A 72,089-nucleotide genomic window follows, 5' to 3' on the forward strand; every position below is an offset into this window, starting at 1 on the left:
TTGTTTGATTCCCAATGGTCAAAATTAGTTAGGGTCTTTAGTTATTCCATTTTGATTTTGAGTTTTTTCATTTTTGTAATTCTTTTTAAATTGTAACAAAAAAATTGCATCTCCAATGAAGATATTGAAAATTTGATGCAAGAGATGAGAGATCAAACACCGATGTTATATTAAAATCTGAGATACACCAATGAATCAAATGATTTTAGGATTTGAGAGAGATTTAGAGAGATGTAAGAAGAGGGCAAGCGATGTTATAGCGACGATTGAACTACTGACTCGAAAACTAGAAGCTAAAGCGGTTTCGTTTTTGGGTCGGCTTTTAAAACATTGGTTTTAGTCAAAATAAAGTTACACAATCTTATTTATATTTTTAATAGTAGTGTAAGTATATAATTATAGATGTGTTCAATTTTTTCTACAACTTTTTTGTATTTTTGTGTATAAAAATAATTCTAATATGTCATACTTACTTTTTGGTTTAATATGATAAATATATGATATTATACATGTACCTAAATGTTTTTTGAAAAATCTATCTATTTTTTTCATTTATGTATTTTTATATTTTATTAACTTTTATTATTTATTTATGACATTAAAGGTTAATATGTTTGACCAAAACTTGAATTATTGATCATTGCTAAACATAAAATAATTTCATTTTTGGTTAGTTCTAAATTATGGATTTCATTTTCATTACTGATGAAGGATGATTTGACCCGATCTAGGAAATGGCGACACGTGGACACTGACCCGACGTAAGCGACAACTCAGCATTGTGGCCTAATACAGCTAAGTAACGGGCCCATAAAGCAGCTCACCACATCATATCATGCAAAAGGAGGAGCTCGTCACGATGCATGCTCCGGGTTCCCCGAGCTACCCTCAAAGGGATATTCCGAGGCAACTTCAGCTCGCAAGCTAAGAAAATTAGCTCGCCCGAGCTCCCGAGCAGACAAGTCATCCCGAGGACTAATTCTACTAAGGGTACTCCTAAAGTATCCTGAGTTTGCTGCAAAGTAGCTCGCGAGTGAGCCACACGAGCACTCTGCAGGAAGCTTCTATATGACAGGCCGTACTAATCTGGCTGTGCCATATCCCTTATTGACGGTGCAGTCCCTGTCCTTTCATCAGTCTGTGCCCACGTCTCTCAGTAGGCGGAGGCGTGCCTGTCACTTTGGGAATGTGTCACTCGCTCGGGTAAGGAGTACGTCACAACGGCCACCTGCGCAGCCCTGGCAGGTAACGGCTGTGGCAGGGGACACAGTGGCGGTTATGGACGATATCACAAAGAGCGCCCCTATAAAATCCCTCAGGGCAGAGGAGAAACTTCTTCTGGAAACCTTCAATCTCTCGAGTACAGGAAAAAAGCGCAACCTCCACTCTTAACCTTCATTTTTCCCTTTACTTCCCATATACAGTACTAACTTAAGCATAAGAGTATTCCCATCGAGTAAATCCCTGGGAATCTTTCCTTTCATCTTCTCAGGTGTCGTTCATTGCCAACAAGGAGCCAGTCAGCAGTCAGCTAGGAGTGCTCGGATCGCACTACATAATTTGGCGTCGTCTGTGGGAAATGCTTCAAAAAGCCTTTCTCTCTAAACTCTTTCAGTTCCTTTTTCTTCCTTGAAACAATCCAACATTCATGGCTTCTTCAAGCAAACGGTCAGACAGAATTCACGAACAGAGCCATCCTCCGCAGACTAAAGGCATGGCTGAACCGAGCTAAAGGATTGTGGGCAGATGAACTACCCAGTGTCCTATGGGCCTACCGAACCACGGAGAAGACCGCCACGGGAGAAACACCCTTCAATCTCACCTATGGCACCGAAGCAGTGATTCCTGCAGATATCGAAGTACCTACGTTGCGCCTAAAAGCATATAGCGATCAAACAAACGAAGATGAGCTATGTACCAACCTTGACCTACTCGACGAAGTAAGGGACCTCGCGTACATTAGGACTGCAGCCTACCAGTAGAGAGTAGCTCGGTACTATAACGCCAGGGCCAAGAGGTGAAACCTCCATGTTGGCGACTTGGCCCTTCGTAAAGTTATGGTGCCTGAGCCCAGTGCTGGCAAGCTCAGGTCCAACTGGGAAGGTCCTTACCGAGTAAAGCGAGTGCTCAGGGAAGGAACATATGAGCTCGAGACCCTCGAAGGGAAACAAGTACCCCGAGCATGGAATATTGTCAACCTGAGGTAATATTATTTGTAAAAATCAAGCGGACTACAGGACCCTCCCAAAGCCTAAGGGCTAGAATACCGAGCTAACATGACCTCGGCACAAGAAGACCCTAGCTGCCACTTCGGCCTAGGAGAAATCTAGGAGCGGACTATGGGTCCCTCCCTAAGCCTAAGGGCCAGAACACCGGGCTAATATGACCTCGACACAACAGGACCCAGCCACCTCTATGGCATTGGCAAACTCCGCGAGTGGGCCATGAGCCACTCCCTCAGCCCAAGGGCCAAAACACCAAGCTAACAAAGACCTTGATGTGAAAGACACTTCAATGGCAAAGGCAAGGTATGAAATATCAAAAGCGTAAGCAGCTCGGGTTTAAATCCTACGAAACATAGCTCGTCCCAATACGTTGGTAGAGCTGAATAGCCAACCAGTGCTTAGCTCAGACATATGTTGCAATCACTCCACCGTATACCACAGGGGCCTTAAGCATGACAAATCGGGATAACGCCTACCGAAGAGCCCTACTGCAAGTATGTAACTTTAACAGCTCAAATGATGAAATTGCTTTAGTAAAAACAAAGGGAGTTCATCATACTCAGAAGAAGGAAGAAACTTTCATTAAAAAAAACAAAGAAAATAACAAGTGCAGTAACCGAGCTAAACAGCTCGGGGAAAGGTTTAATCATCATAGGGCACAACCGCCCAACCAAAAACTTGTGAAAGACCGGGTTTATGGCACCCGGAAGCCACAGAAGCCCAGAGAAACGCCGCCTCAAGAATCCGCCTCCTCATCCTCCGGAGAATCAAGCTCCTCTTCATTCGCTTGGTATGCTGTCTTAGGAGACAGACCCTTCATAGTAATGCCATCGAGGTTGAGCCCAGAGAACTTCTTCCGAACCAACCACCGACAGAGCTTAAACCCTGAGTGGTACGAACCCGAACCATACTCCGCCTGGAGGTCATGAAATTCCTGGGAGTCCTTAAAATCCAGATCGCTTTCTCTCGCTCAGCCTCCACCATCTGAACAAAATTTCGGGTCCGATTTAGAAGAGTGGACTCCAAGTCCCGCATCTGCTGCCTAAGAAGCTCCCTCTCCCCCGCCATCCTCGACGATTCCTCCATATAGCGTACGCTCTCTTCAGTAAGTCAAGCGATTTGAACCTCCTGGTCATGGACAAGCAGCTTCTGAGACTCGATCCCCTTGCGGGTGCGATGGAGCTCGCCCCGGATCCAATCGAGCTCGACCTGGAGCTTCTGGTTGGCGGCACGCTGGTCGAGGGTGTCGACGCAATGAATGTGCGTTTGGAGAGCCATGGCATGGATGGCAGAATTTACCTATCGGCGAAAAAGAAAGATCAAAAGACAACGGAAAAGGAAGAAACAAGAGAGGAAGAGGGAAAAGGGTTACTTACCACCATGCAATGAGCAAAGGCGAACGCGGAGAGATCCCCGGGCTCCATGTTTCCCCACTGAGCGATTTCATCATTGGTGATTGCCTTCCAACTCCTTCGGCGAGCTACCAGATAATCATTCACCCCTTACCAGTTTCCCCCTGAGAATCGGGGGTAAGGACGGGGCTGAAGGGGGTTACAGGGTACCTCCCCCGGCTAAGGGAGCTCGCTTCCCCCAGGGTTAGTCCCACTAGTCCCCTCAGGAGGGGGCATCGGAACCTCGAGCGAAGGAGAGGGTAGGACCGACTCAGCAGACCTGAACTCAGTGCTTCCCGAAGGTGGGGTTCGTTTGAGGCGCGTCCTCTTCACCTGGCGTCTCTGGCTGCCCGAGAGAAGGCAGCGTGAATTTGAACTAGACATGATGGTTGCCACAAGACCACAAGGCATTAGTCCAACAATAAACAAAATGCATGTGTACACAAGTCACAAGGCACTACACGACCTAAAAGACCAACCTACCCGGTCTCAAGCCTGCTTGCACGAGCTTCTCCTCGACTAAGCAGTCCAAGCAATGGAAGCCTACTGACGCCCAGGACAACATCATTTTCTGAGTTTCAGGGTCCAGCTTGGCCCCGGGGTCTTGGATAGAACCCCTCCGAGCAATGGGAAAGGTTCACCCCTCGGGGTTATGGACCACAAAGTAATCCCGCTTCCAGGCGAGAATCTTATTTGGCAGCTCGTATAAGAGCTTATAGCCGCGATAGGGGGAGAGGTAGTAAAAGCGCCTCTCCGGAGGAGCCCTAGGAGCAGCATTCTTTATGCAAAGGATAGAGGCAAAAATATCAAGGTCCAAAGGAAGGTAGTACTCATGACACTGGGATATAGTCCCAACCATGTTCCGAGCAGCATTGGGATGAAGCTGGTCAATAGTGACATTGAAATGATTCAGCACCTCCACTATCAAGGGGTGTAGGAGGAGACGCAAGCCAGCATCGAGCTGTTCTTTAAAGATCACTATATCGTTAGAACCATGCTCCTAGGGGAATTTGCCAGTAGGGAGGCTGTAAACCAAGTCCCCAGGGAGGTGAAAGTAGCGGATCAGATACCTGAGCCTCTCCGCTGTCATTAACGAAGGGCCAAAGGTATCAGACTCCCTCCCCCTAGAAGTAGACGCAGTGTCGCCAGAGGCTTCCCAAGCCTCCGGAATATGCTCCCAGGCTCATCCTAAGCTCAAGGGAGCATCATTATCCTGGCTATCGCCCCTGTGATAAGTATGACATGGGTATTCGGACATGGCTGACAGTGATTGGGACTCACCAGAGTAAGACAGAACGAAGCAGACTAAGGAACTCGAGTAGGCTAGGTGAAGAATGCGACCTTAGAATCCAAAACATGGCATGGAAGAAGATAGGGCCCGAGGGCGACCCCCTATTTATAGCCCCCGTCCTTTCAAACTGACGGCCCGGATCAAAGCAGATCCAACAGTCCGTAAATATCCTGATCGCATGCCTTCTGAAAACCGAAGGCAATTGGTGGCTCATCTTCCACGATTAAGGTAGTCGTAGTAGCACGACGTTCGGAATTGAAGGCCACCTCAGCACGTTTTCGGAATCCGAAAAGTCAGGGAAGTCAGAAGATCTCTTGATTCCCGCAAATGCATTTAAGGGGGGTAGTAAATCGAGTTTGAATTTCGGTAAATCGAGTGGGGGGCAATTGATGAAGGATGATTTGACCCGATCTATGAAACGGCGACACGTGGACAGAGACCCGACATAAGCGACATCTCAGCATTGTGGCCCAGTACAGCTAAGTAACGGGCCCATAAAGTAGCTCACCACATCATATCGCGTAAAAGGAGGAGCTCGTCACAACGCATGCTTCGGGTTCCCCGAGCTACCCCCAAAGGGATATTCCAAGGCAACTTCCGCTCTCAAGCTGAGAAAACCAGCTTGCCCGAGCTCCCGAGCAAACAAGTCATCCCAATGACTAATTTTACTAAGAGTATTCCTGAAGTATCCCGAGTTCGCTGCAAAGTAGCTCGCGAGTGAGCCACACGAGCATTCCACAGGAAGCTTCTATCTAACAGGCCATACCAATCAGGCTGCGCCATATCCCTTATTGACGGCACAGTCCCTGTCCTTTCATCAGTCTGTGCCCACGTCTCTCAGTAGGCAGAGGCGTGCCTGTCACTTTGGGGACATGTCACTCGCCCGGGTAAGGAGTAGGTCGCAATGTCCACCTGCGCAGCCCTGGCAGGTAACAGCTGTGGCAGGGGGCCCAGTGGCGGTTATGCCCGATCTCACAAAGAGCGCCCCTATAAAAGCCCTCAGGGCAGAGGAGAAACTTCTTATGGAAACCTTCAATCTCTCGAGTACAGGAAAAAAGCGCGACCTCCACTCTTAGCCTTCGTTTTTTCCTTACTTCCCATACACAGTACTAACTTAAGCATCAGAGTATTCCCATCGGGTAAATCCCCGGGAATCTTTCCTTTCATCTTCTCAGGTGCCGTTTGTTGCTAGCAAGGAGCCAGTCAACAGTCAGCTAGGAGTGCCCGGATTGCGCTACATCAATTACCAATAAAAATAATTTTTATTTATAATAATTATTTTTTCATTTTAATTACTAAAAATCATAAGTTTCTCTAATTTTTTCTACATTTTTTGTTCGGTCCCTTCACCCCACCTCTTGGTATCCTTCCTCTTAGACCCCATATACTCATAAATATAACCAGATCAACTCGAGACTTCCCAAAATCCCAAATACCCTTCTCTGACACAATCCACAGGACAAATAAGAACCTTGAGATCAATATCAACATCCGATCAAACATCATCCCTAGACTTTGAAAAGTACATCCTAGTTACACATCAATTTTCATGACTAAACTCTAAAGATCCACCGTTCATTACACCAACTTCCTTTCTAACGGCCCCGATCTATGCGATATACAAATTCCAACTACTTTAAAATCAAATCCAACATATCCATCGCCCTAAGATCACTAGGAAATAATCAACAAGCAATCTACAGTGATGAACCACAAACACATTAAGATTCAATTCCGATGGCCCTAAATGATTTCCAAGATCAACCATATTTTCTCAGATCAGAACCATCCACTTGACTTCTCTCTTTAATCCATGCCTACCCACCAAATTGTAGCTCAAAATTCCCCCGTTTGATCCTTCATCAAACTAAGATTTTGTTTTAACAAATCTCGTTGATCCGAATATGTCAGCCATGGATCTCAATCTTCCTGACCCTTTTTGCCCGATCAGACCACATCATTGTGTTTAGAGACTCAAAAAACCCTAGGACACCAAATTTCATGACTATATTCACCCATTTAACCATTAAACTAGAAAGATACCATTTTAATCCAGATTAAATCGCCACATCATCTGGCCCAACCTGAAGCCTTATATGGGTGATGGCTGATGTTAGACCCATTCTTAACCAATTAGAACACATGAACCAATGAAACATGGACTAATAGTCTTAAAAAACCCAAAATACCAACCAAACCCCTACTTAAAACCAAGAAAAGACAAAACTACTTTAAAAAGTTCATCAAATTTACATTTTCTGCCATTGACAGCCCCAAATACGAGACTGTAGTGTCTAGCACGCCATTAGCTCCCATTGGCCGCACAAAACCCATGAAAACCACCCCTAAATCGAAGAAATAATTTCACCAAACAAGAAAGCTTGACTGAGCATCCATTTCTTTGAAAGAATCTTGCCTATTTCAGTGAAATAACCCTGCTCAATCACTAGCACTGTAGCTAAGACCCCCCCTCTCCATTTTCTCTATAAATAGAGGTCTAGCTCGATCTTGAGAATGACTTGAGGAGAGACCTAAGGGGGACCGGATGAAGAAGAAGGACCTAAAAGAGAGAAAACCTGAGAGAGGTTCCTAAAAAAAAAAAAAGAAACCAGGGAGGAGGAGAGATTTGCCAACTTCTGCGATACATCTATTCTGCTCGTAATCCCAAAGTCCTTGAAGCTTATCCTCCAAGCTCAACTCAGTCTAGCTCCTGCCTCACTCAAGTTCCATTTGAAGATCTCTTAGCTGTTGGAAAACTCCCATCAAGGCACATGCCAAAAGGTAAGTTTTTTAGTTTTATGGGTTGCTTGAAGTTCTAAAATGTCGAAGAACCATCAATTTCAATTTCTTCGTGACTGAGAATATAGGCAGAGAGGCGAGGGCCTTTGGGAAATCAGTACTTAAGACCCGATAACATCACCTCAAAATCGGTCTTAGGAGAAATTGAAAGCATGTTTCTTCGGATTTGATAAATTCTTATAGTCGTCTTTGTTTTTCCCGAAAGAAAACTAAGCCTGAACAACTCCCGTATTAGGCTACTACAACAGCTTGGAGAGAGGGGTGCTAATGCCTTCTCTCTCCCAATTCTTGGAACCCGAAATCTCCCGGTTGTGTGCCTTTCCTATGGAAGATGGAGTCAATATCGATGACTTAAATCGAGCTTTTCAAACCTAAAATAAGGGCCCATTTCCTCTAAAAAATGGGTGCCGACTCCAAATATTTTGAGACGGCCATGAGCTTCCCAGAGCTCACAGATGGTTAAATTGCTTAGCCACCATTTGAATTAAAATTAGTTTTGTTTATGAGTCAATTTTAAAATATATGGGTTTGTATTGTTAAAAATATTGACACAGATCTAATTTAATAAGAGAAAATAGAATTTAATAATTTAAATATAAGACTTAATAAGAGGGGATTAAATGAGGTGGAAAGTAATAATTGATGTTATATTTTGAACCCTTACCATTAAAGATGGACTAAATACACAATTATGAGCATTTTATTTTCCATTAAAGTTAACATTAAAGTTATAATAAAATGGCTTTTATATGCTTGTTTTAGAATAAGCATAGAAAAAGCACCTCCCCAAACACTAATAAGTGATTATTAGACAACTACTTATTCAAATAAGCGCTTACCTCCCAATACGCTATGATTGGAAATGTATCATGCCCGTTGTTCGTATTGGGTCGATACGGGCATGTATTGGTATGGACCGATACATGCTACGCATGACACGAAACGCGCATATGCGTGCTCTTCTATTGAAAAAACAAAAAACAGTTGCAAGAATTCGAACCCAAGAAGCAAAAAAGAACCTAATGTCCGCGCCTGTAAGCCACTACGCCATTCCATTTTTTGTGGTCATAAATAAAAGAATAAAAGTTTTATTTCTTTATTACTTAAATGCAATTCAAATAAATAATACATATTACGGTTATCTTTAACTAAAAATTAAAACAGTAATATTTAAAATCATTATTTTATAAAATAATAGAAATAAATAATATATCAAATCCACATTTATATCAAATATTATTTGAATCTCAAAAAAATTATAAAAATATAATATTAATAAGGGAATAATTATTTTAGTACTTAAAATTTATAAATTTGCACATGATATTTACATTACATAAAATCATATTTATTATTTAGAAAATAAAACCATTGTTTACAAACTATTCAAGAATATAAACTTAAATTGAATCTATCAAATCTACTAATCTACATTTATACTAGAAAAAGATTTTTAATTAGAAAATTATAGGAATAAAAATATAATTAATAATGGAATAATCATTTTAAAAGTTAAAAATTATGAATTTGCATATGATATGTATCTTAGAAAATTTAATAGATTTGATATATTTTAAGTTGAGATTATACATTTTATAAATTATTAATGGATATTTTAATTTACATAGAGAATTTAATATTTAGTTGGCCTCATTGTTAATGTAAAGAAGTAAAAATAGTAAAACCAAAAATAATTGATATAATAATTAAAATATAATAGAAAAATATGTTTTACATTTTAGACTCTTGATTGATACATTATCAATAAAATTGCATGATATATATGCATCATATATTATATTAGTTGTAATGTATTTTTTTCATATACATTTTCTATGTATTTATACACTATTTATGGTTATTTGACCTTAAATTTAATATTATTAATGTATTATGAAATTTGTATGTGTTTTCCTAGCGTATTCATATTTTTCGTTTGTATCCATGCATTTCTAAAGTGTATCCGTATCCGTATCTATATCCAAATTACACGATACTCGATACCGATACTTTAATCATTGAATTCAGATACTTCAAATGTTATCAAATGGTCCCTTAGTATTGAAACAGACTTCAGACTTTAGACCATTGATCTTAATAAAATAAGAAGGAAGAATACCAAGGGGAGGTGGGGGGGTGGGAGGGGGAGAGAGAGATTCAATAGGATGGGGATTTCAACCAGAGGCGGAGGTATTCTTGGACGAGGTAGAGTTAATAGCAAGGCTTTTAAAACCAAATCGGTCAGGGGTCCAATTATTGGTTTGAACGGTTCGATCGTTCGAATCGAACGTTGGCCCTTTCTCACAAAAAAAATAAAAAAATAAAATTTAAAAACAATCAAAATTGTTCGAACGGTTAACTGGCCGGTTCAATGGTTTGCTGGCCAAAATCAACGGTTTTGAGGGAAATGGGAAAATGGAACCGGTCAGTTGAGGTGACCGGTCCCAGTTTTTCCCGGTCCGGTTTTGAAAAGTTAATAGTATTTGTATGATCTATGATGATGGTTCAAATTTTGGGCCTGACCCACACTTTAGGCTGGAGGGCTCATACGGCCCAAGATGGCCCGTCTTTTTTCTTAGCGTCTTCTGGCCTCATGCACTCCTGGCCCTGGGTAGTGAACGTTGTTCATCTGGTACTTATCTACTGGACTGTTGGATAGCGCCGTTGCCCGTTGGTGTCTTCGAGGTCGAAAATGGCGGGAACTCTTCAAACCCTAGCCTTCAGACCTCCGGTGGTGGGTATTAGAGTTCCCCGGCTTCGTAATCCATTTCTTTCAGTAAATCACATCCATATGCACGGTTACTCTGTTACTTCTAGCCCCAATTTGTTACTTCGTCGGAATTTCCCCTCGACTTCACGGACTATCAGAGCCAGTGAAAGATCTGATCAGGTATATAGAATTGATCTCTATGTCTTTCTGAGATGTGGGTTTAACTATCTTCTAATTGTACTTTTCTCTAATTCGCTATTTTTATGCGTTTTCTTCTTCAGTGCTGTTTTCAAGATCCCGTCGTAGAATTGCATCTATGACAGTAGATTTTTCACTTTTCTTTTCCAAAATCTAAATGGTTAAGTTTTCCGTGTCTCAGTATCATGTAAACGCTTGAAAAGGGTGTATTGTTGAATGGAGTACTGGTTGTATCTCAGGTAAATGGAAATGGAAATCTACATGCTAGGATTCCGGATTCAGTACTTCTGCTAACTTGGGTGAAACCAATACTGAGTTTTGTTGGATCAAACTTCCTTCCATTAGGTAATCATTTTCCTTGAATTGGGTAATTGATAATTTTTTTCTTATTATAACTATTTCTCTTTTTATTTGCCTTATTATTCACAAATATTCCTTGGGAGTAACATGCCAGTATTTGTAACATCTCACCATCAAATTCATTTTGTAGTTGTGGTTTCACCGTGTTTCCATTTAGTTTGTTCTTTATTTATTTCATATTATTATAGAGTGTGAGGTCTGTATCTGGCACACCCTCCGAAAACCTTGGACAGCCTGGACCAGCACTGGATAATGACCCATTTCATAGTATGAGATGGTTTTCCTTGGCCTTTGTACACTGTATTAAGTAGGACAGCTAGTTGGGTTGCCCGACTTGAAGAATTTCAACTAGATCAGGCTTAGGTTAGGATTTGGAATCAAATTCCCAACACAACCCAACCTCACCCAAGGTGCACCTCTAGTATTAAGTATAAGCAACATGAGATAGGCAGATTTAATTTTAACTGTTGTAGTTATGTAACGATGGCACCTCAAGGTTGAAAATTGATGCTAATTTATCCAACTTGTTCAAAATGTCTTACTCGTGATTTCAGCCAAGAATATTTGATTAAAACTAAAAATAAGTTAAGAAAAGTAGCAGGACCAGAAGTAGAAGACATAGAGGAAGAAAGAAGAAGAAGAAGAAGAGAAGAGAGAACTGGGAGAAACTGCCAAATTGTAGAAGACTGGAATGACCTATTTCTTTTGAAGTTGCTCAACTATTGAGGATCACAATTACAAATCTGCCCCCTTCAAGTGGCAGTAAAATAGAAGGAAAAATAAGGTCCAGATCAGACCCATAACCCACTATCATAACAATAGAACCAAAGCCTAACATGAACAGCTCAACAAGAAAAGAAAAAGGCCCAATAAAGGGCTGACGGATCTTTCAGCACTCCTCCTCAATCTGAGCATATATATTAAGCATGCCCAGCTTGCTTAAACAATGATCCAGCTTCACTTGGTTAACTCCTTTGGTGAAGATATTTGCTATTTGTCCATCTGTACTCGCAATGGGAAGGTATACTTATTCTAAAGTGACCTTCTCTCTATTTTATTTTATTTATTTATTTGATGAATGAGCGACCTTCTCTCTAATAAAGTGTTTGCCCACCTCAATATGCTTGATTCTATCATGTTGAACCGGATTATGAGCAACACTAGTTGCAGATTGGTTATCACAGTATAGACAAATAGGTCCATCATAAGAAATCCCAATTTCGTTAAGCATGTGTCTCACCCATAACATTTTTTTTGAATGGTAAAAATAAATTTTATTAAATAAAAACAGATACAGACAATAGGTGACAAGATGGTACCTAGCTTACAAAACAAAACAAACTGTACTAAGGCACAACCCAGAATAAAACTGAAACAAGTTACAGCTATTGAATTTCAAACTCCATACTATCCTTGCTTTCCTACTTCCCCCTATTCTGGCCAGGCAGAGAAAGTTTCTGCTTCTGAGCTTGGCTGAATAACTCTTTGCCTGAATAATGAGGATTGAGGAGTAGTAATTCCACATAACTTTTGCAGTCTTACAAGTAGAGAATAAATGTAAGGTAGTTTCTTCTTCCGAACAGCACATGGCACAGATTTTTGCTAAATAAAAACCTCTGCTTTTCAAATGATCAACTGTTAGGATGCTATCCATGGCAACCAACCAAGCAAAAGCTTCCACTCTAGGTGGAATGGGATTCCCCAAGATCCCTCCCTTAAAATCTGAAACCTGCTGATCCTTTAACAGAGAGCTAAGTAGAAAGATTTCACAGAGAAAACCCCATTCTTACACTCTTTCCACCACAATTCATCCCTTGAAGAAGATACCTCAACTTTCTGTAATAATTGCAGCAGCTGAATACATTCTTCTGTTTCCTGCTCCTGCAGGGGTCTTCTGAATTTGTTACACCATACAATCTTTTCTCCACTCACTTCAAAACAACCTTAATCTGGTGCTCAGACAACCTGTAAAGTTTCGGGCACACTTCACAAAGCTTCCCTACTTCACACCACTCACCTTCCCAGAATCTAATCCTTGACCCATCACCCACCTTAAATCTTACTAGATCTTTGAACTCTTGATTGAACAGCATTATCTCCTTCCAGACACTCACTCCGTAAGAGTAGGAAACCTCCCTTGGCTCCCACCCAAACCTCACCGGCCCATACTTTTTAGCTACAATCCTACTCCAAAGATCCTCCCTCTCCCCTTCCAGCCCAAATCTCCATGACAATTTATCCAACAAGGCCTTATTAGAAGTTTTGACCCTTCTAATACCCAACCCACCATAATTTTTTGGCCTACAAATCTTGTCCCATTTCACCAAATGAAACTTCCTAGCACCACCCACTCCTTCCCACAAAAAGTCCCTTTGAATGTTCTCAAATTTTCTGTTACCTTTGCTGGAATCTTCAAAAGACATAAATAGTAAATCGGCAGGGTTGAAATAACACTTCTAACCAATGTGATTCTTCCCCCCAATGATAGATATTTGGCTTTCCACCTCTCTAGCAGTCTAGTCTCTGCTCCACTCGTTCTATCATTGGCCTCCAAAGTCCAAACCCCTGCTGCAGTATCTTTAGACCAATAGACCCTACCGGAATCCCCAAGTAAAGAAAAGGTAGTTCCCCGTTTTGGCATTCAAACACCGCAGAAAAATGGTCCAACTCCTCCTTCCTTACTTCCCCCATAACATATTTGAAACACCATGCGTCATGACTTTGTATTCAGCTTCTACACTAGACTAAACAACCATAGACTGCTTCTTGCTCCTCTAAGAGGTGAGATTACCGGCTACAAGAGTACAATAACCAGGTGTTGATCATTGTCCGTCAATGGATTCTGCCCAATCTGCATCAATAAACCCTTAAATCTTCATGTGCTCATGACTAGAGAAAAGAATGCCTTTGCCTGGTTGACTTAAAAATATGTGTAATTACTCATATATTAATATTTGGTAACTTAAAAAATGAAAAACATACAACATGCATGTAAACACATATGACAACCTCTATCCTTGTTAAGCATGACATCCATGTCAGTGTTTCAATATTTTAGTTTTTCTTTCAATTTTATCTATTTCCTCACAAAATATTTTGCACAGCTCTTGTTAGTGCAGTATCTGTAGGGCTTGCAAATCCTAGACTTGGTTGCCTTGCTCACAAATATTCTCTGTCAAAATTCAGCACCTTTGGTATATTCTTCATCTCAGGTAACTTTTTCAAATTATTACTTATTGTATCTGTTGTATTCTTTATACTTGTGTTATTCTTGTACAACATTTTTTTAAAACCTTCCTTATTCTTGTTATAGGGTTGATGTTGCGAAGTGGGGATGTTGGTGCAGCAGTTCAAGCATGGCCTGCAGGGATATTTGGGCTAGTATGACTTCGAATTACTTGTGTGCCTTATGTATGTCATGGGTTCTTCTTCATCTGTTTTCTTTCTTTTCCTTTTAATTGTTTCACACACACACACACACCCACACACTCACACACACACCGACACATGTGTATGAATATATGTATTCCTTCTCATAGTAAGTCTTTCATCTCTCTGATACTTCTGTAACTAGATGGGAATGGTGTTTCCAATAATTATTTGGCAGTTTTATGTATGATTGTGAATTTCTTAATGCCAATGGTTGTATTTGTTGTTTCAAGGTGATGAGATGAAAGCATAATCTATGAAGGTGTTTTTACTTGTGCTAATATCATCTATCCCTGTGTAGCTAAGGGGTTTGTTTGTTGATGACAAAAAGCTTTTCTTGTTTAGGGTCAATGTTTTTGTTCTAGTGGTAAGGTTGGTTTTCATTTGGTGTGGTGTCTTTGTCCAGTTGTTTGGTCTTGGTGCAGCTGTGCCAAAAAAAGTTGAGGTCAAATGCAATTTTTCGTCCGTGTTCCACACTAAGGATGACAAGAGGTGTCTTCCGCAAGCAATCCATTGCAGATATTCTTTGGTTTTGGGGCTAGGTTTTTGTACTGTTTGATGGCGTATATAATATTCTGGTGGAATACGATGCACAACAACAGTTCTAAGCTCTACTGTGTAGGATGCAAAGTAGGGTGTAAGCCTATTCCCCCAACCCCCTTAGTTGGGGATTTCCCTGTGAGAGAAATCTGGTGTAAGCCTATTCCCCCGAAAGTTCAAGCTCTTTGTTGGGAAATATTCCTTGGCAAGGTAAATACTTGTGATATGTTGCAGAGAAGAAGGCCTTATGCTTGCCTTTCTCCTCATTTGTGCTCTCTATGTAAGGAAAGTGGTGAGGCCCTATCTCATTTTTTAATATCCTGTTCTTTTGTGCATCGAATTTGGGAATTCTTTTATATTCTCTTTGGCTGCAGGTGGGTTCCCCCTTAAGATGTGGTAGGACTTTTTTACCGTGAATTCTTAAGACAAGCTAAGAAAAGAGGGATGGTAATGTGGAAAGCTATGAAGGCAGCAATATGCTGGGTGGTGTGGGAAGAAAGGAATAACATGATCTTCTTAGAGAAGAGTAGAACATTAGGGGAAGTGATAGGCAATATCAAGGTGAAAGTAGCTCATTGGGTAAAATCCTTGGACAACTTTCAAGTCTTCTCAATCATGGACATTCTAAAACTTGGACTGAAGTAGCACAGTGAGAGACAAAGTAAGGATGGAGTGGAAACCACCAGAAGGTAATAAAATCAAACTGAATTTTGATAGGAGCTCCCTTGGAAGTCGGAGACTCTCAGGTATAGGAGGAGAGTAATCAGAAATTCTGAAAGGAGGATATTGGCTTTATTCTTAGGACCGATTGGCATGGGGAATTCACTAAAGGCTAAACTATTGGCATTACTACAAGGTTTGAAGCTAGCTAAACAGCAGGTATTCAGGCATATTGAGGTGGAAGGGGACTCAAAAGTGGTCATTTCTTGGGCTGCAAACAACAGCCTTACCCCTTGGACTTTCAAACATGTGATTAGGGAAGTGGAAAAGATTGCAAAGGAGGTTGAGGCTGAATTCAAATGGGTCAGAAGGAGTACAAATGGGCTAGCTGACTCTCTAGCCAAACAAGGGGCAATGAGACAGCAATTATTTTGGGCTGCACTATAATGAGGGACAGAAAAGTGTGCTTAAATGGGATCAACATTCCCACCACCAAGCCGTATAAACTGTTCCAATCTGAACTTTAAATAAAATACATGTTTACTAATCAAAAAGAAAAGAAAGGCGGAGGTGTGGTGCGAGGTGTTCCACTATCTAGAAGTGTGAGGTATAGTTCAGAACATAAGAGGTGTAAGCCTCCTGAACACAACGTCTCCTTAAGAGGGGGGCGGGTGAGGAGGAAGGGGAGGAAGAAGAATAGGAAGGGGGATTTCATTTTTCTTTATTTTTAATAAAAATCTTTTATATTAAGAAGAATGAAGATGCATAATACTAATTGAAAGGGGGGGTCTTGTTGGGAGTGACTTTCAGTTGGATAAGTACGACAGCTAACAGCATTGCAGAAACATTAGAAAGACAAAGGGCTAACATGACTTCTATATTTTGGGGATCCACAGTTGGGGAGCATTGGAACGTTGTATCCTGACAAAAGGAGAAAATTGGATGGAGCTGTGAGTTTCAGTGCCCTTGTAATTGTAACCATGGGGTGCTTTTGGCACTAAGATTACTGCATATAATCACTATTCTTTATCCATATATCAATACAAATTTCAAGTTATCCATCAAGAAAAAGGATCTATTGTTATCTGATTTCTCTTAACTCACTGTTATCACGTCCTTGTGTTGTATGCTGTTTATGATTATCATGTCCTCTCTGTTTCTTAGTACTTTGTTGTAGCTGGTATAAGTTTTCTTAAACATTTTGCTTACTTATATGTGCAGGGTTTGATTCTGTTATTTACTCCCTTCTTCTCAAGGCTTGTTTTGCAACTTAAGCTGGTTCCTCAAGAATTTGTCACAGGTATGATGGCTGGGTTTAAATTCTATAGTTTTTTTCCCTATCTTAATTAGAGTGAATAGTAGTCTCTTAGAGTTTACTGGTAGATTATGTGAATTATTTACTATGTTCTTAGCTTCCTACAGGATTAGCTATTTTTAGCTGCATGCCAACGACATTGTCAAGTGGTGTTGCATTGACACAGGTATGCTAGTTGCAAATTTCTCTCTGTCAATGTATTCCTCTACATATTTAGCTTTGTGTTTAACAAAGACTGCATTTTGCTTCAATCCAGCTTGTTGGGGGGAACTCTCCTCTTGCTCTTGCAATGACAGTGGTTTCTAATCTGTTGGGCATTTTAATTGTAAGCTATTTGAACTAAAGTTACATTACTTGCAATCCTGAAGCAAATGTGGTATTTTACAGAATATGCAGGTACACTAGATCTTAGGGTTTTTTTTTTTTTTTGTATTATGTACTACAAATTACAGGGGAGTCAGGGGTGGGGACATAGCATGATGCAAGTGAGGTCTACTGGTTATACCACAGAGAGCCTGCAGTTCTGCGGGTTTGGTCCTCTGCCTCTTATTTTGGAGAGACACCACGTGACCATCTAAACTACTTGGTCACTGGCCACTAGATCATAGATTATCTGTGTAATTCTTCTTTTTTCAAAAAGCAAATGTATATTTTTACTTAATTGGTAATACATTAGCTGTCTAAAATTATGTATAAGTAAATTTGTATCAATATTGCATGTTGAAAGGTTTAGAAGAGCTAGAGCCAAAAAGGACATAGATTGCAGTTGATAGTATTGTTTCAAGAGTCCATAGTGTAACAATGGATATGGCACTGGACAGAGTGGGATGGTGGTGAACTGGGATTCATGTAGCTTACCAATCTTAGTTGGGACAAGGCTTAGTTGAGTTGAAGTAAATTTGTATTCAGTAAAAATAAGGAAGAATTCTACTTTACCTTGAGATGTTATGAGCATTAAATCTAAGGAAACTTAATAAAATTTATGCCAATTTTTGTAGGTTTATAATATTCAATCTAATTGTAGATTTCTGCATGAAAAATTTACATGTGAAAAAAAGAAGCTTAAGTAATATTCAGCTCATCAGTGAAATTGATTCCATTTATACTATTTTAACATAATGGTCTATGACCCACAGATGACTTAATTTTGAATTGCTTCAACAAATTGCATAAATTTGGGTGCCTCAATGTACAGATTTTAATTACAGGGTTGGCCATTGCTCATTCGCATGCTAAAACTCAAAAATATTCTAATATAATATGAGAATGGGGTTAGGGGAATGATGCTAACTCTTTAGAAAATGAAGAGTGGGACGACAGGTGTTTAGTTGGCAATTTGGCATTTGGCAAGTCTGAGGAAGAGATTACTTTTCTGATGCTGGTCAGGTGTTTAGTGCCTCTGGTTCAATGAAGTAGTTTGATTCACTTCACTGGGTCAACTAATGGCAGTAGTAGTGGTCGGTTTGCAGGTAGAGTAGTTGGGAGGGAGAAGAAGATGGAGGAAGTAGTGGCAATGAGGAGTTGGTGGAAAATTTGAGGGTGCTGCTGAATAATTTTGTGGGGGTGATAGGGCTGAGGATAAATTGGACCAGAAGTGGAATTGTAGGGGTCAATTTGGACGAAGGAGAACTAATAAGATTTGAAGAAATCTTGGGGTGTGAGATTAGAAGCTGGCCTATTAGTTACCTAGGTTTACCCTTGGGAGGAAACCCCAAGTCAGTTGGTTTCTAGAAACCAGTGTTAGAAAGGTTTGATAGGAAGTTAGCCCTTTGGAAAAGGAATTACATTTTGTTGGGTGGAAGAATAACCTTGATTAGAGCCACTATGGCAAACCTCCCCACCTATTTCCTTTCAACTTTTAGAATCCCTTCTAAGGTAGCAAGATGCCTAGAGAAGTATATGAGAGATTTCCTATGGGACCCAGGAGAGGAAGGGAAGGATCACTTGATCAAGTGGAAGCAGGTTAGTAAACCCAAGGAACAAGGGGGTTTGGGAATTGGGAACATCCTTTTAAGGAACACAACTCTACCAGGTAAGTGGCTTTGGAGGTTGAGGGTGATAGATTGTGGCACAAAGTGATCAAAAGCATTCATGGGGTGGCTGGAAATGGCTGGGATGCAAAAGTTTCCCCTCACAGGTCTTCGGCTTCTCCTTGGAAAGCAATTCATGAAATCTACCCTACTTTCCTCAATTCCATCCGGTTTGATGTGGGACAAGGTAATAGAATTCTGTTTTGGGAAGATCTATGGGTAGGGGAAATCCCACTAAAAGACAAATTCCCTGATCTCTTTGCACTATCTAACCTTAAGGGGAAAGCTATATCCATGTTGGGATCACCGTGTCCAACCGGTGTGAACTGGAATTTAGGCTTTAGAAGGGGACTAAGGGAGAATGAGTGTGAATCCTTAACCCGCTTGCTGAACCTCTTAGGGCAGATCCACCTGGACCCTTCGTTGGAAGACTCAAGAATCTGGGTAGGATCTCCAAACAGCTTCTTTTCTTGCTCCTCTTTCTTCAAAGTACTTGCTTCCCCCAACCCTCTAGGTGGGATTTTCTGTGTGAAAGAAATCTGGTGCAAGCCAATTCCCCCGAAGATCTAAGCTTTATGTTGGGAAGTATTCCTTGGTAAAGGTAAACACTTGTGATATGCTGCAGAAAAGAAGGCCATATATGTGCCTTTCTCCTCATGTGTGTTCACTGTGTAAGGAAAGTGGTGAGACCCTTTCTCATCTAATGATATCTTGTTCTTTTGTGCATTAAATTTGGGATTTCTTTGTATTCTCTTTGGCTGCAGGTGGGCTCCCCCTCAAGATGTGGCAGGACTCTTCAACCATGATTTCTTGAGATAGAGAAAGAAAAGAGGGATGGTAATGTGGAAAGCAACAAAGGCAGCAATTTGTTGGGTAATATGGGAAGAGAGAAACAACAGAATTTTCTTGGAAAAAAGTAGAATAGTAGAGGAAGTGATGGATAGTATCAAGGTGAAAGTAGTCCATTGGGTAAAACTCTTGGACTGCTTTCAAGTCTTCTCAGTCGTAGATATTCTAAGAACATGGTCCGAAGTAGCACAATCTTCGAGAGTAAGAGATAAAGTAAGGCTGGAGTGGAAACCACCAAAAGGCAATAAAGTAAAGCTGAATTTTGATGGGTGCTCATATGGAAATCCAGGCATCTTAGGAATAGGAGTATTAAGAAACTCCGACAGGAGGATATTGTGTATGTTCTCAGGGCCGATTGGCAACGGAAACTCGCTGAAGGCTGAACTATTGGCATTACTACAAGGGTTAAAGCTAGCCAAACAACTAGGATTCCGACATGTTGAAGTGGAAGGGGATTCAAAAGTAGTAATTTCATGGGAAACAAATAGCAGCCACACCCCATGGATGTTTAAACATGTGATTAGGGAAGTGGAGAAGATTGCAAAGGAGGTTGAGACTGAATTTAAATGGGTTCGAAGAAGTGCAAATGGACTAGCTGATGGGTTAGCAAAACAAGGCGCATTGAGACAACAATTATTTTGGGCTACACTGTAATGAGGGGTGAATAGAGTAAGGAAAAGGGATCAACAATTCCATCATCAAGTTGTATAAAATGCTTACAATTTGAATTTTAGTAAAATACATATTTACTGATAAAAAAAAAGATGGAGGAAGTAGTGGACATAAGAAAATCAGGGAAGTTGGAGGAGAGATTGAATGTCCTTCGAGCAAATTTGGTGGGTATAGTCGTCAGAGAGAAGTCGAAATAAAGGAGTTTGAGAGTTGGTCAAAATTAGAATGGGGAAGAGAAAAGATTTTGGGAGTGAGGAAACTGCACACAAAGCTACTACTGGTAATGTTTCACACCAGAAAATTTGCTAAACAGGTTGTAGAGGAGGAAAAACTAAAGGAAAGAGACTTCAATCTAAGGCTGTATTGGTGGTCACCGGTGACTGAAGAGCTAGTAGAAGGCAGACGGAAGTGTGTGAAGTGGATAGGTATAGTGGGGATTCCGCTACATGCACGGTGCATCAACACATTCGAGGAAACCATTGCTTCATGCGTAAGGCTTATTTGATTGGAAGATAGAAATAGGACATGGGAGAAAATGCACATGGCAAGGATATTAGTTGAAGTAGAAAATATGACTGATGTTCCAAAGAGGATGTGCATGGTTTTTGCAATGAATGGTATGACCTAAGGCTGTTTGTTAAAGGAGTAGATGGCACATATCTTAAAACAGAGAGCAATCAAAGGGTGGAGGCGACATCGGGTGAGAGGAGACGAGAGGAAGAAGACCGAGGGAAGGAGGAAGGAGTGGGAGAAGTCAAAGAAGTTGAAGAGATGAAGGGAGGAGGAAGAAGACGATGAGCTGGCAGAAATATTAAGAAAGAAGTTATAAGTGGAAGACAAGGATGAGTTAGCAGAATAGGAAAGGGGACACATGGAGGTTGATGGGCTTGGATTAGTAGGAGGAAATAGATTTAAAGGGGGGGGGGATAGAAGGGGAAAGGAAAAGTCACTAGTTGGTAACAGGGAGTTAGGCTCAAAAAGAGATTACCGCTTCAATAGGTTAACGGTAAATTTTAAAATAGGGGCGAGAGTCAAAAGAACAACGAAGGGGTAAACTTGAAAAAACTACCTCATATTCAAAGAAGACCAGTTTCGGCCGCTTGAGTTCCAAGAAACAAGTTTGCAGAGGTCACAAGAAAGAAGAAAAAGGAAACTGGGTTTGGGTGGTGACCAAATATGGAAATGGATATAAGATTAAGATCTAAGATCCTAGGAGGCAAGGTAGACAAGAGGATAGTGACAAGCTCAGCGGTGGAAGGAAATTTGTAGAGAATTGCCACAGAAGGGAAGATTGTGGATTCAGAGAGAAGTTAAGGAACAACAACCCAGAAAACTAAAGAAGAAAGATCCAACAGGCTGAAAGAAGGGGATTCCAACTCTCACTTGGAGATAGAAAGTGTTACGAGATTATAAGTTATGAAATTATTGGCTATAATTATGGAGTATTAGCCCAATTAGGAATAGCTTGATTATAGGAATTAGATTTTCTTCCTATTTTAGTATCTACAAGGCTGTATATATATGTACTATTTTCTCAGTAGGAAAGACATCAATTTCTTCCAATTCTTGTTCTATCACATGGTATCAGAGCTGGAGACACCAATTCCAGTCTGAAATTAATTTTTGGTTTTCTTCCCGTTGCTGCCCAAGTGAGCAGCTTTGAATTCTTTACGTTGCCCAAGTGAGCAGCTGCTGCGATCTCTAGGTCGCCCATTCCGAGTGACATCTGCATTTCACCGCCCCTACCAATGGAAGCAAAATCCCTAGATCGGCCTACCCACCAAGTCGCATCGCCGAAAACCCAGCGAGTGAGCCACATGCGTCGCCACCAGTTTCTGCCCCTCCGTCACGTGCCGGAGCGTGAAGGCGCATGTGACGGACCCACCTTCACCGGTCTCTTTTCCGACGATCGCCTCAGCCTCGGTGTTACTCCTGTGGTGTTTGTTTGCCCATCAGGAAAGTCTTTCCTCTCTGTTCTTTTTTTACAGTTGATATTTCAGTGCTGCCAGTCGTAATTTCTTGCTGTTTGGGTGTTGCGTCTGCTGCCAATTCTGTTTAAGTGTGTTTTATTGGCTTTGGTGGTTGTCAAAAGTCTATTTTCTTGTGTTTATGATGGCGGTTGAACAAAAGAACTTGGCTATGCCTAGTGTTATCCCCATTCTGTCTAAAATCATTGAACAAAAACTAAACGAAACTAATTATTTAGACTAGAGTAAGACTGTTTGTTTGTATTTACGGAGTATCTCTAAGGACAACCATCTAACTAAGGACCCTCCTACTGATGAGACTCATACTGAATGGCTAAGAGTTGATGCTCAATTGTTTTTGCAAATCCGTAATTCTATTGAGAATGAGTACGTCGGTCATGTCTCTCACTGTGAGTTTGTAAAAGAACTAATGGAATATTTGGCTTTTCTGTTCTCTGGTAAAGAAAATATTTCCCGTATTTTTTATGTTTGCAAGCCATTCTATCAGGCTGAACAACAGGATCAGTCTCTTCAGACCTATTTCATGAATTTCAAACGCACTTATGAGGAATTGAACGCTTTGTTACCTTTCAGTACTGATATCAAAGTTCAGCAGAATCAACGTGAACAGATGGCTATTATGAGTTTTCTAGCTGGCCTTAATCCTCATTTTGATAGTGCTAAGTCATAGATTCTGTCTAATCCTGAGATTACCTCTTTAAAGGAGGTCTTTACTAGGGTCCTTCGTACAGATACTAGTTCCCATACCTCACCTGTACAACAACCTAATGCACTTGTCAGTCAGAATAGTGGATCAACTGGCCGGTCTCGTTCTCAGAATAGGGTCTCAGTCAGCTCATGTTGTAACTACGAGTTATGCTCCTCATCCATCATCAGATCAGACCATTACAATTTCTGCAGATGAGTATGCGAAATTTACCCAATATCAAGAGGCATTAAAGAACTCCTCTCAGTCCATCACTGCCCTTGCTGAGTCAGGTAAAACCAATACATGTCTTCTTTCTTTTTCCTCTCAGTGGGTCATTGATTCTAGTGCAACAGATCATATGGCAGGTAATCCTAGTCTCTTTTCCACTTTCCAATCACACTTTTCCTTCTTCAGTCACCTTAGCAGATGGTTCTATTTCTTCTGTCCTTGGTTCTAGCACTATCAATCACACACCAACACTTTCTTTGTCGTTCGTATTGAGTTTACCAAAATTTTCTTTTAATTTGGTATCTGTTAGCAAACTCCCTCATACTCTTAACTGTTGTATCTCATTCTTTCCTGATCATTGTCTGTTTCAGGATCTTATGACAAAGAGGATTATTGGTAAAGGACGAGAATCAAGAGGTCTGTACATTTTGGATACCTAGGAACCCCGGACCATTGCCTGTTCCAGTACTTTATCTCCTTTTGAAGCTCATTGTCGGTTGGGGCATCCATCTCTACCTTTGTTAAAGAAGTTATGTCCTCAGTTTCATGATGCATCTTCTGTAGATTGTGAGTCTTGTTAGTTTGCAAAACATCATCGTCTATCGCCTGATTCTCGAGTTAATAAAAGGGTTAGTCATGCTTTTGAGTTAGTACATTCAGATGTTTGGGGACCTTGTCCCATTATGTCTAAGACTGGATTTCGATATTTTGTTACCTTTGTGGATGATTTTTCCCGTATGACTTGGCTTTATTTAATGAAATCTTGTTTTGAGTTGCTTTTACATTTTAAAACTTTTTTGTGCTGAAATAAAAGCCCAGTTTGATATGTCTGTACAAACATTGCGAAGTGATAATGCCAAAGAATATTTCTCTGATTCCTTTCAGACCTACATGGCTCAGAATGGAATACTCCATCAAACATCTTGTGTTGATACTCCATCTCAAAATGGAGTGGCTGAGAGAAAAATAGACATATTCTTGAAACTGCCATGGCTCTTTTATCTCAAACACATGTTCCTAAACAGTTTTGGGCTGATGTTGTTTCTACAATGTGTTTTTTGATTAATCGCATGCCCTTCACTGTTCTAAATGATCAGATTCCTTATAAGATTTTGTTTCCTAATAATGTTGTGTTTCCTGTTGAACCTCGTATCTTTGGATGTTCTTGTTTTGTTCGTGATGTTCGTCCGCGGGTTTCCAAATTGGAAACCAAGTCATTAAAATGTGTCTTCCTGGGATACTCTCGTCTCCAAAAAGGGTATAGGTGTTTTTTTCCTCTCTTGAATAGGTATCTTGTGTCAACTGATGTTACATTCCATGATCTTCCTTTCTTTACTGCTCCATCTACACCTGTGTGTCCACAAGAGGATGATGATCTACTAGTGTATCATGTCACCAGTCCGGACTCTAGTGTTGTTCCACTACCACCACCACCACCTTCTCAACCAAAACCACCTATTACTCAAGTCTATTCTCAACGACCTAATCCTCCTGTGACAAGTCCGGCACCGATCTCTTCTTCGTCATCGGATCCAATGCCCAGTGACATTGATCTACCTATTGCTCTACGAAAAGGTAAACGTCAGTGTACTTATCCAATTTCCACTTATGTTACCTATGATCGTTTGTCCTCTACTTCTTGTTCGTTTGTTGCCTCTCTTGATTCTGTAGGGATTCCCAAATCTGTTCATCAAGCCTTATCCCATCCTGAGTGGCGTGATGCCATGCTTGAGGAAATGAATGCCTTGACTGAGAATGGTACTTGGGATCTAGTCGATTTACCTACTGATAAGAAAGCGGTTGGATGCAAGTGGGTCTTTACGGTCAAATTTAATTCTGATAGATCAGTGGCTCACCTGGGGCTAAAGGCCATGCACAGACATATGGAGTGGACTATTTTGATACTTTCTCCCCTGTGGCAAAATTGACTTTAGTTTGATTATTTATTTCTCTAGCAGCTACATATGATTGGCCACTTTACCAGCTTGATATTAAAAATGCTTTCCTGCATGGAGATCTTCAGGAGGAGGTTTATATGGAGCAACCACCTGGGTTTGTTACTCAGGGGGAGTCTGGGAAAGTTTTGTCATCTTCGAAAATCGTTGTATGGACTAAAATAGAGTCCTCAAGCTTGGTTTGGAAAATTCAGTCAGGCAATAGAGAGGTTTGGGATGAGGAAGAGCAAATCTGACCGTACTGTTTTCTATAAGTAGTCCACATTTGGCATCATTCTACTTGTTGTATATGTAGATGATATTGTTATCACTGGGAGTGACACGCAAGGAATCTCATCCTTGAAATCATTCTTGCAGAGCCAATTCAATACTAATGATTTGGGGCACCTAAAGTACTTCTTAGGGATTGAGGTGGCAAGGAGTAAAAGAAGCATTTTCCTGTCTCAGAGGAAGTATGTTTTGGACTATTAACAGAAACTGGGAGTCAAACCATGCAGTACTCCAATGCTTCCTAACCAGCAATTCACAAAGGATGGAGATGCTTTTGATGATCCTGAACGATAGTTGGAAAGTTGAACTATCTCACAGTGACTCGTCCTGACATTGTTTACTCAGTTAGTATTGTAAGTCAATTTATGTCCTCTCCTACAGTGCATCATTGGGCAGCCTTAGAACAAACCTTGTGTTACTTGAAAGGAGCTCCTGGACGGGGGATACTGTATCGGAATCATGGTCACAGTAATATTGAGTGTTTTTCTAATGCGGACTGGACGAGTTCCAAAATTGATCAAGGGTCCACTACTGGCTATTGTGTTTTTGTTGGTGGTAATCTAGTTTCGTGGATGAGTAAGAAGCAAAATGTGGTGTCGCGATCTAGTGCAGAATCTGAGTATAGAGCAATGGCACAAGCTTCGTGTGAGGTTATGTGGGTTTCTCAACTCTTAACTGAGGTCAGTCTTAAAGTCTCAATTCCAACGAAGCTATGGTGCGATAATCAAGCTGCAATTCATATTGCTTCGAATCCAGTTTTTCATGAATGAACTAAACATATTGAGATAGATTGTCATTTCGTTCGTGAGAAAATTCAACAAAACTTGATCTCTACAGCATATGTGAAGACTGGAGAACAGTTAGGAGATATCTTTACAAAAGTTCTTAATGTACAGACCTCTTGATTCTCGTCCTTTACCAATAATCCTCTTTGTCATAAGATCCTGAAACAGACAATGATCAGGAAAGAATGAGATACAACAGTTAAGAGTATGAGGGAGTTTGCTAACAGATACCAAATTAAAAGAAAATTTTGGTAAACTCAATACGAACGACAAAGAAAGTGTTGGTGTGTGATTGATAGTGCTAGAACCAAGGACAGAAGAAATAGAACCATCTGCTAAGGTGACTGAAGAAGGAAAAGTGTGATTGGAAAGTGGAAAAGAGACTAGGATTACCTGCCATATGATCTGTTGCACTAGAATCAATGACCCACTGAGAGGAAAAAGAAAGAAGACATGTATTGGTTTTACCTGACTCAGCAAGGGCAGTGATGGACTGAGAGGAGTTCTTTAATGCCTCTTGATATTGGGTAAATTTCGCATACTCATCTGCAGAAATTGTAATGGTCTGATCTGATGATGGATGAGGAGCATAACTCGTAGTTACAACATGAGCTGACTGAGACCCTATTCTGAGAACGAGACCGGCCAGTTGATCCACTATTCTGACTGACAAGTGCATTAGGTTGTTGTACAGGTGAGGTATGGGAACTAGTATCTGTACGAAGGACCCTAGTAAAGACCTCCTTTAAAGAGGTAATCTCAGGATTAGACAGAATCTATGACTTAGCACTATCAAAATGAGGATTAAGGCCAGCTAGAAAACTCATAATAGCCATCTGTTCACGTTGATTCTGCTGAACTTTGATATCAGTACTGAAAGGTAACAAAGCGTTCAATTCCTCATAAGTGCGTTTGAAATTCATGAAATAGGTCTGAAGAGACTGATCCTGTTGTTCAGCCTGATAGAATGGCTTGCAAACATAAAAAATACGGGAAATATTTTCTTTACCAGAGAACAGAAAAGCCAAATATTCCATTAGTTCTTTTACAAACTCACAGTGAGAGACATGACCGACGTACTCATTCTCAATAGAATTACGGATTTGCAAAAACAATTGAGCATCAACTCTTAGCCATTCAGTATGAGTCTCATCAGTAGGAGGGTCCTTAGTTAGATGGTTGTCCTTAGAGATACTCCGTAAATACAAACAAACAGTCTTACTCTAGTCTAAATAATTAGTTTCGTTTAGTTTTTGTTCAATGATTTTAGACAGAATGGGGATAACACTAGGCATAGCCAAGTTCTTTTGTTCAACCGCCATCATAAACACAAGAAAATAGACTTTTGACAACCACCAAAGCCAATAAAACACACTTAAACAGAATTGGCAGCAGACGCAACACCCAAACAGCAAGAAATTACGACTGGCAGCACTGAAATATCAACTGTAAAAAAAGAACAGAGAGGAAAGACTTTCCTGATGGGCAAACAAACACCACAGGAGTAACACCGAGGCTGAGGCGATCGTCGGAAAAGAGACCGGTGAAGGTGGGTCCGTCACATGCGCCTTCACGCTCCGGCACGTGACGGAGGGGCAGAAACTGGTGGCGACGCATGTGGCTCACTCGCTGGGTTTTCGGCGATGCGACTTGGTGGGTAGGCCGATCTAGGGATTTTGCTTCCATTGGTAGGGGCGGTGAAATGCAGATGTCACTCGGAATGGGCGACCTAGAGATCGCAGCAGCTGCTCACTTGGGCAACGTAAAGAATTCAAAGCTGCTCACTTGGGCAGCAACGGGAAGAAAACCAAAAATTAATTTCAGACTGGAATTGGTGTCTCCAGCTCTGATACCATGTGATAGAACAAGAATTGGAAGAAATTGATGTCTTTCCTACTGAGAAAATAGTACATATATATACAGCCTTGTAGATACTAAAATAGGAAGAAAATCTAATTCCTATAATCAAGCTATTCCTAATTGGGCTAATATTCCATAATTACAGCCAATAATTTCGTAACCTATAATCTCGTTACAATCTCAAAAGGGGTATCGTTGCTATGATCCTACCTCTCGCAAGTAATATGTCTCCATTGATGTATCATTCTTTGAGAATTAACATTTCTTCCCGATTTCTCCTTATGGGGAGAGTACAGTTGAGGAGAAACAGGCGGCTCAAACTCAACTACCTCCTTTACCCAATCCTCCATTCCGTGTCTTTCATCGTTGCCATAAAAGCCAGTAGAGTTCAAGAGCCGTGAAACCTGACACTATGCAACCAACATCATTGGATTCGCCAGAGGCAGATCCTTCTCATCAGTTAGGTTTACTTGCTCCTATTGATATGCCTGTTCCTCTCAATGTTGATTCCCCTGTCATCAATGATCTTGATGTTCCTATTGCTAAGAGAAAGGGTGTTAGATCTTGTACCACTAATCATCTTATCTCTAATTTTGTGTCCTATGATCACATTTCACCTTCATTCCGTACATTTTTCTCTTCTGTGGACAGTGTCCCCGTTCCTAAGAATGTGGTAGAAGCTTTATCTAAACCTGAATGGACAGATGCAATGTTGGAAGAAATTGATGCATTACACAAAAATGACACTTGGGAGTTGGTGGATCTTCCTGAAGGGAAGGGACCAGTGGGTTGCAAGTGGGTGTTCACAGTGAAACACAAGGCTGATGGAATTGTTGAAAGGTACAAGGCTAGACTGGTAGCAAGAGGTTCTACAAAGGTATATGGAGTGGACTATGTAGAGACTTTTGCTCTAGTAGCCAAGATGAACTCTATCAGCATTCTTCTTTCATTGGCAGCAAATCTTGATTGAGATTTTCACCAATTGGACATAAAAAATGCTTTCTTGAATGGTGACTTGTAAGAGGAAGTGTACATGACCCAACTTCCAGGTTTTTGTGCCAAAGGCAGTGAACAAAAAGTGTGCAGGGTAAAAAAATATTTATATGGGTTGAAACAATCACCTCGGGCTTGGTTTAGCAAGTTCCACTTAGCAGTTCAACAGATGGGGTTCAAACAATGCTAATCAGATCACACTCTATTTGTGAAAAAAGGTGAAGGGAAAATTGTAGCTCTAATTGTGTATGTGGATGACATAGTGATCACAGGAGATTGGGAGGTTGAAATACGGAGACAAAAATTTCTTAGCCACTCAATTTGAGGTGAAAGATCTAGGCCCCTTACGTTATTTCCTTGGAATTGAAGTTGCCCTCTCTCACAAGGGCATTTTTATTTCCCAACGGAAATGTGTACTAGATCTACTAGAAGATACAGGCAAGTTGGGGGTAAAACCAATTGACTTACCAATTGAATCTAATCATCACTTGGGAGACAGTCATGGGGAGTTTTTGAAAGATGTGAAGAAGTTCCATAGACTCGTAGGGAGACTCTTGTATTTTTCTATGACTAGGCCTGATATTGCTTATGCAGTGGGTGTCCTTAGTCAGTTCATGCACAATCCTAGGACAACTCACTTTGAAGCTGTAGAGAGGATCCTTCGATACCTCAAGAAGATTCCCGGAGCTGGTTTGTTGTTCCAGAAACATGGACACTTAAAGGTGGAAGTATATATTGATGCTGATTGGGCAAGAGCAGTTGATGACCGAAAGTCTACCAGTGGGTATTGTGCCTTTGTAGGAGGAAACCTGGTCACATGGAGAAGTTAAAAACAAAGTGTGGTGGCAAGATCTAGTGTTGAAGCAGAATATAGAGCGATGTCTCATGGGGTTGCTGAAATCATGTGGATAAGAAATCTGTTAGGTGAATTGGGTTTTGCAGTGAACAACCCTATGTCACTCTACTGTGACAATAAAGCTGCCATCAATATTGCTGCTAATCCAGTGCTGCATGATAGGACGAAACGCATAGAAGTGGACAAACATTTTATTAGAGAGAAACTTGTAAATGGAGAAATGTGTACTCCATATGTTAGCTCAGAAGAACAACTTGCAGATATCTTCACCAAAGGTCTTCATCATGTGCGGCACAATGATTTGTGTGACAAGTTGGGCATGATTGACATCTATGCTCCAACTTGAGGGGGAGTGTAATAATTTAGTTATTTGTGTTAGGGTCTGTTTGGCTAGTTAAAGCCTTTTTTTTATTTTCTGTTATTGTACTCACTTACAGCAGGGGTACAAGAGTCTTTTCCCTTCTTATTTATGCCGCCCTATATAATATAATAGAAGTTGGCACCGCCAGTATGGTTCCATTGCTCCAAACCTTTTCTTCCTTTCTTTCTTCTTCTCTTGTCTCTTCTTCCCTTCTCTTCTCTACTTCCTCATATTTCAATCGGATTTATTGCCAAGAAACATCTAACCCAGAAACCGGTGGTCAAAGTAGTTTCGCTTCTGGGTCAGTTTTTAAAACCTTGACTTAGAGGGCTGAGGCAGAAGTGGGATGGGCCTTGGTGTATGGGTGGGGATTTCAATGTAGTAAAAAGAAGAAATGAAATGAAGGGAGGAAGGAAGGGATAGAAGAACTTTTGTAGGCATGAGGAGGTTTGAAGAATTCATAACTAATAATGAGTTGATAGATCCACCGCTGGTTGGAGGGAAGTTTACCTGGTCGAATGGCCAAATTCCAGCCATCCTTAGAAGGCTGGACAGATTCTTATTCTCAGGAGATTGGGCAGACTATGTGGGGGAAGTGGTTCTAGAACCAATGACCATCCAGTTATCAGACCCTAAAAGGAGTGTGGGGTAACCCATTACCCCCAAGGGTAGAAGCTTTTGCTTGGCTGGTGGCGCATGATAGTATTCTAACTTATGATCACTTGAAATCTAGAGGCTTGCAACTAACAAACTGCTGTTATATGTGTAGCTAGGAGGAAGAAACAATCATTTTATTCTTCTCTTTGTAACGTGGCAAACTTCATGTGGAAGTTTTTCTCCTATCTGTTTGGAGAGATTGTATTTCATCCTTTGGCCCCAGCAGAGCTATTTTCCAAGTGGCCGAAAATCAGAGGAAGTAAGAAAGACAAAATCCTGTGGAGCTGTATTCCATTCGCAGTTTGCTGGTCCATCTGGAAAGAGAGAAATAGAAGGGTATTTGAAGACAAGACAAAGAACTTTGAATATCTAATAGCAGGAGTGGGCAACATGATAACAGCTTGGGCCCTCAGTCTTCCAAATTTTGGCCAAGTGAATAAGTCTGATCTGTTAGAGAATTTCTGGAGCATTTTGGAATTGAAACCTTGTAATTTTGATTCTTTTACAGTGTAATTTCTGATTTATAGTTGGTTTGTCAACTAGACAACCATCATTTTGAGATGTACTGCTTTTTTCAATTTAATGAATTTTCTTTTATCCTTCAAAAAAAAAAAAAGAGGGTAAAGTAAGAAACTTGAGCTAAAAGTTTAGTCTGAAGCACATGATGGTATAGTAGGTGGGGATTCTGTGGTGGTTTTTAGACTTAGCATTAGGGACATTGGAATTGGAGAGGGGGAATTTTAAATAAGGGTATTACTGCAAATACAGATATAAGAAAGGGAAAACTTTTTAATTGCTTATGTGGTGCCTCTTCTAATTCAAATCAAATGTTAGTTAGGGGTGGTTGAGATAGATACTAGGGGACATAACATAATTGGGTGTGGTTTGTAACAAGATTTCCGCTGAAAAGGGAGACTTGATTGACAAATTGCATAAGGTAAAGGAAAGAAGCAAAGAAGGATTAATTGAAACAATTATGATTAGGGTGGCCCACTGGCTCAATTCCATAGAACTCTTTTCCAATGTTCCAACTGATGACATTCTTGGAAATTGGAAGGAAGTGGCAGTTTCTACTTTATACAAGACTGATATCATTCATACTTGGTCTTAGGGCTGTAAACAGATCGGATGCAGAAAAATCCGAATCCAATCCGATTATTGAAAACGTCAATCCGAATCCGATCCAAAATCTGATTGGATTTGAAGACCTTGGATTCAAATTTGAATCCTAACGGACTCAGAAGTCAGATCATATTCAGATTTAATCCCACTACTTTTGTTAAAATACAAAAAAAGTTGATTACTTTTCAATTTTATATATTATAAATGTAAATATAACATACTGAATTTATTATATATAAATTCATATATATATTATATAAAAATATATTTTTATTATTTTAAATATAATTATATAAGTGTTATATATTTAAATCAATAAATATTATAATATAATTGGATTCAGATTTTAATCAGATCCAGTGGAGTCAAATCCAAATCTGATCTGATAATTAATCGGATGCATATTGCAAAATCCGAATCCAATCTGATTACGTAATCACATTATTCAAATCTGGGATAATCAGCTTGGATGTCAGATCGGGCTGCCTAGCTTCGGGTATCATTGGCAGGCTTACTTGGTCTCCACCAAAAAAGAGGATTTGTCAAACTCAACTTTGGTAGTAGCATGGGAAACCCTGGATTATTAGGAATTGAAGGTGTCCTTTGGGATAAAGAGGGGAAGATAATTGCCTTATATTCAAGACCAGAAGGGAGGGAGACTCTCTTAGAGCAGAGGTTCTGGCAATGATGGAAGGAATGCAAAGGGCAAGTACTTTGAACATTAGGAAGTTAATCGTGAAAGGAGATTGACAACTGGTTATAAATTGGCTACAAAGTGAGGAAATGAAGATGTGGATTTACCACAATGAGAAGAAGAAATTCAGGTGGCTAACAAGAATCATGGAAGTAATTTTCAATTGGTGTAAGCCTAGTGCTAATTCCTTCGCAGATACATTAGGAAAGCAAGGGGTGGGACAAGAACCCTTTTGCAGGCACAATTGTAAGCGAGGGATTCTGTAAATGGGGAGAGATAAGAGGTTTTATCTCTCAATAACTTTATTGTATATCTTTTCTCTTTGTACTATACCATCCTTTTAATTTAATGAAAGCTTGCAGTTATTGATAAAAAAAAAATTGCATAAGGCAAAGAATAAGTGATAGTTATCAGAGAAGAAAGAAGCCTAGTCCATATTCTGTAAATGGGGAGAGATAAGAGGTTTTATCTCTCAATAACTTTATTGTATATCTTTTCTCTTTGTACTATACCATCTTTTTAATTTAATGAAAGCTTGCAGTTATTGATAAAAAAAAAAGTTGCATAAGGCAAAGAATAAGTGATAGTTATCAGAGAAGAAAGAAGCCTAGTCCATTTGCAACCAATAGAAGTAAATGGCAAAGTAAAAGTTAAAGTAAGTAAAAATGAGATCATGTCTCTTGAGTCACTGGAAGGTGACAGTAATGACTAATGAAATCAATGGTATATTGATTAATAATTGTAACAGTGAACCTTCAGAGGTGAGGTGGATGTAGATCCTGATACCCAGGTGTGAACGTAGGTTTTTTGATGGGAAAGGGGTAATACTCAATGGTATGACAAAAGAGTTGGATATAAAAATTCACAATAAAATGGAGAATGGTGATGCAAAATCTCATCAAATTGGACTGTAAGTGTATGATGGCAAACTGATGAAGGAAATGGAACTGAGGTGTTAAGGGGTATGCACCAAATCTTTCTTCTGTTGATAGAAATTGGGGGGGGGTTATCTTGCTGCTTTGGAGCTTACTATGTGTTTAGAAGAACTGGTAAGATGAAGGGTGTGGTGCTCTTGGAGTTCCAAGTTCCATGGGATTACTTGGTGGGCTTATTTTCAGAATTGTTCTCATTTGATCCACCACCAAGTTATTCCAATTTACTTGGTCTAATTGTCAGTTACCAATTACTGTAAGGATGTTGGACAGATTTCCATTTAATGGCTCTTGGGAGGAAAAAAACTGTTGTACATCTGAAAATTGGTTCAGTGGATTCCCTGAAGGCTGAGATCATGACTATGATGGATGGAGTTCGAATGGCAAAAGTGTTGATCAGAAGATTGATCATTAAGGAGATCCAAAATTGGTAATTAGTTGGCTGCAAAAGGAGGAGTTGGGTTGGTGGAATTACATAAATGAAAAAAGGAAGTTCAAATGGGTTATGCAAGGCATAGAAGATAAGCTTGCGTGGGTAAAAAGATGTTCTAATTCCTTTGCTGATGCCTTGGCAAAGCAAGGGGTGGGAAGGGATCTGCTTTTTTGGGCTGTGATGTAACTTGTATTATCCTTTCTCCTCGGAGAGAGCTAAGAGAGTTTATCTCTTTCCATGGTGTTTCACTGTAATTATCTTCATGTTTAATGAAATCCTTTCTGTTATTGAAAAAAAAAGAGTTGAATGGCGGGGATTAATATAGATATTAGGGTGGTGTTAGAGTTGGTCGAGTAAGGGTAGATTAGTCTTTTCATTATGTTTAAAGTTATGTGATGATGTGTCAATTCTGTTTTAACTTTTTTAGTTCACTTGTCCCATACTTAAGTAGGGGCATATTTGACCTTGTACTCTAATTATATTATAATAGAGATTATGGTCGACTAGTAGGGCTAATCTCTCTAGTTCTTCTTCTTCTTCTTCTTCTAAAAATTCCATTTTGACTAATTTTCCTTTTTTTTCTTTTGTTATTGGTTTTTTAGAAGCTGCAGGGGGTGGTTAGGTGTGGAGACTCTATAACTTGATGTACCTTATTAGTATAATCCCTGTTGTATATTACTTTTTCATCTTATTCTTCTTTTCTCTTTCAGCCCTGTATGGGCATTCTTGTAATTGTACATATCTTTTAATATATAAGAGACTCTTTGAGGTGGGGGTCATTATTCTTGACACCTCTAAGATTATTCTTGTTCTTTTCTCTATTCGGCCAAGAGTGTTGATATGGTGTCAGAGCAGGTTGCTCTCTGATCTATTTTCTCACTCTCTTGAACCCTATTAGAAGCAGTAAACCTCTTGTATTAGGGCTGTCTTGATCAACTCTTTTCTGCTCTTTCTTCTTTGCGCAACCAACAGGAGAGATTTCTTGAGATCTCTCTTGGGAGACATTGGTTTGAGGCCAAACTTCAGATCTGGTGTTGCCTAGATCTGATCTATTCTCCCTACAAACAACATCTGATTTGGTGAAGTTTTCGAAGGAGTTCTAATCTTCTTCTTGGGGCGGAAACACTGTACAGTTTCCTTTTTTTGGACTGCAACAACTTTGGACTTCAGATCTGGTGTCACCTAGACCTGATCTATTCCACCTACAAACAACATCTGATTTGATGAAGTTTTCGAAGGAGTTCTGATCTTCTTCTTAGGGCGGCAACACTTATAGTTTCCATTTTTGGACTGCGACTTTTTTGAACTTCAGGCCTTCAACATCAGCTTGCGATTTAAGTTTTTCTCTCTAGATCGAAGGGTTCTCTCAAGCTCTCCTTAACCCTATACTCAATTTCTGGTTTGGAGTTTTTTAAGGATTGCCTCAATCAGCATAAGATACCTCCCTTCTCGTGAAGAAGACGTCTGATGTGTTGGTAAATCACATATTTCTCTCAATCGGCTGACTCGATCAACTTATAACCCTAGATCTGGTGTTGTCCTAGGGTTTTCTTGCCTCCCATTTATTTGATTCAGACTTCAGATTCATATTTGAAAGGCCTTAGACTCGACGGTCTTAAAACTTGCCTTATTTTTTGGACTGTCATCTTCTTGATTGCTGAATTTGGTTGCCTTTGGTATCCTTGTGCTTGGACCAGTGATTCAAAAGGCGCGCTTGAGGTGTGCCTAGGCGTACATGCGAGGCACATTTTGGGGTATGCGCCTCGCCCAGGTCCTAGGTGCACCTCTTTCAAAAGGTGCGCTTGATGCGCCTTGCGCCTTAGCCTAGGCGTGTGCCTTTTTAAAAATTTGCGCTTTTTGCTGCTTTTTGAGTCTAACGGTTGGGTTGTTCATTCATTCATTGCAATAAAACATCTTAAAAGGCAATGAAAGTTATAAAGTCATTATTTTTTATGTGAGAAATAAGAATTTCAGACCCTAACATGGACTTGTTCGGACTTGCCTCGAGGGGCGTGCTACAAAGGTGACTCATGGAATCAAGAATGCAATATGTTTTACATCACATTAACTACTTGAAGCAATGCAATTAAGGAAAAAAAGAGATTGTGGGTTTTTTCATGCTTGAAAATGCTTTATATGTTAGTTTTTATTTTTAATTTTTTATTTGAATACACTTTACATGTTATGTTTATGTATTTTAATTTTAGATAATAGGTTTTTTAAATCATTTATTTTAAAATTTATGTTTATATTTTTATTAACATTATGTTTAATATTTTTTAAAATTTTTCATTTTTTAAAATTATTTTGGCATTTTTTTTGGAATTTTGACTTTTTTTTTGATTTTTTAGTTTTTTTTTGTAATTTTGCACCTTACTTAAAAAGGTGTGCACCTCGCCTTGCACCTCGCCTTGCGCTTTTAAAACATTGGCTTAGACTGTCTTGACAGTGTGGCCGACCAGAAATAAGAGGCAGAGAAGAGAAGAGAAGAAGAAGAGAGAAGGGAGAAGAGAAGAGAAGAGATTGGGAATGGAACAGTGTTGGCGGTGCCAGCTTCTATTAGTATATATAGGGCGACTAAAATAAAAGGGGAAAAGACCCTTGTGCCCCTGTGTAAGTGAAGTGCAATAATCAGAAAAATAAAAAAAGACATTAATCAACCAAGCAGACCCTACCAAGACAAGACTAAAAGACAAGAAATAAAATAAACTATTTCAACACTCCCCCTTTAGTTGGAGCAAAGATGTCAGTCATGCCCAACTTGTCACACAAATCATTATGCCGCACATGATGGAGACCCTTGGTGAAGATGTCTGCAAGTTCTTCTAATCACACTTTATTTGTTAGGTGACGACCTCAGGGTATTACCATTCTCCTACTATATGCTGATGATATGTTGATTGGGAGTGATGCTAAAGCCATTCGTGAATTGAAACTATTACTTCATAATTCCTTTCACATGAAGGACTTGGGGCCTCTAACATATTTCTTGGGACTAGAAGTACATCGCAGTGATCAAGGGTATTTTGTTTGTCAGCAGAAGTATGCCTCTGACCTTGTTAAACTTGCTGGTCTTAATGATGAAAAGCATGTTGATACACCTATGGAGCTAAATCTTAAGCTATCTAAATCTGAAGGTCCATTACTTCCTGATGCTGCCTTATATCGCCAGCTTGTGGGGTCCCTCATTTATCTCACTATGACTTGGCTTGATATTTCTCATGCTGTCCAGGTTGTTGGTCAATTTGTTTCTGCTCCTTGTCAGCCTCATATGACTGCTGTTCATCGCATCATTCGATATGTTAGAAGCACAACTTCCTAGGGACTGTTCTTCTCCTCCTCCTCTCCTATTCAGTTGAGAGCATATGCTGATGCGGTGGGCTGGTTGTCCAGACACTCATAGGTCCATGTTTGGGTGGTGTGTTTTTATGGGTGATTCACTCATCTCTTGGAAGTGTAAGAAACAACAAACAGTCTCCAAGTCTTCCACTGAAGCAGAGTATAGGGCCATGTCTTCAGTTTGTAGTGAGATTGTTTGGTTACAAACTCTCTTTATGGATCTTGGCATTTAGGTTCCTACGCCTATTCCTCTCTATGCAGACAATACGAGTGCTATCAAGATTGCATCTAACCCTGTCTTCCATGAGATGACCAAGCACATCGAGGTGGACTGCCACTTTATCCGAGATCTCTTCACTACTGGGTCTATATTGCTTCCTCATGTAGCCTCAGACATGCAGGTTGTTGATATCTTCACCAAAGCTATGACTAGAGTTCAACATCTCTTTCTTATAGACAAACTGATGCTTATGTCGAGGCATCAGTTTGAGGGGGGGTGTGGAGACTATAACTTGATGTACCTTATTAGTATAGTCCCTGTTGTATATTACTTTTACATCTTATTCTTCTTTTCTCTTTCAGCCCTGTATGGGCATTCTTGTAATTGTACATATCTTTTAATATATAAGAGACTCTTTGAGGTGGGGGTCATTATTCTTGACACCTCTAAGATTATTCTTGTTCTTTTCTCTTATTTGGCCAAGAGTATTGACATTAGGAAGTGGGGAAAATTATGAGAGATTTTTTTATGGGAACTGGGGGAAGGAAAGAAGGACCACTTAGTAAGATGGGAAACTGTGATTAGAGCTAAAGAAAATGGGGGATTGGGAATTGGAAAGGTAGACAAGAAGAATGTGGCATTAATATTACTAGTGAAATGGCTGTGGAGGTTACCAAAAGAGACGAAGAAACTTTGGCATAATGTGGTGGCTAGCATTCATGAATTGGAGGATAATGGATGGGATGCTGGATTATCCACAAGGACTATTCTTGGATCTCCTTGGGAGGCAATTCACAGTATTCTTCCTTTTATCAGGTACAATGCATGCTCGGGTAACAATGCCCTAATTTGGAAAATATTTGGGTAGGGGAGTCCACTCTTAAAGGCCAATTCCCTTCTTTGTTTAGGCCTTCTTTCAAGAATGAGTTGATGTCTAAGTTTCTACCCTTGTTTTTGCTTTTTCTAGGTCTATTTGGAATTGGCTTTCAGAAAGGAAATCTGGGATTTGGAGGTGTACAAGGACTGCTATATTATGGATGGTTTGGGAAAAAAGGACTGCAAGAATATTCAAAGAAAAAAAGGAACCAAGGAGGCTATAATGGAATGTATAATGATTAGATCAGTGTTTTGGATAAAATCTTTGGGGATTTTTAATCCTTTCTCAGTTGATAATATCACAAGAAAGTGAGGAGAGTTGGCTTCAACAAAAAATGTTATGGCTATTAGAGTATGGGAACTCTCGGAGAATGGATTTTGGAAGCTGAATTTTGATGGAAGTAGTATGGGGAATCTGGGACCTTTGGGGGTGGGAGGAGTTATAAGGGATGAAGAAGGAATTGCGAGAGCAATATATTCGGAGTCAATTAGTGAAGGAGATTCTACAAGGGCTGAATTGTTGATGGCTCTACAAGGGGTTCAGCAAGCTAGCGAATTGAACATTGAGAAACTTGTCATAGAAGAAGACTCTAAGGTGATAACTAGTTGGTTGAAGAAGGAAGAAAAGGCTTTTTGGAAGTATGGAAGCGAATTGAAGAAACTTAGGTGGCTGAGAAGAAATATGCAGGTAAAAATTCAATGGGCTCCAAGATTTACAAACAGTTGGCCCGATAGTTTAGCTAAACAAGGGGTGTATAGAAATCAAATGTTTTGGGAAAATCTAGAGCTTTTTTGCTTTTCAGATGTTGGACTTCTGTTTCATCAGATGCCACCTCAATAACAATGAAATTACAAATTAGATCAGTGTGTAAAACTCCTAATCCTTTATGGTATTCTCCTAACTATTTTCTTATTTTTGTTTGAGTATTTGCATTGTCGTCTTGTAGTAGTCTTTTTTATGCTTTCACTGAGATAACTCATTTTCCTGAATCATTAAAAGTATGTATTAAAGTTGGGTTCACATTTTAGGTTCCTTTTTCAATCTCAAAGTTCATAGCGGATGGGGTGGGTGTACGCATACCAACTGAACAGTTGCTTAGAAGTCTCATTACTACCCTTTTGATTCCTCTGATATTGGGGAAGGTATTGTTTTCTTTTCTGTTGTACAACTTTATGTATTAATGTTGTTTAAACTTTGCTGAAATGAAAGGGAAAATGCTATGGTTTGACTTTCACTTTTTAGAAAAAAATTCCTTTTCATTTTCCCCTTTTTTCTTTTATTTCCCAGGTTAAGCTAGTTATTAATATAGACTTCACCCCAATGCTATTTTTTTTTCGTATTCCTCTAATAAAAGTTTAACAGTTAGTATTACTGACCAAAATGGGAAATTTCAATTTAAATCTTTAAATCCTGAAATTTAGAGGTAAAACATATATACAAGGTTTAAAATGTTGGTATTAGCAGATATACCAGTCATTGAAATAACGGCAACGTGTCAGAAATGTCGAAAATCTCATATGGAAATATTGTAAAAATTATAGACATGGTGGAAACATTGTGAAATATGCAAAAATATAGAATGATATTTTATGAAATGATAAAAGAAGCAAGATATAGTTTAAAGATTCCCATAATTGTTTTTTTGAGCTTTTTTTAAGGGTGAAGTGAAGTCATATTTAATGGGTTAGAAGCAAGATATAGTTTAAAAAAAGCCTAAAGGGAAAAAGCGCCAAATGCAACAATAGGGCTTATTTTGTAATACACCCCATAATTGTTTTTTTTTGAGCCTACATCTTTGTTTTTATGGTGCAGTGCAGGCTAGTATAGCTTGCCTGATCTTTTGTGTAGTAACTCACTGTACAGGGTTATACTTGTACCATGATTAAGTCAATGAGTGCAATACCTTATCCCTCTCTCTCTCAAAGAAAAAAAGAGAAAAGAGAAAAGATTATATTTTACTTCCTGATATTGCACAAGTGTTTGGCGAATTTTCATTTTTATCTTTTTATTTCTTTTCTTTAATGATTCTTAGGTTGTGATACTGATACTTGTTTTCAAAATGCAGGTATTCCGAGATTTCTTCAGTGGTAAGTGTTGTTCCAGTACCCATTTTCCTTTTGACAACTTCCTGCTTCTTGTTTCTGTATAGGATTAACCCTAAAAGAAACATGTCAAGCTATCTTATCTTGTATGTATCTATTGACTACCACAACATGTTTTAGTGGCTCTATATTCATATTTGGAACATAGGTGGGCACCTGTATTAAATCTAGGGATGCAACATGGGTGGGCCTGGATTTTTCATATGTTTAGTCTTAAATGGGGCCTGGGCCAAGTATTGGGCTTAATGTAGTTGAAATTCTCCAAATCAGGCACCTGAAATGAAAATGCAACCCTAATCAAATTCACGGAGTGCTATGTTTTGAGTATTGTGGCATCTCTGGAGGGGAATTTTAGGCCCAAATGCCCAATCATGTTGTACCCATTAAAGATGTAACAAGATTTCATGGCATAGTGGCAATGGAAGTAAAGGGAGTGAGAATGCCAATTAAAATTAATGTTTTAAGGTGTGCTTAGCTTAGTTTCACAGTTTAGGCTCATTTTATGGCCTTGCCAAAATCCATGTGTACCTCACCTAACCTGGCTTGTTATGTTTTGATGAATTAAGATGATTCCATGGCAAGTATGGATGACACAGTTGTAAAACTTATTGGAATCTCAGAACCAGGGTGGAAGAAAGTAATTCATTAAGTGATAGGTGGAGCTAAGCAATGGCAGGCTTCTTTTCTGGGAGAGGACTCAAACAGAAGAATTTGTTATCAGGCTGATGAAAGGGGTCATATGCAGACTGGCTCTGAAAGCATAGGGTGATGAGGAAAAAAAGAAGAAGTCACCCAACAAGAAAAGCTAGAGATAAAACATGTCAATACCCCCCTCCTGAATTTTCCCAGTAGACCAAAAATCAGAACCCAAGGACCCTCTTTGAACATTAGGAAACTCGGCTAAAACGTATAATCATCAACTAAGGCCCAATTTCTGAACAATGTTTCTCCTTGCTTTTGGACTTGTCTTCAAAGATTCTTCTGTTTCTTTCTTTCCAAATATACCAAGACACAGCAAAAGGAATACATATCCAAAAAGAAAAAAATCACCTTCTTAATGCCATGAAGCACTTTTTTCTTTTGTTGGGCTTGGGCTCCATTTTGGTGAGCATGAAGCACTGGTTAATGTGAAAAAATTTCTTTAGGGTTGCCAGGACTCGAAATGATTTTCTTAAAAGCTGAAAAGAAGTATTCCCAAACAACCTTTCTACAGGGCAACCGAAACAGTGTTGCAGTACATCTTCAGCATTAGAACCACATAAATAACATCTGCTAGCCATCGTAGTTCCACTGCTTAAAAATGATCTTGAGTAGGAAACTATCCAGAACCATGCAAAGGCCTCAACCCTTGGAGGGATTGGGTTACCCCAGATTCCTGTAATAGGAGATTGATCAATCGGATTTCTAACTAGGGCTTTATAAAATGATTCCACAGTAAAGCAACCATTTCTGCATTCCTTCCACCGTCTCATATCAGGCCTGTCTGGGCTGATCTCCACTGTTTGAAGCTTAGACAACAACTGCGCACATTCCTCCACTTCTCCGTCAAAAAGCGGTCATCTAAATTTGGGACACCACACCACGATACCTTGCCTCACCTCAAAACATTGACTAATTGTAATATTTTTATGACAACCTTAAAAATCTTGGACAGATTTCACAATTTTCCAAAAGCAGCCATTTATCCTCCCAAAGCCTATTTTTTTTACCATCATCAGCCTTGAATTTTGTAAGATTTAAGAAAGCATTATGAAACTTAGTAATATCTTTCCTAACAATATTGCCATATGTAGCTGTCACTTCTCTAGAGTCCGAATCAAATCTGAACACACCATATTTATAAGCATTAACCTTCGTAGTTCCTCCAAAGAGATCCTCTCTCTCCATGCCAAATCTCCACAGCCACTTCCCTAGCAAAGCTTTGTTGAATAATCTCACCCTTCTTATCCCCAAACCCTCGTCTCTTTAGGTCTACAAATTTAGTCCCACATCACAACATGACACTTCTTTTCTTTCACTTTGGTGTTCCTAAGGAAATTTTTTTACATCCTCTCTATAGAATCAACCACAGATGCCAGAGGCAGAATTTTAAGGAAGGATAGTAAATAGGTGAGTTAAATAGGATACTCTTGATGAGAGTAATCCTACCTCCAAAAGAAAGTTTCTTCCCTTTTAACCAGCCAATCTATGATTGGTTCTACCCAAAACAGGTTGGTGAAATCTTGAGGATTATGGGCCATGAACTTCTTGAAAGTATTGATTTAAGATTTTTAAGAGGGGGTATTAGGAAGGGGGAGGCACATTAGAGGAGTCAAGAAACCGATAATGTTTGATGTTGGTTTGTCAGGTTGATGGAGGTAGTTGCTATTGGTGTTTGGTTTTTGGTAGGTTTGTCCCCTTGTTGGTCTTGGGATTGGATTTTGTGAGCTGAAGCTGTTACAGATGGCCTTTGGTTTCCTAGGACTACTTAGAAAAAAGGAAAGAAATGCAAGAAATAAACGCAAAAAAGAAGAAAAGGAAACTGATATCTAGGAAGTAGGGGGTTAAATGGCTAATTGTGAAAAAACCAAGAGATAACACCCTGCTATAAATAGACATGCAATGAAAGCACCCGAACTTCACAATCCCTTGAGAAAATAAAAACCTAAGATTACCATTTACAGAAACCCACAAACACCCTACTCCCAATAGGAACATCAAGTCTAGACTTCCCTATGATATTGCCCCCTTCCCTGAGCTCTACAACCCCAAGCCTCCCTTTGATTTTGCAAGATGAAACCCATCAACAACTTCCTGCTCTCTTTTTTCTTTTTTTTTTGATCAGAAACGATAACTTTCATTAGAGATAAATTAACCTGAAATACAGAATTCAACCCTTATTAGAAAAGGTTGATCCAATAAACATCAAACATTACAGCACTGCCCAAAAAAGACTCCCTTGCAGTCCCTTGTTTTGCTAGGGCGTCAGCAAAACCATTTGCTGATCTCCTTACTCACTTGAACCAAACACCCACCTCCCTTGTTATGCTAAGAATTTTCCTTATCAGCTGTTGATATTGCCAAATTCCCAGCTGCCCTGATTGCATCCACCCAATTACCAACTTGGAGTCTCCCTGTATCTCAATCTGTTGTAGCCCCAACTGTTTGGCCAGTTTTACACCTTGATGTAGTGCCAAGATTTCCGCTCTTAAGGAATCTCCAACTCCTATTGGACCTGAAAACAAAGCCATTATCTTGCCTTCATTATCTCTGAAAACACCTCCTATACCAGATGGGCCTAGATTACCTATAGAGCTTCCATCAAAGTTCAGTTTCACCCTTTGTTGTGCCGGTGGGGACCAAACTTCCTGTATCATAACTTTGGAAGTAGTAGTAGATGCCCCAATACCCCAACTTCTATAAATGTTTTCAACTGAGAAATCCTTAAAAAGATCACAGAATTTCAACCAATGGATAACCTTAGTAGTTATTCCACAACCTCTTCCTTGGATCTACATCTGCCTTTAAAGATCCTATTGTTTCTTTCCCCCCGCACTGACCACAATACTGCTCTAGTGGCTCTCCACATAATCCTTCTGCGAATCGTTGGTTGCCTGTAAAAAGTTGGATCAAAGAGGTTCACCACTCTTGAGGAGGGAGTCCACCTGTAGCCAAAGAGATGAGAGAACCAAGACCAAATAAAGAACACAAAGGGACATGAGATTAGTAAATGTGAAATTGTCTCACCAGAACCCAAATAGAGGCAACAAACATGGGGGGAGAGGCACATATTTGGCCTCTTTTTCTGCAATAAATCCAAGGTGTTGATTTTTTGGAGTACCACTTCCCAACAAAAGGCCTGAATTTTAGGGGGTACAGGGCTACCCCACACCTCCTTTGAAGGAAAGTTCCCTACAAGGTTAGAGGTCTGAAGCAAAATTTAATAGAACGAAGAGCAATTGAAAAAACCAGAAGGGGAAGGTTTCCAAATTCTGCTATCTCTACAGGACTGATCAAGAAAGACTTCCCCTAACTGAGTGATCAAATCATCAACCATCCCCATTTCAAAATCCCTTAGACCTTTTTTCAAGCCCAAATCCCAGGAGTTATCAACAAACACTGAAGAGATCACTTTTCCTTTGTTTTCAGACAAGGAGTAAATAGAAGGAAATCTATCTCTAAGGGAGTTTTCACCAACCCAAACATCTTCCCAAAACAAGACTTTATTTTCAGCGCAGACATCATATTTGAAATAAGGAAGCATAAGAGGCAAAATACCTTGAATAGCTTTCCAAGGAGAACACTGAGAATCCCCAGGGTTGAGTCCTATATCCCAGCCGTTATCTGCCAATCCATGAATACTAACAATCACTCTAGACCAAAGTCTGTCCTGTTCCATCGGTAGTCTCCAAATCCATTTCCCCAGCAAAGCCATGTTTTTTAATCTTATATTTCCTAACCCAAGACCTCCATCATCCCTACTCCTAGAAATCACCTCCCACTTCACTAAGTGATCCTTCTTAGTATCCTCTGGTTCCCACAAGAAATCCCTCATTATCTTCTCTAACTGGTTAGCTACTTTCATTGGTACTCTAAAGGTAGACAGGAAATAAACTGGTAGGTTGGCTAAGGTTGACTTGATTAAGGTTATCCTATCCCCTAACGAGATGTAATTCCTCTTTCAATTTGCTAACCTCTTGGAGAATCTTTTAATTACAGGGTACCAAAAACTCTCAACCATTGGGTTCCCTCCTAGTGGTAGCCCCAAATATTGTAAAGGCCAGTCCCCCACTTCCCACCCCACAATCCTAGCTAGGGAATCCACCTTCGCTCTGCCTAGATTGAGCCTTGCCACACAACTTTTTCCCCAATTCACTTTAAGATTGGACTTCCTTTCAAAGTGAAGCACTAGACTCTTTAAGTTCCGTAATTCCCTTCCTCCCCGTCACAAAACAAGATGACGTCATCTGCAAATTGTAAGTGTGTGACCACCACCTCCTCCCTACCAATCCTCCAACCTCTTATCAAATTGTTAGCATCGGCCCTCGAAGTCATGGCACTCAACACATCAGCTACTAGGGTAAAGAGGAATGGGGACAATGGATCTCCTTGCCTAATACCCTTCTTTGTAGGAAAGAAACCTCTAGCTACACCATTCACCAATATTGAGAAGTGACATGAAGAAATGCATCCCTTTACCCATCTGCACCATCTCTCCCCAAACCCTCTCCGCTTGAGAACCTCTAGTAAAAAATCCCAGTCCACCATGTCATATGCCTTTTCAAGATCCAATTTTCAAACCAACCCCTTTTCCTTTCTCCTCCTCTTCACCTCAACACATTCATTGGCAATAAGTATTTGATCTACAATTTGTCTTCCTTCTACAAAGGTCCCTTGATACGGTGAGATTAGAGACGGGAGGATCTTTTTTAATCTTAGCGCTAAGACCTTAGAGATGATCTTATACATGCTTCCCACCAGGCTTATAGGTTTGAAATCCTTTGGTTGGAGAGTGTCATTCTTCTTAGGAACCAAGGCAATAAAAGTTGCATTTGCTCCCGAGTTAAATTTGCCTCTCTCATAGAACTCTTCAAAAACCTCCAACAAATCCTCTCTAATTATCTCCCAACAATCTTGATAGAAGGCCATTGAAAAACCATCAGGCCCAGGAGCTTTAGCTCGATCCATGGAGAAGATTGCATTTCTCACTTCTTGTGCCTCAAATCTTCTTTCCAAGATCCCAATAAGACACTATCTTCCACCCTCCACTCCAAGTCCTCTAAGCTCTCACTAGGTCACCTTGGGTTGTGATACACTAATTTGAAGTGATTAACCAAAGCTTGAGCTATATCATCTTCCCTTGTCACCAATTGCCCATCTCACTCCAACTTTGAAACAGAATTCTTCTTTCTCCTCCCATTTGCCAATGAATGAAAAAACCTTGTATTGATGTCCCCTTCCTTTAGCCATTTGCACCTGGATTTTTTCCTCCAACTTATCGCCTCCTTCCTAAGATCTTCCAGTTTCTGTTTCAAATTCTATCTTTCCACCCTACCCTCTTCCCCCAGTTTCAGTTTCTAGTCCATCTAGCTCCTGCACTCTCTGATTGATTTCCACTTTCCTTTGCTCTAATCTACCAAAAACCTCTTTATTCCAAATCTTGAGTCTAGCTTTTAGGAGTTGTAGTTTCTTGTAAAACCTATAGCCCTTCCATCGGAATTCCACTTGGTCCACTTCCCATCATTCTTTTACCTTAGCTAGAAACTTTGGATGAAGTAACCACATGTTTTCAAACCTAAAAGGGCACGGGCCTCCATCTAGTCTTTCTTGAGACAACCTGATTGGGCAATGATTTGAAATAGGTCTCGACAATGCTGTAACACCTAAAATCCCTTATTCAGCTTCCCAATCCACTGTAAAGAGGAACCTATCCAAATGACAAGAAGTAGGGTTTTCTTGGAAGTTTGACCAAGTAAAATTTGCTTGCTGAAGAGGGAGGTCCTGCAATGCAAAATTCTCAACAAAAAGATTAAACTTCCTCATGCTAGATGTAATCCTACGACTGGGGTTATTGGACTCGTTTAAGAATCTTATTACGTTGAAATCCCCACCCAAACACCAAGGGCCATCCCACAAACCCCTAACAGCTGCTAGTTCTTTCCAGAAACCTTCCCTTTCCCTGTAAGAGGTGGGACCATAGACATTAGTTAGCACCCAAGCCCATCCATCTTCCTTTCTCTTCAATTTTATTGACACCAAGAAGTTCCCAATTAATTCTTCTTCACACTCCCAGTCTTCATTTCTCCATAAAGTAATAATTCCCCCTGAAGCTCCCCACGGTTGTACAAAGGCCCAACTCAAATTTCTTGTTGACCAAATGCTCCCCACCCATTTCTCGTCCACCTCAGACAATTTTGATTCTTGTATTAAGACCACGTCTAGCTTTTCTCTTCTCAAGAAGTCTTTGATCACTTGCCTTTTCTTTGAACTCCCCAAACCTCTTACATTCCAGCTTATTAACTTCATGGACAAACAATTCAGGTAACCCCAATCAAACCACCCTCTTTACTCCTTTTTTCTATCCTTCCTACCCCCACTCGCTTTATCATAAACCACCCCACTCTTCAACCTCTCCACCTCACTCAGCCTTTTCTTCCTCTTCTTAGAAAGCTCTCCTACCTTCTTACTAGACTCTTCCACCTTCTCAGTTCCTTCTAGTTTCTTACCTGACCCCTTCTTCTTTTTCCGTTGTCCTTTTGATTTTCCACTGTATCCACTTTTCTCCACTGTATTGGGAAATTGAATAATCTCCTCCTCAACCCTACCCTCTTTCACATTCAGCTCCTCTTCCATTCTGATTCTAAATAGTTCCAAGATCAACTCCCACACTACCTCTGCCTTTGAATTTATCTCCCACACTACCTCTGTCACTTGTCCCGAATCAAATGAATTGGCAGGCTTTAAAGCTGGGCTGGAATCACCTGTAGGCTAGACACACACAGGACTTGGGGAAACAGAGTTAGTAACCAAAAACTGAACCTGAAAACAATCCAAACCTTGGGAGGAAGAAGACGCAATATGAGTTGCTGGAATAGCCTGAACCCCTTTTGTTTGACTTTCGCTGGGAATTGGAGCCTCAAAATCAAGATCTGGATTGATTGCAGTAGGAAGCGGGCAGTTTATAGCTCTGCTTGGAGGAACCAGATTGCCAGCACACACCGTACAAACACCCATTCCCTGGTCTTTACAAAGGATTGGATCCCCTTTTCTCCCTGTTTCAGTTTTCTCCTCACCCGAGCCTGTTTTCTTTCTTTCCAACTCCTTTCTAGGCCAAACCAACTCTCCTGGAAGTGTACAAGCCTCTTCTTCGAACAGTAACTTTAATCCTGGGTCATTTTCCTCCCTAAACCTTGAACGACATTTACTCTGTATACTACATAGCTGGACTCTTCAACATACAACTCCTCTTTCAGAGACTCATCATCTACACTTACCCGGTCTGAAGCAGAATCCTCCTCTTCTAACCTCGTGCGATTATATCTCGGATTAGGTTTATCTGGGCTAGTGGAGTAAGAGACCAGTCTTGGCTTCCACGTAAAGTCGGACCAGACAACTGTACATTGCATAAAGGCTTCCATTTCTCCAACACCACCACACCTTGCTCTGTTACAGCCGAAACAGTAGCAAAATCCAGAGGAATCCCCTGAAAATACACTACAGCCTTGTGGTCGTCAAAGGGAGAAATCTGCAACACCTCTGCGGTCTTCAAAATCTGTAGGACTTCACCTAGTCTCTCCCAATCTTTTACTTTCTTGTTTACCGAGAGGACAAGTTTAATCTGCCAATCCTCTTTAGGTTTGTTCACCCACAATTTCACCAAACCTAGTCCAGCATCAATCTGCAATTTACTTTCCGTCCCTATCTCCTCTCCTGGGATCTCCCTGAAAACTTTCCCTGACTGCCCTTCAGATTGCTCCTTAATTTTTTAATCATCTTTCAGGGCACTTTCTCTGTCATTAGTTACCACCATAAACTCCTGAATTGCTTCTGCTAACTGATCCCGTCCTGAGGCCTCCCTTCCTTCAGGGAAACAGGTAAACTGCTTCAGCCCCTCACCAAAGTGTTCCTGCACTCCCAAAAACCTCCTGTACTTGTTCTCTTTTCTTTCAGCCACGTACTTCCTGTTCTGTTCCAATAGACAGCACCTCCACTCCCTTGATTTTTCTGTTATTTTAGCTCCATCGAGAACTCCTTGGTGCCATGGTACTGCCCTTCCTTCGAGAAGCAAAGAAGCTTTCCTCGATTCTACAATCTTTAGAGAGAGTCCATTTCTAGTCTAGATTTCTTCCAAGATGAAAGGCTTTGCTTCCACCTTCAACACTTTCTTCCATCTTTTTGCTCACAGGAACTGACCTTCCCTCCCCTCTTTCCAAGCTTCCCCCGCTGACCTTCATGTTTTTCAATAAATGCCATAATTTCCTGCTCTCTTTCAGTGAACACATTATTGTCTTTGCCACTTTCTAGGATAGTAGCCCTATTGTACACACCAATGCCTACTAATTCTAGGTCCAATTCAGAATGATTTTGCCCATCTTCATCCATGAAGAAGAATCCTACGTTTCATTCAATGAAAGATCCTTTTAATAAACTCCTCTCCAGGAGGCCAGGTCAAAACACTGCATCATTTCCAATTTGACTTCCTCTTCCTTTTAACCAGAACCAGAAGACATCTCTTCAAAAGACAAATAAGGAGAGTAACTGTCATGTACTTGACCTATATACTCAAAGCCTTAAGATTGTTGGAATATGTCAAGCCATGCTGTTTAACCTTATAGGACTGTAAATACCACAACACTTCTGCAATCAATGTCTCAATTATTCTCACTTTGGCCATAGGGAGCCCTTTTTCTTAGAGTAGAGGTCCAAGAGAGAAGAGTGAAGACTCCCACTGGGAAATCAAAGTAGATGTGTCTCTCATGATGTTCAAGGTATCTTCTCTTAGAAGTTGCAAAGCTATATATAAACCCATCATGGGTGACAAGGAGGGGAAGCTTAAGGGATTAATTTAATCTTGTTGGTGGAAGTAATGACCCTCCACTAGAGAAGTGATTCCTCTCATTATGCTAACAGGTCCCTGAATTGATGAATTGAGGGAGCTGCTATCCCTTGGGTTGAGCATGTCTCCCAAGTACCCTATCCTTGTTATGTCTTATTTCATTGTAACTATTAAATTTTATTATCAATTATTATATTTTTTATCATTTATATATATTTTAGTTGTGAGTCTGAAGCCTATCATATTTTTTTCCTCCATTCTTGTCACTGACCTTCAACACCATTTGGAGAGAAAAAACAAATATGTTGTGCTCATGCATTGCTCCAGAAGTTTGCATATAATAGCTTAAGCAAGTCTTTTAGATGATAGATATGCCCTCACTAAGATGATAATGAAGAACTTGTATATTTGAATTGCAGGATTGCATATAAAATTGGACACCTGGCACCCACACACACATTTCAATGTCCATTCAAATGACTATTCAAAATACATGCTATAAACCTGATATTGCCTGCGTTGTAGGTGTGGGAGAGTATGTTGATCAGAATCGTAAACTTTTTTCAATGAGTAATGCAATTCTCCTCAGTCTTGTAAGACTTGAACCACAACCCTTTTCATTCCTTGTCAAGCCATTTGATGATATCAAAATGTTTCAATGTTGCACAAATATTGTAACACTATTTGGTTTATGCATTCAATGTAAAAATGGTACAAAATCATAGATGCTGCGTTTTGTACAATATTTGAATGCACTGTAGTTTGGGTGTCTAGCTAATATGTAGACCTTCTGGTTTTGAGATGAGTTGTTTCCTATCAATTAGTAGGCTTAATATATGTTTATTTTGAGTAAATAAAGACACTGATATACTAAATTCTTGCATATAGAAATGGTTGAAGCAAGTATTGATGCTTTACTTCTGGAGGTTAAAGATATTTCTTATCTTCATATTCATACTCTCTCTACCTAAACTATTGAAAGCTTCTCATTATGAAAATAATCATCTAATTCTATTGACTAAAAGTAGTACTTTTTATCAGTTTCATGTACAATGTATACATAATACAAAGTTAAATAATACATTAAACAAGGATTTTTTGTGTAGAAATTTTTGCTTGAGATTTGTATGATTTCACCTCTTTGTTGACACCAAATAGTGGTATTTGAATACCCTTTCCTTATAATTACATATTTTTGTTTGTGCAAATCAATGTTTCAAAGATCAAACCAGATGCTAGACCAAAAAGAAGGCTGGCATTCAGTGCAACCAGCAGTCAAATCCTGAGTTAAGATGGTGTAATTGCTGAAAGAAGTAAAAATAATAATAATAATAATAATAATAATAATAATAATAATAATAATAACAATCACAATAACAATAACAATATTATTGTTATTATTATTATTATTAGTAGTAGTAGTAGTACTAAATAATAACAATAGTAATTATAATATCTTTAGAGTGGTTGAACTAGACAGTTGAAATGTTTTTCTCAATTGAACAATTGAAAATATCTGTCTCTTTTAGGGTGTAATTTGATTCATTATAACTACTATAGTCCAGTTATGATCAATTGGTCGAACAATTTGATTGTATCCTGCTTTTCAGCATTGGTGCAAATATGGAACCAGATAATGTGTGATCAAGTTCTGCATGTTCCATTCAATTCAAATGTGAAGCTTTAATTTTGTAGATTGGCTTTTTGAATAAGATTTTTGCCTTCTAGGGGCTCTTGGATTTGGCCTTCCCTTGTCCAGTTTATCATTAATTTACTTACTAATTTTTTATTGGGCACCTTCATTGGCTAGGTAGTGCCAAGTCTGAGCATATTTTTACTTAAGATAATCTAGAGTTTAACTATTATGTATGCTATTCCAGGTGCCGTGGGTACAGGTGAGCATATCAAGTCCATTTCTGCTAATGGTTAAGCCTGCAGTATTCCTTGTAGCTATCGGGATGGGAATGTATGTTCTCATTCTTCTTTTTGTATGTTATTTCCAGATATTTTTGGATATTAATAGAAATTACTGCAAATAAAAAAATAGCTTGGCTCCAGTTTAATGTACAGTACATATGGTCCCCAACAATTAAAAAATACTTAATACATGTCTCAGGCTACGATACTGTTTTATGAGGGATCATATATTGTTTACAAATTTACAAATCATTACTACTTTGGTGGATCATAACTGCTGATGGACTTTTTGTCCTCTGTCAACTAGTATTTGTCTTAAATGTTTGCCCAAATTTTAGCTCTATGTGTTTCTAGTTTCAGTTATGTGATACATTGTATAGTTTTGGGATGTTGTCCATCAAAAATAGTCCAGAATGATGCATAGATGTGCTACATTAATGGTGCAAGGACGAAACATCACCAAAACTTCAAGAAAACATTGTTGTCTGTGTTTGACAGCTTAGGCTGCCAACTGGTCTCTCCTTGTGTGATACACTAGTTCACCAAGCCATGCATCCAGCACCAATACTGTCATGCCAAGTCTATGTGAACTGACATGTCATACAGGGAGGGCCATGTTGACAGCCCAGATTGTCAAATTTAGACAGCCAATTTTTTTCCCAAAGCTTCCATGGTGGTCAACAGCACAAATTATTTAAATTTCTTTTACCATTCATGTTGCACATTCTGAGCGATTCAGCTTTAATAAAATTCTCACTGACAATAGTGATCCCTTTCACCTATTGCAGACTCTTGCATCTCATCCTTTTAGCTTTTAACAGCCTTGCAATACATGGTATCTCAGCTATCTCTGGTGGTGGAAAATCAGTCTTTTCAAAGAAAGAGAATGCCCGTGCTCTTGTACTTGTTGCAAGCCAGGTTAGTATCTTCAATTAAATTAAAGACTTCCCTCAAAAATGTAGTTCTCTTGGTTATATTCATAGCTCAGTACTAAACTTGACAAAGCCTTATCATATGTGGTTGGCTACATGAATCCTGTTTTGCTATCCAACCTTAGCTAGGGCCATATTCATTTTCAAACTATGTCATAATCTCTAGACAGTGATTTTATGAAATGGGAGGTTGGGACTAGTTATTCTAGGTCTCACATAGGGGATCTCCTTAGAAGTTAGCCCACCTGGATAACTGTCCAAGCACCTTGGCTGTCGTTTCATTTGAACAATATGATTAATGTAGTAAAAGTTTCATTAAGATGTATATACTGTTTGGAGTTGTATAAATTATAGATCTCTTTTGGGGGATCAATTGGTTCAATTCTCTCTGTTCATGCAATATGTATTCCATCTGTACATGACCAAGTAGTAAATGTGGTTTGACTTTCTAGCTTTTCTATCCCTAGAAAACCCTCCCTGTATTGGTAACAGTTGTGGAGCAGCTTGGTGGTGCACTTGGTGAATCAGGTTTGCTGGTTCTTCCTTGTGTTGCAGCACATATCAACCAGGTAATTCATTGATTGCTTTTATCCCTTGATTTAGACTTATAATGCACAAACATTTTTACCTAGATAAAATTTTTGGTGTAGATCATTATCGATTCTTTTTTAGTAAATTTCTGGCTCCATAAGGATCGTTCTTCCAACATGGACAAGGAAGCATAAACATGGAAAAACAGGTGAAACATTACTTCAGAATAATGTGCATTTGCAATATTTTTGTTTGAAAATTGTTCCGATTCCAATTGTAGGTCCTGTTCCTAACACACCAAAGCAATATTTTTGTTTGCTTTTCAAGATTGTTTTGTAGTTGTGCACTTAATTGCTACTTTTAGCTTTGTTTTCTAAGAATTCTGTTCCTTTAGGCTATGTTTGGTTTGAAGGAAAATGTAGGGAAAGTAAGGGAAAGGTAGGAAAACCTTTACAAACCTTGTATTGGTTTCCCTGTCTTTTCCTTCCTTTTCCTTTTCCTTCAAACCAAACATAGCCTTAATTATCGGCTGAAAAAAAAATAATTACGGTGAATATCAAATTTTGATTTGATTTTATGACTCCTTATGCTACAACAGAAACATATAATTCATATTCGAGTTAAAATTTAACCATAGTTATTGCTTTCCTTTAGGAAAAACAATGACATAAAGCGTAATTTACTGCCTGAATCACATTCCAAAAGCATAATCAAACTTCCCCAATCCCCACCAATGGACCAAGGCTGTAGGAACTAATAATTTGGCCTGGGTTCAGTTCACGAACACCAAGTACTTTTATCAATTTTGGGCTCGACTTCAACTCAACTATTTCCTTTTCTCATATTCGTAGGCTGTAGAATGAGTTAGCTCATGTGCATTGTAGTTTTTACATCCTGTGTTGGTGGATCCCTTGTGTGGGTTGATTACCCTCCTGGCTGTATTTCCTCGTTGCTAGTTCTTTAGGCTCACTTTGGAAGGAGTACAAATACAAATATGTAGAGTGCAAAACCCTGTATTTTGTACTGTACATATTTGTATTGGTACTCCTTCCAAAGGCTCAATTTGGAAAGAGTACAAATACAAATATGTAGAGTGCAAAACCTTGTATTTTGTACTATTTTATAAGTATTTGCACTCTACATATTTGTATTTGTACTCCTTCCAAACTGAGCTTTAGGCTTCATTTGGGAAGAGTGCAAATTCAAGATTTAGAAATACAAATATGGACCACATACAAGGTTTTGCACTGAACATATTTGTATTTGCACTCCTCCCGAATGAAGCCTCAGGCTCCTTTTAGGAAGAGTACAAATACAAACATGTTCGGTGCAAATATAAATATGCAAGGTTCAAGAAATTGACAACATTTGTGTTTGCATTGAACATATGTGTGTTTACACTCTTCCCAAATGGAGCCTTAAATTAAATTTTCTGTGAAGGCTCAGTTTGGAAGGAGTACAAATACAAATTTGTAGAGTGCAAAACCTTGTATTTTGTATTATTTTGTATATATTTGCACTGTACATATTTATATTTGTACTCCTTTGGTCCTTCCAAACTAAGCTGAAGCAAAAAAACAAAAAACAAAAAACCCTAGTCCATACTATATTCTAAAATGCAGTTGTCCACAGCACTCCTCTATTGCTTTCTAAGCCTTCAAATTAGAGATCTCTTCCTTCAAACACATGGCACCCTATTTTTTCAAGAAATAGGATCCAAGAAGTGGGTAGTTCCATTCTCAAACATAAACCCTTTAGTGTAGACATGTGTCCACAGTCTACCCACTTTCTAAGAAAAAACATCTGTTGAGTGTAGCTATTTTCATTCTCTCAAAGAGGAAGTGTTCAATTCAAACCCAAACCCACGTTTACCTCAATAAAAATTATCAATTATTAGGGTGGTGGGACCCATTTATCATTTAAAATTTTTTTGGGGGATTTTTAGACTGCACCCCACCTCAGAATTCTGATTTTAACTGCAGACCTACAACAGCTCCAGCTATAACATTCATACCCGCCCATGAATTGGCATCAATTCCGAGCGGGCTCCTACCCTACCTGTACGGTGGAGCTAGAAATTCTAAGAGTGGACTGATCAGTAAAAACCCCAATTTTAATCAAGCAAATTTCCGAGCGGACTCCTACACATGGTGCTGGAAAAGCTTTGACGTATCAAAGCAGACCCCTGAATTTTGATTAATACCACTTAATTGAACACATCTTTTGTGATACCAGCCGATTGGCCCTAAGCTTTTTTATTTTTTTTTTATATCATATCTTTCTGGTATCATAGTTGAACCCTTTAATCAAACACAGATTCTCATTTTCTTCTATTATCCATTACAATTAGAAAACAGAGCTGACAAGTGACTCTTATAACCTACAAGAAAAATGTCTACCAATTTTAAACAGAAGAAAGGAATAACTGTAAAGACCTTGGGTACCACCAATTCATGGATTTAATACCTTTGGTCTTTGCAACTCAACTGTTTGTGATATATTGAAGAAGACCTGAAACGGTGAAAATTGTTGGTTTCAAAATTGCAGAAGTATTAGACGATAGAAAGGAAGGCTTTTCCCGAACTCACCTCTTTTATATTTTGTCTTTCTAAATCCACCATTGTTGTTGACGTTGAACAAATTTTAAGTCCATCAAACTACAATTAGAATTTGTTTTTTTTTTTTCTTTGAAACAGCCATTTAGTGCATTTCATTCATCAATTAAAGATCAGTAACAAACACTCCTCTGAAATAAGTCATGAAGAACCAAAGAACAACCTCTCACCCAATTGCAACTTAAACCTGAATTGACAGTTAGCTTTGCCATTTTATGCACTTATGTGCAACTTTATTACAAGATCCTGGGGCATAGGAAACAAGAAGCGAAGGCCCTGTTTGGCAATGTTTCCACCTGTTCCTGTTTTCAAGGAAATTTTTGTTTTGGAATAGGAATTTTATTTCTTGCTCTTTAGGAACAACAAAGGCATTTGGCAATTTGTTCACTGAAAATATATTTTTATTCTATAGAAACAGAAACAATGTTTGGATAAAGAAACCATTTCTTGCCCGTACTTATTGTAAATTTTTCATCTTTCCACTGTTTAAGGTAAACAATAGAAGTGAACAACAACTACAAATATAAAATAAGTAAAATGGAAATAATTCGGCCACTCCCAACAAATGCCATTAGTTTTGGTGAATGAACGGTGTTGCGTTTTTGTAATTTGGAAACAGTAGAATATTTGTGTAAGAAAACAATAGAAATAAGTTGTAAGCAATTAAAATAAGTTGAAAAGTCGACAATGGTGTTTTTTTATTTTTTGGTAATAGTCTTGTTTAGGTGTTTAGGGATCGTGTTGTGTTGGTCTTTAGTTGCAGTGTGCTTAGTCCTTGGTCTTTGATCTTTGTCAAGTGTTTCTTGTTATGCTCTGTTTCTTGTGGGTTTGTTTTGCTCTATTTGTTTTCCTTTTCCATTCTACCTTTCTAGGTAATGAAGTTTTCTACCAAAAAAGGAAAACTTGGTGCAAAATGAGGGATAAATTCCACCGATTCAGCAATTAGGCCTCATAGTGTAAGAAAACTAATCAAAGTATTGCTGTGGGAAGGAGTTGTAGCCAATATTTGTGTCAAATGGAATCCATTGGTATAGGTATCTAGTTGTAGATATCTTCATTTGGTTTCCTAGAAAAATAAGCAAATTGATTTATTTCATGAAATATGCCAAAAGACGACCACGGAGGACTTGGCTATTATCGAAATAGAAAGAATTAAAGGAGCAAGATGCTTTTGAGCCCCATTGTATGCTACCATTTCCATTCTCTACTCTCAATAGATAATTAATTGTAGATTTCTAACAAACTCACATAAAACCAATGCATGCAAGACTATTCTCCCAACTACCAAGCAACAAAAGTCGTATAAATCAATATTGTAAACAAATTTCCTTCTAATTACCATCTACAAAATTTCTGTTAAATTTTCCGAAAAAAAAAACTATTATATACCTCATTTAAAGGACTTTTGGTTGAATCCGCAAAACAAATTAAACAAACAAGGCCATCAGAAACCTTTCAGCCGAGCTTCCTTTACCTCTGAAACCACGGATTAATCAGCGATGGAAAGGCAATAATTGACAATTTCCTTAAACTTGGGTACACTTCTGTGGTCCACCTTGGTCCCATCTTTCAATGTTATAGCAATATATCCCCATTCACCAATAAAACACGACACCACTTGAACTTCCTTAATCACTTTGTTAGAGAAATTGCTTCTATCTTGTCTCCTTAGTAATGGGTTTGCTTCTGCTACTTGTACATGTTGGTTTAGAGAGGAAGTTGGTAGACAAATTAGAGGAGATTTTATAGGGTTTGGGAGGTTGAACTTGCGCAAGGGTTGGAAGCAACTTGGGTGGAAGCCATTGTTGGATTGTTTGTTTGAGAAAAGACTTGAGAGTGTGGAATGTTGTATATCCATTATCTCACCTTGCTTGTAACGTGTTAGATTCTCTCATTCTGGGAGAATAATTATGTTTTAGGATTTAAGATCTAGCTCCAACCAAAACAGGTTGGGAGAAATACAGACCCACTGTTATCTACTCGTGTCTTAAGCTAGCTACTAATATCTCTCTCTCTTAGAAGAAGGGTTGGGAGAAGTACAGATCAGAGGACTAAAAGATAGAGCATCCACATGTCTACAACAAAGAAATCGCAAGAAGAAAGACAACCATACCTATGTAAATGATTTTGGCCGAAAAAAAAGTTGTCGGAGATGTGTTTCTGGTCATTGACCAGCGTTCACCTCCCTAAGTTATGCAGCGGTGGAGATGAGGTCGAAGAATCGATGAATGAACATCATGGCTGGGAGTTTATTATTTTGAGTGGAATGACAAAAATGCCCCTACTCTCATGTGTTAATGTCGTACTAAGGGATGTTGTGGGAATCGTGTATTCCCAGAGAACGTATTCTTTGAAAACCTTGATTTGTCATTCCCAGTATTCTTTGGGTGCTGTTCTCATTTCTTTAGCTTTATTTTTGCCATTTCTATTCCCCGAGAACACTAGTCGCTAGGAATAGTACAAACGCTCTCGCGAAACGTTATCAAACAGGGCCAAAGATTTCAAAGACATCAAGTGTTAGTAATTGTACTTTTCCCTTTGAAGACGATGGACGCCTCCTGATGACCATTTGGACAGTTAGCTTCAATATAGAAAGATCTTACATCCGAAAGACAGCAGTCAACCCATCCTCCATGGCCAGGGCTCCAGATTCAAGCGGATAGCATGGAGTAGCGGTCAACCTATTGTCAAATGGTTACATAGAATGAAATGAATAAAAAACTGAAGCGTAAAAACACTCAACGTTTCATGTCAAATTGGTCATTCTTCCATTGGGATTGTGATTTATGAGGATCAATATTAAAAAAAAAAAAATGGAAAAAACAAAAAGTTAAAAGAAAAAAAAAAAGAGAAGAAAAGCGCAACTATTAACTAACCAGCCGTAGAGTAAAATATTTAATCAAATTCAAGTACCCACTAAAGTATTTAATACATAACACAAAAACTGAAACAAAGACTCGTAGCTGTATGAATGACATGAAGCCGCATTTCATCAACAAATAATTGTCAAAAAATTTCTTTATCCTCGATTTCCTCACTGAAATAAACTTAAAAAAATAAATTCATCCTCATTTTACACCATATTACAACGATATTTTGGTCAGATTGACAAGCTTGGAAGATTCAGATCTGAGGCTTGATAGAACAAAAATAGTCAAATACCAATTATTTGACATGTCCAACACTTTAATATCTTAATTACACATATCTTCCATTTCAATAATAATGGCATATTGTTCGAACTCAAATTTAAATTCAATCCCATTAGGGTGGTGCAAATTCAATCTATTTATAATTGGATCAAATGTCATCCTATCTTCCCAAACAAAAACTTCAAATTTAAAGGGTTTTCCCTAGGATAATTGGCATTTTATTTTTTCAAGAAAGAGTAACTAAGAATTGAATACCTTCTACTTTCAAAGAGAAGTTTTCTTTCTCAAACATTTATCTACCCACTTTGAAAAGTAGTGAGAATAGTTAATTCCACTTTTATAAAATGTGCTAACTTTAGATACATGATTACTTATAGAAAAAAGTATTTGTTCCAAAGGATATGAGCCCATATCAATTTTTGTAATTCAATTGTTTAATTTATATAAAAGAATTACTAATAGACTTTTAAATTATAAATCAAACCCTGATTTAATTATTTAAATTAAATATAATAAATCTCAAATAAAATTAGATTAATACAGAAAACAAAGTTGTAATTGTCCCATACTTAATAGTTAATACTGGGTCGTTCGCTACCTACGATCAGACATTAGTTGTACGGTTGTACCCCGATTTCTCAAAGTACCGACTTTACAAGTCCAATTGAAATTCTCGTTTACTAAAGGGCCCCTACCATCTTCCCTATAGCTGCGTGTCTTCTTCTCTTTGTCCACGTGTACATCACAAATTGGTACATGATCTGCATGGTCGACACTTATCCCAATAAGAGGTTTCACCAAACTAATACCATGTTTGATAGAGAAGGGTAAGCTTCAATGTTGATATGGGTTTGGAAAAAGTTTTTAACACTCACAGCTAAACTGACACAACCCTCCTTGGTTCTGCTTTGAGTATATACTATAGATAAGTTTTGGACAGTATGATAAGAGGTGGGACCCCGACATTGAATTTAAACAATTTCACTATTTCCTCTCAATGCATATATATATATATATATATACATTGATACATTTTGATACTCTTGTGTAACTTGCATTGACAAGCACCTTCTTTTGGTTTGAAAATCTGTGGGAACTGGAAATCTCCTTAAGGCCAAGGTATTTTTAGATTAAGATTGAGTTCTCCTTAAGTTTTAATTATCAGTTTACCATTTATGGAAATTCACCAAAAACCCTAACTAGTAAACTCAATCCATCCACATGGTTTGATGTTTAATGTGAAGTTGAAGTAGGCATGGACCAGCAGGCTCTAACCCTAAAAATGCCAACAAGCCTACATTGGGGTAAGTCGATAATTGCAGATGTAGGGGCCATCCCGCTGCAGGTCTGCTTCTAGCTTTCTATATGCACTACTGAGTACTGAGAAAGGACTCTAATTTCTTTTCATCTTTTTCTTTTTTTCTCCTACGTACCAAAACATGCATAAGAAAGAAGAGATGCAGTAACAAACGGACCCTACACCTGAACACCTAATGATCTATTAATGTCAAAGGACCAAGAACATCTCCCATGGCCGAGAAGGGATCAATGCGCGCAACTTGCAAAATATAGTACTTGGAGAGAAGAATAGAGACAGATTAAGATGGATAATGATAGCTTGATTTGATGCCAACTCCCTCAGACTCAGACACAGGCTCAGAACGTCCTTTTTTCTATTGTCCTCCAACAATCTGACTAATTAACGAAGATAAGACGACAAACAAAAGGAAAAAGATACCAACTCAAAGTGCAGAAAGCATACGTTGTTAACGTTCTACTGAAATTCTAGAGCAATTAAAAAAAAACTAAGTACAGATTTCTAGCTAAATCGATCCTCCCTGTTTCAAAGGAATGAAGAACAAACGTAGGCCATGAGGAAAGAACAGTCAACGAACGGAAGTAGTCCATGCTAAAAATTTATTGTTCGATCAGCAGATAAAGAAGCGAAAGAGATCTTCTGGTGCAACAACTGTAGCTTACACAATCTCAGATAAGCTTTCACTAATATTGAATATATTTATCGCCCAACATCTCTTCACTGAATTCTCTCTTCTTTAAGCTATTAATATTAAGAAAAAGAAGCTATTTTACTTACGTGCTTTCTCAACTGTTACTGAGCAAAATGTTTAAAACGTAAAAGAAGAGTTCTGGTTTATCTTTTCATCTCTTAATACGAAACTAGGATTCTACAGTAGGAAGGCAGACACAAAGCTTCGTAATAACATAGCAGCAGATACCCACTCGGCTACAGTGAATCAATGGAAATATAAAATTATAAAATCTGCATTTACCCAATTAAAAAGAGAAACGTGGCACATAAACACCGGCCTGCCCTCTCTGCAATTCGACATCTCTCTCTCAAACTGAAGTACTCTGACAACCAACAGTTGGGAGTGAGTAAACCTCTGAAAAGTTTGTCTTTCTGAAATTCTGCAGTTTGACTGATGTCTCTCTCTCTCTCTCCAAAGACAAATGACAGTGGACCACCGCTTTCTCTCCTAAGCTCTACGGGATGTCAGCTCTGAACTTGTAAAGTTCTATCGAAATATAAAATTATTGCAATCGTGAGGATCATGTTCTGCATAAGAAAAGAAGAAAGCTTTGCCTTCTTGAAAACTTTCACGGCATTATTAGTGTCATCATCTGAAATGCTCTGCAACTTTCTTCATTTATCTTAATTTATCATAACGTTTGGATACTTCTAAGAGACTACTTGTCAGAAATTTGCCCTGAGGAAACAAATTCTAGATTACAGTAATACTCCATTAGCCAATTAATTCAAACCAAAATTCTGAAAATAGATCTATATGCATTCACTCAAATTTAACCGATGGTGGATGTAAGATGAATGAACATAAGATAGGGGTGTTTTTATATCATATATATAAAAATTAATCTTCAGGGCAGATTGGTTAGTCAGGAATAATTGTCATTTAAAATAATAATGGTACATGTACACGACTTTTATTATTGTCACTAATTGACAAAAACTTATCCCACTGTTAAATACTTGAATTATATTTATGGTTTGCCGATATGTATCATTCCGGGACCCTTTCGATATGCCCCTACAATAGGTGTATCCGGGGTCTGACCGGTTCAGGGGATGGAGGGGTCCTAGACTGGCTCCCTTGAACCAGTTAAAAAAAAAAAAAGTAAAAAAACAAATATCAAAATGCCCGATACACCCCTACCGGCGTATCGATATTTTGAACCTTAGGTTTAACAAAAAGACAAGAACTTATCCTACTGTTTGCATAATCACTTAAACTAATACCTTTATAATTTCTGAATGGACAATCATTAGAAATTCATAACATAAAGATGGAAAAGACTACTTTGCCCTTGATTTTTTTTTTCAAAATTTCAAAATATAACATTTCTTCAGAAGAAAACCGGGCAATCTAACCATCCTCCACCTAGATCTATCCTAACAATTCTATATCTAAAGTCCCAAAACCGTATCCGCTCAGATTCCTACTACTTTTGCTTAACTTTTTTGATAGAAATTTCTGAGACTACATCTCTCTACTGAAGTCCCAAAATCAGATTTGCGCATTCTGTGAATCTTACGTTTTTACTCTTTCTACCTATTTGTCTATGTTTCTTGAAAGGAACAGAACAACATCAGAGAAACAAAGGTTTGATTGGGAGGAAAAGAAAGGTGTGCATTAAGGTGAAGGATTATGATAGGAATGTAGAGACGAAGATGATGGTGATGATGAGGTGGGGTACATGGGAGGAGTTCCTCCTCAAAGGCACCTTTCTTAGGGCCTATTCGTTTGCTCTAAAGTCTGGCATCTGAAAGTTCAATAATTATATTAAGAGGTATATTGGTATTGGTGAACTTTTCTTTCCTTTGAATTCTGAATGCAAAGAATGTTGTTCTGAATTCTGAAAATTATCAAATATCCATTTTGACCTCATATATGAGAGTTTTTATTTATCTTTTGGGGATATCATTGGAAAACAAAAAGTTGTATGATTGCACTTTAAGAGATAAGAGATAAGAGGAAATGAACAACCATTTTTCTCTTAAAGTTAAAAGATTCCTCTTAAGAGATAAGGGTTAAGAGAAAACGAACAAGCCCTTAGGCATGGGAAAACCACATCGGAGCTTGAAACCTCTAGAGCTGGAGAGGTTTTAGTATCTTCTAACATGGGTATTTCTTTCTTCTTTTTAAAATCTTTAGACAACTAATCAAAATTAAAATTGGACATTTTGTTCCCCCCTTTAATGATGAGTCAATAAATGCATATGTATCGAGTTCTTAGATGAAGAGCCATGTCCCAAATTAGAGATAGAACAACAATCACCTGCAGATGAATGAAGAGACTCATTGTCAATTCCCCCATCTCCTTGGATCCCCCAATATGTTGGTTGTACCTGCCTAGGAATCTCATTTGCTTTTCCATTAAACATCACTAGATTCTCCCAGTTCCATTGAGAGGAATCTTTGGTTCCTAATGCATGACGGAAACTGTGGTTGAGCTTGATATCGTGCAAGTTACACGTTAATAAGAAAAGACCTAGAATCCACTTGGTTGAAACTTTGGTAATGCACTAGAAAATAAGAGAAACTCTCTGAAGAAATTGTTTTTGAAATTCACTACCTGTAAACAAATGCTTAGGGTCCCTTTTATAGGCATTGAATTACAAACTTACTCAAACTAGGAAACCAATTCCTAAGGAAACAAACAGGAAATGAGACAACTCTTACACCTTTTCTAACTAATCTAAAATAAAACAAACAAATAAGAACTCTACTAAGACTAGGGAACTCAAAAAAAAAAAAAAGAAACAAATAAGAAAGTTGAGTGCTTCCGTGGAACTGTGCATTTTCATCATTTCAATCCTTTTTTAGGTAGCTTCTTCCTATCCAATTGCTCCATGTATTTATTTGCAAGCTGCTCCACATCATTCCCTCCACTTGAAAGAAACTTGTCCCTGAGTTAATTTTTCGATAAGATGGACCATTAGATGGAAAACACTCATACAAATTAGCAACATTAAAAGGTTTTGGAGATATTCATGTCATCAGTAAGATCAACAACATAAGCATTGCCGTTGATTTTCCTTAAGATCTAGTAGGGACCATACTTCTTTGGCTTCAATTTGCTATAGGTGCCAACAAGAAATCGCTCTTTACACAAGAACACCATTACCTGGTCTCCTACACCAAATACCTTCGCTCGTCATCACTTGTCAACTGCTGCCTTGTATATAGCGTTGGACTCTTTTAGCTTCTGTTTCACCTCTGCTACAATAGCTTGGTAATGTTCAGCCATGGCTCTAGATGCGACACTCGTGCCAGAAACATTAGGCAACTTTACCAGATCTAGAACATGCCTAGGCTCCTTTGTGTAGATGATGGAGAATGGAGATTTCCCTGTTGAACTATAAGTGTTGTTAAATGCAAATTTTGCTTGAGCCAAAGCGTTGTCCCACTGTTTAGGCTTGTCACCATAGGTGCTCCTAATCAAATTGCCTAGAGTTTTGTTTACTACCTCTTTTATCTATCTGTTTGAGGATGTGTTGTGCTATTGAAGTTAAGTTCAGTATTGAACTACTTCCATAAAGTCAACCAAAAGTGAGCTAGAAACTAATTGTCTCAATTAAGGTGATAGACTTAGGTACTCCATGCACGCACAATCTTCTAGAAGAATAGTTTTTTCACATGTGCTACATCTGTAGTCTTGCGGCAAGGAATGCAATTTACCATATTTGAAAATCAATCGACTACCATGGACACAGAATATACTCCTCTCTGATTTCTGGGGAGTCCTAACACAAAGTCCATAGATAAATCCTCCCAACACTCTGATAGCACTGGAAGAAGCTTGTAAAGACCTGTGTTTTGAGATTGCCCCTTTGTGACTTGACAGATAGGACACTTCCTCAAATAATTTTTGACATCCTTCTTCAGTTGAGGCCAATAATACATTTATTCCATGCTATTGATTGTCTTGTCTCTGCCAAGATGGTCACTCAAACCTCTAGCATGTAATTCACGAATCACCTTGTCTTGTAAGGATGTTTTAAGGAGACACAACTTGTTTCCCTTGAATAGAAAGCCATCCTGTACAAGAAAATCACCAATAAGCTGTTTGGTGGTATGTTTCTCCCATATGTTGCCAAAGTCCTCATCAGTTTCATAAAGATCCTTCAAGCACTCAAACCCAACAACTTCATTACTTATAGTGATGGGTAGAGTGGAGTATCTACTTAACGCATCTGCTACACGGTTCAAAGTGCTAGATTTATGCTTGATAACATAATGAAACTACTCTAAAAAAGTTGTCCACCTAGCATGCATCTTGTTGAGGTGTTGTTGATTTCTAAAATACTTTAGTGATTGGTGGTCTGAATAGATCACGAACTTCTGTTGAATAAGATAATGCTCCCAATTCTTAAGAGCTCGAATAATTGCGTACAACTCCTATTCATATGTTGACCACTTCTATCATGCCTCGTTTAATTTATCATTGAAGTAGGCTATTGGTTTACCTTTCTGAGATAGAGCACCACTGATTCTAATCTCACTAGCATCAAACTCTAACTCGAAGACTTTGTCAAAGTCTGGTAAAGTTAGTACTGGTGCAAAATATAACCTCTCATTGATTTCAGCAAAGCTTCTTTTAGCCTCTTCTGTCAACTCGAACTTCTCTTTCTTCAAATAGTTGGTGATGGGGGGCAGGATGCTGTTGAAATTTTGGATGAATCTCTTGTAAAAAATGGCCAAACCATGAAAGTTGTGTACCTCCGTCACAATCTTTAGAGATGGCCAATCCCGAATAGCCTGGATCTTTTGATCATCCATATGTATCCCATTAGCATTAATTATATAACCAAGGAACATCAATCTATCGGTCATGAAGTGACACTTTTTCAGATTGACATAGAGCTCATTCTCCTACAGTGCCATCAATGCTTTCTGTAGATGTTTTATATGATCTCCCTTATATTTGTTATGGATCAAAATATCATTAAAATAGACCACTACAAACTTGCCAATAAAGGGTTTGAGTACCTAATTCATCAGTCACATGAACGTGCTAGGAGCATTAAACAGTCCAAAGGGCATCACCAACTAGTTATATAAGCCCTCCTTAGTTTTGAATGATGTTTTCCGTTCATCGCCATGCATGATACAGATCTAGTGATATCCACTCTTCAGGTCAATTTTGGAGAACATATTGGATCCTCCCAATTGGTCCAACTTATCATCCAATCGAGGAATGGGAAATTTGTATCGGATGGTGATCTTGTTGATGGCATGGCTGTCAATACATCTTCCAACTTTCATCCTTCTTTGATGTTAGCAATGCAGGTGCTACACAAAGGCTAATGCTCTCTCAAATATGTCCTTTTTGTAGCAGTTCCTCCACTTTCTCTCTTAGGATCTTACTCTCCTTTGGGCTCATCCAGTAATGCGGCAGATTTGGCAAGGTGGTACCAGATATCAAATCAATCTGATGTTGGATGTCACGCATAGGGGTAGATGGTTTAATTCCATAGTTAGGGCCTTGAACTTGTCTAGTAGGGAATGCACCTACTCTAGAACTTCATGATTGGGCTCTGCCTCACCCCTGATCACCAAAACAAACGTATCCTTGGCCTCCTTGGCATCTACAAAAAAACTTAAGTTCCAACAAAGATATTGAAAGGAAATGTTATCCCTCCACTTTAGAAGCTTTGGGTGAGCCTCCCTTTGGTACAAGAGCAATCCTCCTGTTCTCCCATTTAAACAAATACATATTTTGTCTACCTCTATGTGTAGAATCAACATCATATTTCTATGGACGCCCTAACAACACATGACATGCATCCATTTCCACTACATCACACGTGACAGTGTCTTTATAAAGTTTACCCAAGGAGAGAGGAACCTTACAGATTTCTGTCACCTTAATGCCCTTCTTGATCCACCTGATATGATAAGGGGGCGGATGTGGTTCTGTTGTCAGCTGCAAGTGATTAACTAGCAGCTGACATAAGGGTTATTGTTGGTCCTGCTAGTAGAAGCTCTAGCCTAGGATTTTGAGCCATCCCCTACTTGAGTCTTTATATGTTCTTCTCTAGAATGAGATGTGTAGGAGATCTAGACTCAAAGTTTGGTTGTTTGGGTAGGGGTGGAGCCATGAAGTGGCAAAGGGAGCCATGACCCCAGGCTCCTATGCCTTAAAATGTGTCAAACCCCCAATATATATATACTCTCCCCCTCCCCTTCCCCCCAATCCATGTTTATTAGCTTTTGGCCCTATTAAGAAAAATTCTTGGCTCCACCCTGAGTTTGGAAAAAAATTCTTGTGCACCTCATCTCATGGTTTTTTTTCAAACAATTGAAGTTTTTTCACTATGAAAAAAAGGGAGAATGACGGTTTATCCCAGGGTCAGAATTTTTAGGCCCAAAGTACAGTTGGGGTGGATGCCAGCTCGGAATTGATGGGAAATCACGGGGGACAATGATGTATAAAATGTGGATTTTTGACATTTTAAATGTTTATAGCTGTGCATTGGAATTCAGAAATCTTTAATTGGACCTATCCCTACTTTTCCAAAAAGAATTGTCAATCTCAATTTGACAGGTTGGACACGTTAATTCACAGCATGGGCTGTTGAAAGTGAGAAAACTTTGGCCATTGGGAGCGTTCTGGGGCATTACACATTGACACGTTAACCCATTGAATCCCCTGTTCGTCTTTTTGGTGAAAAGAAGATACAGGACAATTACTCTTTTACCCCCACACCCATGGTAGCGTGTCATGCCCAAGAACGTTTCCAACAGCCTAAGTTTCCTGGTTGAAGGTAGCTATGGGAATAACCAATAAAGTGTAGACACGTCAGCCCTCCTTACATATAAGGTACATGGGCCTTATTTGTATACAAAACTCTCGTCTACACTATTGATTGGTTAAGTATCCCGTGGTTAACGCCTTTGTTTCAGTTATCTGCGCGCCTTTGATTGCAGTTGTAGAGATTGGAAAGACTGAATCTTGGTTTGTTAGAAAAAAAAAGGAAAAAACATGACGGGTATATGAGCTAATGACTCATACTTAAATAACACCCATTTACTTAATTAGTACCTCAATTCAAAACAGTATCGTACTGGAAAACAGCAAGAAGTACAGTCACATTGACAACACAACCATACAACCCTAGAAAAAGATAGGAAAAAAAAGCTAAAAATTATAGGATAGACATCCTCCATTGCTCCTTCTATACGTTATTGTTCTAGGCTTCTAGTTATAGTTCTAGCTAAGGGGGGATCATTTTGATTTGGGCAAAAACAGTAGTTTATTGTAGCAACTTTCTAGTGGATTTGTTGCAGTAGAATGGTCCAAAGGGCGCTCACTTGATTCTGCTTCAACGTCTTCTCGCAGCTGTTTCTCTTTGGGCATTGAAGAAGACAGCAGCCACAGGAAGCCCCAGATCATTCTCCTCTGCGAACTTTCGAGTGCTGAAGTGGTCCCTTGAAGCAGGTGGAGTGATTGTTTGTCTTCGTTTCTGCTTGAAGAGAACAAACACAAACCTGTGGATCCCAATGGTAGGCCTTGGTATCTCATAGCTCACCACCTCTCTTCCTGTTTAATGGAGAACCCACAGTTAGTTTAGTTTCATCCCATTATCTCTCTCTCTCTCTCTCTCTCTCTCTCTCTGAAACTTACCGAACGTAGCATCTGTTGTTCCTGGGATGTCCGTCACTATCCTGTAAGAAGGAGAATATAATGCAGGGTGAGCTTAAAATTTGTGGATAAATGGAATACAACAATAAATATAGTTTCTCTTTTTTCCTTATTGTCTTGTTAAACCCATTGATCTAGAGATCATAATGAACGCCTCTCTGTGTACAGAAGTTGATTAAGGATGCTCCTTGTAATGCTTACACATGTTTGGGTCCCTCAGTTGGATGGTGTAATTGGTACTTTTTGGGTGCTAATCCAAGTTCTTATCAGACAGTGCAGACCCAAGTGACAGAAACAAGTACAAGGAATACTCACTTGCACCTTAAGAGACCCATCACCCACCCTCTCTGTGTAGGTGTAGGTGTGTGGGAGATGTGAAGCAGCATATCATGAGAGCTAGGTAACAAGCTCAATTCTGTTAGAATATTTTCTAGTTCATATTTTGATTGTATATATATGTTACTGTTTCTGTTTTGGAAGGTGTATTTTAGAGTATACCAGTGCAGGTGCTCCCTCAGATATGGATCACTAGGGCCAGGAGCATCTGGGTCTGTCATAACCTGCAAATGAAGAAGTTGGATTTGTTAAAAAAAATATATACATGTAGAAAAGAATGTTAGGTGGTTTGAGTATTATTATCTCAACTTCTGTATATATATATATATGAAGGAAAAGTCAAAAGAATAAAGAGGAAATATTGAAGAAAAATAACTAAGGGATGTAAAGTAATACCAGTGTAAAGAAAGTTCTCATATCACCTCCCTGAACCTCGACCCTAGGTTTAGTGGTTACAGAGGAAGGATAGAACTCGTGGCCATTGTAGACTTGCTTGTTGGAGTTGTAAGTCACAGTCATCTTTACTGTTGGAGAAAATGAATCAAGAACATCTCCAATTACTTTGCCAACCGTGAGAGGCTCTAACAATTTTGCATTGTTTGCCATGACTGAGAAGAGAGAGGACTGAAGGAGAGACTTAGGATTTGAGAGAATTGGATAGGGAAATGTTTCTCTGAAGGCTCGTTACTGGGTATGAGAGTGGAAGCCTCATATTTATAGGGAGCGGCGGAGTTGGTTCTTTTTTTGTAATTACTTCTATAAGAAGATTTTTCCTAACTGATGCTTTTGTGAATTTTGATCTTCTCAAATGACGTGTTCATTTGTAGCACAAATCAAACTAGTTAATCTAAAAAAAAGAAAGAAATTCTGCATGTGGGTCCACACTAAGCTAGATGACATCTCTTTTTTTTTTCTTTTTTTTTGTTAATTAAAAGAGTCGAAGAGAAATTATTTCAAGCTCCTGTGAGAGAACATTCTTAATATGGGAAAGATGTTTCTCTTTTTCATTTAAGGTAAAGGGAGAGAACCCATTGAGGTGTTGCTGAAACTGACCAAACTATACACAATAGAGGAATTAGAAATCCGAAAGATTCTCTAACGAGGTTGGGAAGCATAAAGGGACTCCACCACAAATGCACCAACTATATGTGCTCAATTAGTGCTCAGATGTCATTTCAAGTAAAGAGATTCAAGGGAGTTCTTGAAATGGCAAAAGAACAGGTGGAGTTCTATTGATGGAAATGTATAAAGTGCTTCTCTGAGTTCCCACCTCTGGACTTCATTTGATAATTCTAAATGCACAAACTCATATTTCACCTTTTCTCCTTTATTAGCATAAAGTTTGATTTCATTTTATTTTTTTTAGTTTTTGCTTTAAGTAGAATAATAGGGGTACACACAACCAGTGCTTCTTCTATACATGTTTGTGCCCACAACCAGATCATGGCTTTCATCTTGGAGATCTCCTAAATCAAGAAAAAGAAAGCAAGATAAAATTAAGGTTCCTTATGATCAAATCATCTTAGCCGTTCATTTTCCTCTATGAAATGAAATTTGTGTATTTAAATATTAATAACAGTCTAGCATTGTCATGTCAAGTGTGAAGAGGGGTTCAATTTAGATTTCTTTGGGTGATTTTCCCAATTAAATTTAGCCACATGGGATGCTCAATTGGCCAATCAGATTCCTCCATCAAGTCGGTGAAGGTCTGAATTAGCTATAATTCACTTGCGAGCTCATTCCATGTCAGCATAGCCATAACCCATGCACATGTATTGGATCTTTCTCTGCTGGCTAACTCAAAGAAAGTAGGATTTATTGAACATTTTCTAGACTACTAGTCTATTAGTCTCCTAGCAAAGAGAGACGACCCAGGAATCTCTCATACATGTGAAAGTTCAATAATGGAGGCTTAAAGTTGAAAGAGCTTCATCTGTTTTTTCTACTACCCCATCCAACTCTTTTCATGGGGGGTATCAGAGCTTTATAAGCCCAATATCCCTTACCACATGGTGTAACGGAGACCTTCTCATGTGTCAACCCTACCCTGTTTATCACTTATTGGCTGGAATCCTGGAATGGTCTTGAGAGGGGTAGACTGGGTACGATCTTAATTTTTGACAATCTTTTTGCACAAAGGGATAGACTGATGAGCTATACGTAGCACAACCCATTAGGGCTGTCAGTTCATTGGGAAAATTCGATAGACACACCTGGCTCAATTATATAGGATTTTGGTCTTCATTATATGTTCGAAATTTTCAATTATAATTGGGTTTTGATCTATTTTAGGCTATGTTCATTTTAAAGGAAAGAGTAGGAAACCTTTACAAACCTTGTATGGTTTTCCTGCCTTGTCTTTCCTTTCCCTGCTTTTTTCTTCAAATCAAATACAGCCTTACTTGATTCTACTTTCAAGTTGAGCAACACCCATACCAATCATGGTTTTTAAAACTGAACCGGTTAGGAGTCCAGTTACCGGGTTGAACGGTCCGGCCTTTTGAATTGAACGGTTGGCCTGTTCTGATAAAAAAAATTAAAAAAACTAAAATAAA

The 72,089-nt window shown here is 39.0% G+C and overlaps 3 protein-coding genes across 8 annotated transcripts; 1 reads left to right on the forward strand and 2 right to left on the reverse strand.

Moving 5' to 3' along the window:
• Positions 1–10,271: 10,271 nt before the first annotated feature.
• LOC148871176 (Sodium Bile acid symporter family) lies at positions 10,272–54,070 on the forward strand. 6 transcript variants are annotated; one of them, XM_088971524.1, is made up of 14 exons: positions 10,283–10,596; positions 10,854–10,959; positions 14,079–14,186; positions 14,288–14,355; positions 16,825–16,903; positions 17,026–17,084; positions 17,175–17,243; positions 39,756–39,869; positions 40,793–40,814; positions 50,890–50,957; positions 52,245–52,330; positions 53,070–53,199; positions 53,706–53,782; positions 53,864–54,070. In XM_088971524.1, exons 1-14 carry the CDS (start codon positions 10,399–10,401, stop codon positions 53,883–53,885), a joined length of 1,206 nt encoding a protein of 401 aa, XP_088827650.1. In that variant the 5' UTR covers positions 10,283–10,398; the 3' UTR covers positions 53,886–54,070. The 6 variants fall into 6 exon arrangements, 5 of the variants coding, with proteins under 5 accessions (XP_088827651.1, XP_088827652.1, XP_088827650.1 ...); XR_016107577.1 differs by having other exon boundaries at positions 10,284–10,596; positions 53,666–53,782; XM_088971522.1 differs by having other exon boundaries at positions 10,287–10,596; positions 53,681–53,782.
• A 10,640-nt stretch (positions 54,071–64,710) lies between these two features.
• LOC148871177 (uncharacterized) lies at positions 64,711–66,332 on the reverse strand. Its single transcript, XM_088970014.1, has 3 exons — positions 66,020–66,332; positions 65,507–65,746; positions 64,711–64,901 (listed from the first exon to the last, which is right to left on the reverse strand). Exons 1-3 carry the CDS (start codon positions 66,330–66,332, stop codon positions 64,711–64,713), a joined length of 744 nt encoding a protein of 247 aa, XP_088826140.1.
• Positions 66,333–68,565: 2,233 nt separating this feature from the next.
• On the reverse strand, positions 68,566–70,225 carry LOC148871178 (protein SELF-PRUNING-like). Its single transcript, XM_088967783.1, has 4 exons — positions 69,931–70,225; positions 69,697–69,758; positions 69,181–69,221; positions 68,566–69,096 (listed from the first exon to the last, which is right to left on the reverse strand). The coding sequence occupies exons 1-4, from the start codon at positions 70,138–70,140 to the stop codon at positions 68,879–68,881; spliced, it is 531 nt and encodes a 176-aa protein (XP_088823909.1). The 5' UTR covers positions 70,141–70,225; the 3' UTR covers positions 68,566–68,878.
• Positions 70,226–72,089: the final 1,864 nt, after the last annotated feature.

This window comes from Nelumbo lutea, chromosome 2, assembly GCF_056320005.1.
Source record: "Nelumbo lutea isolate HS-2025 chromosome 2, American lotus-T2T, whole genome shotgun sequence".
In the NCBI taxonomy this organism is placed as follows: domain Eukaryota; kingdom Viridiplantae; phylum Streptophyta; class Magnoliopsida; order Proteales; family Nelumbonaceae; genus Nelumbo; species Nelumbo lutea.

Excerpts from the sequence above, each read along its gene's own strand:
- LOC148871176 (XM_088971522.1), top strand. The coding sequence starts at position 10,399 with ATGGCGGGAACTCTTCAAACCCTAGCCTTCAGACCTCCGGTGGTGGGT. Across the intron at positions 14,356-16,824 it reads CTGCAGGGATATTTGGGCTA|GGTTTGATTCTGTTATTTAC; the intron begins GTATGACTTCGA and ends TTATATGTGCAG. Across the intron at positions 52,331-53,069 it reads GTAGCTATCGGGATGGGAAT|ACTCTTGCATCTCATCCTTT; the intron begins GTATGTTCTCAT and ends CACCTATTGCAG.
- LOC148871177 (XM_088970014.1), bottom strand. The coding sequence starts at position 66,332 with ATGGATGATCAAAAGATCCAGGCTATTCGGGATTGGCCATCTCTAAAG. Across the intron at positions 65,747-66,019 it reads TGGTGCTCTATCTCAGAAAG|ATGCGTTAAGTAGATACTCC; the intron begins GTAAACCAATAG and ends ACCGTGTAGCAG. Across the intron at positions 64,902-65,506 it reads TCGTGAATTACATGCTAGAG|GGAAATCTCCATTCTCCATC; the intron begins GTTTGAGTGACC and ends ATAGTTCAACAG.
- LOC148871178 (XM_088967783.1), bottom strand. The coding sequence starts at position 70,140 with ATGGCAAACAATGCAAAATTGTTAGAGCCTCTCACGGTTGGCAAAGTA. Across the intron at positions 69,222-69,696 it reads CTGAGGGAGCACCTGCACTG|GATAGTGACGGACATCCCAG; the intron begins GTATACTCTAAA and ends TCCTTCTTACAG. Across the intron at positions 69,097-69,180 it reads AACAACAGATGCTACGTTCG|GAAGAGAGGTGGTGAGCTAT; the intron begins GTAAGTTTCAGA and ends TCCATTAAACAG.